This window comes from Staurois parvus, unplaced genomic scaffold (assembly GCF_062004578.1).
Source record: "Staurois parvus isolate SC_StPar_1 unplaced genomic scaffold, SC_StPar_1.0 ptg000503l, whole genome shotgun sequence".
Classification (NCBI taxonomy): Eukaryota; Metazoa; Chordata; class Amphibia; order Anura; family Ranidae; genus Staurois; species Staurois parvus.
Genome location: NW_028318299.1, coordinates 1,940,273 through 1,998,466, shown reverse-complemented (window position 1 = coordinate 1,998,466; position 58,194 = coordinate 1,940,273). Strand labels below are relative to the sequence as shown.

At 45.4% G+C, this 58,194-nt stretch overlaps 1 protein-coding gene across 1 annotated transcript; it reads right to left on the bottom strand.

The window, feature by feature from the left end:
* Window positions 1-10,911: 10,911 nt before the first annotated feature.
* LOC149451989 (guanylate-binding protein 1-like) lies at window positions 10,912-36,601 on the bottom strand. Its single transcript, XM_089689939.1, has 13 exons — window positions 35,422-36,601; window positions 31,684-31,882; window positions 30,086-30,216; window positions 29,898-30,007; window positions 27,997-28,184; window positions 25,065-25,313; window positions 23,138-23,415; window positions 22,848-23,060; window positions 19,559-19,631; window positions 19,132-19,467; window positions 18,013-18,139; window positions 15,673-15,740; window positions 10,912-13,426 (listed from the first exon to the last, which is right to left on the bottom strand). Exons 2-13 carry the CDS (start codon window positions 31,874-31,876, stop codon window positions 13,143-13,145), a joined length of 2,250 nt encoding a protein of 749 aa, XP_089546065.1. The 5' UTR covers window positions 31,877-31,882; window positions 35,422-36,601; the 3' UTR covers window positions 10,912-13,142.
* Between the last annotated feature and the right edge of the window lie 21,593 nt (window positions 36,602-58,194).

The window sequence follows — 58,194 nt, the reverse complement described above, 5'->3', positions numbered from 1 at the left end:
AAATGGGCTCTCAGTCTGGTTCAGTAGGAATCACAATCATGGGAAAGACTGCTGACCTGACACCATCACTGACACCCTCCATAAGGAGGGAAAGCCTCAAAAGGGAATTGCAAAAGAAGTTGGATGTTCCCAAAGTGCTGTATCAAAGCACATTAATAGAAAGTTATGTGGAAGGGAAAAGTGTGGAAGAAAAAGCTGCACAAGCAGCAGGGAGGACCGCAGCCTAGAGAGGATTGTCAGGAAAAGGCCATTCAAATGTGTTGGGGACTTTCACATGGAGTGGACTGAGGCTGGAGTCAGTGCATCAAGAGCCACCACAAACAGACGGATCCTGGATATGGGCTTCAAATGTCGTATTCCTCTTGTCAAGCCGCTCCTGAACAACAAAGAACGTCAGAAGTGTCTTACCTGGGCTAAAGAAAAACAGATTTGGTCTGTTGCACAGTGGTCCAAAGTCCTCTTTTCTGATGAGAGCAACTTTTGCATCTGATTTGGAAACCGAGGACCCCGAGTATGGAGGAAGAATGGAGAGGCACAAGGACCCCGAGTATGGAGGAAGAATGGAGAGGCCCAAGGACCCCAAGTATGGAGGAAGAATGGAGAGGCCCAAGGACCCCGAGTATGGAGGAAGAATGGAGAGGCACAAGGGCCCCGAGTATGGAGGAAGAATGGAGAGGCCCAAGGACCCCAAGTATGGAGGAAGAATGGAGAGGCCCAAGGACCCCGAGTATGGAGGAAGAATGGAGAGGCACAAGGACCCCGAGTATGGAGGAAGAATGGAGAGGCACACACTGCAAGATGCTTGAAGTCCAGTGTGAAGTTTCCACAGTCTGTGTTGATATGGGGAGCCATGTCATCTGCTGGTGTTGGTCCACTGTGCTTCATTAAGTCCAGGGTCAACGCAGCCGTCTACCAGGAGAGCACTTCATGCTTCCTTTCGCAGATGAGCTTTATGGGGATGCTGACTTCATTTTCCATCAGAACTTGGTACCTGCCTACACTGTGTCTTTGACACAGTTGACCACCCCCTCCTCCTTAATAAACTACTCTCCCTTGGCATCGGAGATACTGCTCTCTCTTGGTTCGCGAACCTCTCCCTCCAACAGCATGTCAAATCACTCACAAACACATGCAGGCTCCATCTTCGCAACATTGCCAAGATACGCTCCTACCTCACCCCAGACACCACCAAACTTCTAGTACACTCCCTCATCATCTCACGCCTTGACTACTGCAACTCCCTCCTCACTGGCCTACCCAAGTGCAGGCTCTCCCCGCTCCAGACCATCCTGAACTCAGCTGCCAGACTCATCCACCTCACCACCCGCTCCATCTCTGCCACCCCCCTCTGCCTCTCCCTCCACTGGCTCCCGATTGCCCAACGCATCAAATTTAAACTCCTAACCCTGACCTACAAAGCCGTTCACAACACTGCCCCTGACTACCTCACCAACCTTATCACCAAGTACCACCCTACCCGTACCCTTCGCTCCTCACAGGACCTCCTTCTATCCTGCTCCCTGGTCTCCTCCTCCCATGCACGACTGCAGGACTTCTCCAGGTCCTCCCCCATCCTCTGGAACTCACTGCCCCAATCCATCAGACTGTCGCCTTCCCTATTCACATTCAGGCGCTCCCTCAAAACCCATCTCTTCAGGGAAGCCTACCCCACCCTCACCTAACGGCCACCCTCCCTCATTCCTCCCACCACTTCATCCCCCTCAGCCACTTCCTACTGTACCTTTACCCCCTCCCTCCTAGATTGTAAGCTTGTAAGAGTAGGGCCCTCTTACCCCTCGTACATTGCTTGTTGTTGTTGTACTGTGCCATGTATTGTCCCCCCTATTGTACAGTGCTGAGCAAACCCTTTGGCGCTATATAAACTCGTAGTAATAATAATAATAATAATAATAATAATAATACACTGCCAAAAGCACCAAAACCTGGTTCAATGACCGTGGGATTACTGTGCTTGATTGGCCAGCAAACTCGCCTGACCTGAGAATCTATGGGGCATTTCCAAGAGAAAGATGAGAGACATGAGACCGAACAATGCAGAAGAGCTGAATGCCGCTATTGAAGCATCCTGGTCTTCCATAACACCTCAGCAGTGCCACAGGCTGATAGCTTCCATGCCATACCATTGAGGCAGTAATTGCTGCAAAAGGGGCCCAAACCAAGTACTGAGTACATATGCAGCTTCTACTTTTCAGAGGTCCGATATTGTTCTATGTACAATCCGTGTTTTATTGATTGCATGGAATATTCTCATTTTCTGAGATTGTGGATTTGGGGTTTTCATGAGCTGTAAGCCATAATCATCACAATGATGACAAATCACGGCTTGAACTATCTTGCTTTGCATGTAATGAGTCTCATATATTAGTTTCACCTTTTAAGTTGCTGCACTGAAATAAACAAACTTTTGCACCATATTCTAATTTTTCGAGTTTCACCTGTATGTTGGTGAAATCATGTTTAGGCAGTGCTTAACTACTATTATTGTCTATCTTTATGAGGGTCAGAGTACACAGTCACGAAATAATATTACACCTAAGTGCAGGTTATAAAGTTGTTGTTGTATAATAATAATAGTGACAATAATATTAATAATAGTGCTATCAGCAATAAAAGAAGCAAAGGTTTTATTTCATGATAGAGAAAGTAAATTCACTAAAAAGTACATAATTATAAGTGGTGTTATAAAGCAATTAGTAATAAAAGAGCAAAGTCGATGACAGAGAAGTCGGGGGAAGGGGCACGTGGGGAAGAAATAATATGAGCTCGGCACCATAGAGCTCGATTGGTATCTTCCACTGAACACCAGAATTGGCAGGTCCACCACTGGCACCCTGTGCTTTTCACAGATGAGAGCAGGTTCCCCCTGAGCACATGTGACAGACATGAAAGGGTCTGGAGAAGCCGTGGAGAATGTTCTGCTGCCTGTAACATGGTTCAGCATGACCGGTTTGGTGGTGGGTCAGTGATGGTCTGGGGAGGCATATCCATGGAGGGACGCACAGACCTCTACAGGCTAGACAATGGCACCCTGACTGCCATTAGGTATCGGGATGAAATCCTTGGACCCATTGTCAGACCCTACGCTGGTGCAGTGGGTCCTGTTTTCAACAAAGCCCAGCCTCATGTGGGGGGGTATGCAGGCAGTTCCTGGAGGATAAAAGAAATGATACCATTGAATGGCCCCCATGCTCATTTGACCTAAATCCAATAGAACCCCTCTGGGATGTCTTGTTTCAGTCCGTCCGACTCCTCCAGGTTGCACCTCAGACTGTCCAGGAGCTCAGTGATGCCCTGGTCCAGATCTGGGAGGAAATCCCCCAGGACACCATTTGTGGTCTCATTAGGACCCTCCCCCAACATTGTCAGGCATGCATACAAGCACGTGGGGGCCACACAAACTACTGAGGACCATTCTGATTTGCTGCAATGACATTTCAGCAAAATGGACTCGCCTGCTGCATTATTATTTAACTTTGATTTTCGGGGCGTCTTTGAATTCAGTCCTCTGTAGGTCGATCATTTTCATTTTCATCAAACGATGGGGCATCCTTACATTCCTCACACATCACCCCGTCCATGTCAGGATAGAGATCCAGCAGGTGATTCTTCCCCATTGAGATCTGATGTGTTTTCAAAGTGTTCCTTTCATTTTTTTGAGCAGTGTAGTAAACTGTTTCTCCAGACCTCTCCCCTGGGAGGGTGATCTGATACAATTGAGCAGCCTTTCCAAATTAAGTAGGCTTTTACAACACTAGATATTATTAAACAAAGATCTAGCAACTTTTGTGTATCTACAGCATATAAAATCTGATAGGGGTTCTAACCCTTCTTTTATCCCTAAAAGTTTTGGGCAATGTGACGGGAGTCACTTTGGGTGGGGGACCCATGGGACACAGCCCGCTTTGGAGAGGTGGGGAGACCCCTTTCTCAGCTTCCCATATCCCTATTATGTGTAAGTCACCCTGTGCCTGTTAGAGGTGCAGGGTGAAATGTCCTGCTATTGAGTAGACATGTATAGGTGGGGTGTGGGGGTTGTTCATTGTTTACTGCCATGTGGTCCCATTGTTCTATTGTGTGTCTGGCTTGGGAGCAAACTATTATGGGATGTAGGTGTTTGTGTATTGGCTTGGTGAGGGGTGTCTGCTGTGTGTCTCTTGTTACTAAATGTATTGCCCCGCCCTGTGTATATATCTTGTGTCTGTGTTAAAATAAAGCAGCCCACTTCCTGTTTTAAGACAAGTCTGGTGCTGTCTCCTCTTGTATGGTCAGCGGTAGTGTCCGTGGATCTGTGTTCGGACAGGGAAGCCGGAGTCTAACGGAAATACCCTACTGCAGTCGGGGGCCGGTTCCGTTACAGGCAGCATTACACTCTAACTGGGTTTTAAACTAAACGTCAAGCAGACAGAACAATGCAGCAATTATTACAGCTCTGTATTTATTAAAACATGTATTTCCAAACTCAGGTGAGTCCACTTATAAGTACTCAATATCAGCCTCTTGAAGTCCCCACTAAAACAAGAGGGTGAGCCAGCACCAGTGTATAAGGATAGAGGTGATCCCTACTATATCCTACATAATAATTATATATTATAAGAGAATAACAATAATAAGAGTGTTTAGTTGAGCTAATATATATACACATATGTCTGTGTCTTAGATTAACTAGTTGCCGACTGCAGATAGCCGAATGACGGCTTCACTGCGGCCGGCCAGTTCTGGGTGGACGTCATATGACGTCTCCCCAGAACGCGCTCTCCTGCGCGCCCCAGGGGGCGCGCACCCGGCGATCTCCGTGATCGCTGTGTCCTACGGACACAGCTGATCACGTGATGTGGTAAAAGGCCAATCACAGCGGCCTTTTACTACGTGATCAGCGGTGTCCAATGACACGCTGATCACAGGGAAATGCAAGTGCCGGTTCTCGGCTGCACTTTCCTCACGCTGTCAGATCGTGAGGAAAGTACTGCCGAGAACCGGCAGTTGTCAGAGCGGGGATCGGCACCGATCATCAGGACACTGATGATCAGTGCCCTGATGATCGGTGCCCAGCAGTGCCACCCGCAAGTTCCGCCCACCTGTGCCCAGCAGTGCGCCCGCTAGCTCCGCCCACCTGTGCCCAGCAGATCACCCACCTGTGCCCAGCAGTGCACCCACCTGTGCCACTCTGCAGTGTCACACACCTGTGCCCAGAAGTGCCACCTACCTGTGCCCAGAAGTGCCACCCACCTGTGCCCGCCCACCAGTGCCACCCACCTGTGCCCACCCACCTGTGCCCACCCACCAGTGCTGCCCACCAGTGCCACCCACCAGTGCAGCCCAGCAGTGCTGCCAGTCAGTGCCACCAGTCAGTGCCCAGGGGTTGTGCCAGTCAGTGCCGCCAGTCAGTGCCCAGCAGTGATGACAGTCAGTGCCGTCTATCAGTACCCATCATCAGTGCCGCCTATCAGTGCCGCTTATCAGTGCTGCATATTAGTGCCGCCTATCCGTGACACCTCATTAGTGCTGCCTATCAGTGCCCTTTAGTGCTGCCTATCAGTGCCCATCAGTGCCGCCTATCAGTGCCCATCAGTGCTGCCTCATCAACGCACATCAGTGAAGGAGAAAAAATACCTGTTTGAAAAATTTTATAATAGAAACAAAGAAAAAAATTTTTTTTTTTTCAAATGTTTTGCACTTTTTTTATTTATAGCGCCCAGTGGCAATTAAATACCACCAAAAGAAAGCTCTATTTGTGAGAAAAAAATTATCAAAATTTCATATGGGTACAATGTTGCATGACCGCGCAATTGTCAATCAAAGTGCGGCAGCGCTGAAAGCTGAAAATTGGCCTGGTAAATAAGGGGGTATAAGTGCCTGGTAGGCAAGGGGTTAAGGTATATTTTATTAAGTAGTATAAGTTGGTATATACAGTATATATTCATATTAGCAGCTAAAATGGCTTTCAATATGACATTTTTTGTAAGTTATTAAAACTGCTGAGTAATGGTGAATGTTGCATGAAGTGGTCTTGTAAGTTGTTTAAACTGCTGAGTAATGAGGCCATAGACAGGCCGTTTATAATAATCAGTATGTCATTTATGAAAACAGGAAGGGATCTGGAATTAAGGATACTTAATCTTAATCCCTACTAAGTTTCATAAATCAACTGATAACCTGAGTTCTTCATTGGCGCTAATTTGAAGACAAAGTAAAAAGCAATAATGCGCAAACATGTAGCGGGGCCATTGCTGTTTCCCTTTTAAGACTGCATGCTGTCAGAAATGGTTTGATTGGCTGAGCTCTCAGCAGTACTGGAGTGTTTGTGGGAGTTGCAGTTTCATCACAGAGGCAGACAATGTAACTTCATACTGCACAGGACTACAGGGACCAGGATGCTTTGCAAGGAGGGGGGGTGGGGGAGCCTTTTGAGAGGACATGTGGGATCTAGTCTGCAGCCCCTACTGTTGAAGTACACTGACACTGTTTCCAGATCAGCAGAGGTTGCTAAGAACAACGGATATCTACAGCAGCTGAAGTCAGCAGCAAGTGTGATCATTGGTGCCAGTCACCAACGACGGCAGTTAACGACAGCAACAACATCTCCCACCGCAGAGAGAGAGGTCAGAGTGTTGGAAATCGCAGAGGAGGTGTGTGATCATCCCAGGTGAGGAACCTCAGAGATTGTGACATCAGGAAACTAGCCAGAGAGGGAGAGCCCCAGTCATCATCCCTTCAAGGAGTTACCCCTGGAGACTGTTCTTCATGGATGTGATGAACAACTGCTAACCTGTGACATGTCAGTCCTTAAGAGAGCTCCACCGATTCACTATCACAGGCCTGTACAACACATAGACTCACACAGTGTTACATCTCACAGTATACAAGGGAACGTGGGGCTGAGCCTAAAGAGACGTCAGTTTAGCTGGGGACATATTGCTGCTGTAGTTGCAGGGGGGTAATACTGATCTATATCTATACCGGTATATACGTATATACATGAATATTGTGTTTATTGATGTGATTGTGCCAATTCTAGAAGGTTTGTGTATTCAGTGCATTTAACTGCTATTTTCCAAGTTAATTTGCAGTCTAGTTGCAGAGTTTTACCCGTCTTATTAAACTTGTTATACAACTTCCCACAAGGTGTACTGCTGTGCTGTGGATCCAATATATATGGTTTATCACTGAAGTAAGGACAGAAGTGCCCATTAATTCCAGCGGCTCCTTCGGGGGTGAGCGCTACACATATATATTTATTAATAATAAAATTCAGTGCAAAATGGTAAAGAAATATAATAGGTGATGATAAATAGTAAACAATCCAAAATACTGGTACAACGATCTACTCCAAAATAATGATTAGAAATTCAAACCAGCAATTACTTTCAGATATTAATGACTTGAAATTAGCCGTCTAGAAATGCCGTGTAAGAAACTTTCAGTAACTCAGCCACATGTGAGAACAGTTATGCAAACTAAAGTGTAAAAATCCTTCGCTCAATTGAATGATTAATATTATACAGCTGCTGTCACTTAACTAATACCAACAAGTCCAAACAAAAAGAAAAAAATAGTGAAGCGCTTATATCACATGAATAAATAAAATAAAAGTGCATTCAAAAAAGGATTATTATAAATCTGATATTCTTTTGTGACAAATCTATATAATAAACACTGACTAACTAACTAACTAACTAACTAAAACACCACAAAAAGTTGCACTCACATTATCCTCTTAGTTAACAGGCGTTTTTACCACAACCTATGGGTAAATCTGCATGCACTGGGGAATCCAATATGGCTGCGGCGTCCGGACATGCGTCACCAGGAATGATGAACCGACGCGCTGCGTCACGTGCGTCGTGACTTCATCAGGGTTTATCCTCTTAGTTAACGCCTGTTAACTAAGAGGATAATGTGAGTGCAACTTTTTGTGGTGTTTTACCCTTTCTTAATAAATATACTACACTATGGAAAGTTTTATGTCTTTCTATGAGTCTGAATAAGAGAGGAGGAGGAATAAGGAGTCTGCCAGAGGAGATACACCACTGAGGTGGAAACTGCTTTGGGGCCCTGTGTGGGTCAAGGAGGGGAGGTGAGCAGGCATTGCTGCCATTTGGGGGAGATTACTTGCACCTAGAAGTGGAGATCACGTGTGTTTTTCAAAAAGCACAGAGTCACATGCATGGACATTTTTCTTTTTTTCACTTATGATGTATATGAAATGTGTATGAATTAGGCACTATTTTATGTGGATAATTAATTTTATATTCACTATTTTATTCACATTTGGTTATGTATTGGAATTTCTAATTATATGCACGGTATAATAGGTCTCTTTATAGTGTGTGTTGAATCACTAAAGCTTAATTATATTTGGTTGCACTATTATTTTTTTCTCCCACCAGAGGGAGGTATTAGTGTTTATTATATAGATTTGTCACAAAAGAATATCAGATTTATAATAATCCTTTTTTGAATGCACTTTTATTTTATTTATTCATGTGATATAAGCGCTTCACTATTTTTTTCTTTTAGTTATGCAAACTGACCCCGTGATCTCTCTACAATCAAGCATTCAAAGCTCAGCGTGTACTTTGGCATGAATTGATTTGGAATACCATACACAGATCAATCCAATCAGCTTAGAATGTATCTGAGGTAAAGATAAAATGTGACATTAAGTTGTCTACCTTGTTTTATATATATATCCAGCTAAATCATTGACTAGAAGCCAAAATGAGCTTCCCAGATATTTAAAATAGAATTCCCTCCAGAGAATTGAAATTAAATAATTTATACTGCAGTTAAAATTACTTGACATCAACTCCTGTGCTTACCATAACCATTATCAGACTAAACAATTGAGATATAAGGCGAGTACAAGTTGGCTGAAGAAAATGAAAGGTATAGTTACCAATATGGACTCTATGGTAGAAACAAACACAACACCTCCTGCACTCAGGGACCCAGATCAGAGGTGGGCCAATGGAAATATATATGGAAGTTCATCCAAAAACCGATCAAAGGTTGTGCAGCTCTAACACGAGGCTGGGGAAGCCCGATACAAACTGTGGTGAAGAACAAAAACAAAAGCGCCCCAACCTTGCGCATTACCTCAGTAAGAAAATGGTAAATGTATTGAATTAAGAAATATATTCACAAAGGTAGCAGTATATAAGGCATATAAAATCCATGGAAGCACTGGAATAGGAGACACGTGCGAATCCCATCGAGAGGGGAGACTCTCAGGGTAAAGTTGACGCATTTCGAAGGGAGATCCCTTCTTCCTCAGAGCTGTAAAAACTTTATTATTTATTATTATCTTTTCCTTTTTTTCCCCCCAGGATATTAATCCATAAACTCCTCCATCCAGTGCAGGGTCGACGCTGTGCTCCTCCATCCCTCCTTGTGCTATTGGATTTTATATGCCTTATATACTGCTACTTTTGTGAGCATATTTCTTAATTCAATAAACTTACCATTTGCATACTGAGGTAATGTGCAAGGTTGGTGCGCTTTTGTTTTTGTTCCTCACTACTATGGACTGTATGGTGTCAGTGATGTCAGCTTTCAGTCCGCTCAATTCAGGGTGTGTCTGTGTCCGTCTGTTGTTCCTTGTCTCCTGTCTTGTCTTGTGATGTGTTGTCCTCGTCTTTTTTTTGTCTCTGTCCACCTCCTACTTTTATCTCCCCAAAAAACCTAGGGGGCAAAGCTTATCTCACTTGAAAGTGACCTCAGACCAGGGGTGGACTGACCATTCGAGCACTCAGGCACTGCCCGAGGGCCCGTGGTCAGTAGGGGGGCCCATGAGATGCCACTGGTACCTTTCATTGGCTTTTTAATAGGATTTTATGGGTGTTGGCGAGAACAAAGGGGCCCCATGATCCCCTATTGCCCGGGGGCCCCATGAGTTGTCTGTCCACCCCTGCCTCAGACTAGGTGTCATCTTCTTTACTAATTGATTTCAAATACTTGAAAGGGGCAGTATGGGATTAGGAATGATTTGGGGGTTTTCTGACACCCCTTCTGAGTCATGTCCAAAGTTGACCTTTAACCCCTTCTAGTAAGAAAACTCTAAATATTGAGATAATATTTCTTTTGACAGAATCGACCAGGCATGCTGGGACTAATATCGCTGAAAATAATGTATTACTTAAGTGATTCTGGAGAAAAAAAAATCTACCTATGGTGTCTGTTTATGACACACAGAATAGCTGAGATTCAGAGGATCTCAGCTACTCTCTGGTCATTCAGTTTATAACACTCAGGAGAACATGTTCAGCCCTTCTCTGGAGATCTGTGTTCTCCCTCCAGATTCTCCAGCCCAGAGCTGGAGAATCGGAGGGACCGAAAACTAAGCAGAGATAATTTACCTCTGCTTAGTAAACTGATCTTTTACTGTAATCTCACGAGATTATAGTAAAATCAGCCGTTTTCCAGCGTCTGGAGACCGTTCTCCAGCATTTGGAGACCGTTCTCCCTTCGTTCGGAGAACAGCTTCATAAACTGCATTCATAGGAGAACTGTGTTCCCCGAGAATGCTGGAGAACTGAGCAGCGATCTATTACCGCTGGTTCATAAACGGACACCTATACATCTTAGATTTGTTGAGATATAGTTCTGAGGTTTCTTATCATCTCACGTTTTCTGTAGAATGCAGGTGTTATAATATAATGAACTCAGACTTAATTATTTATAATGTTGAAAATATCCACAAGATACAAATATGCATTCATTGTTAAAACCAATTAATATAGATAAAATATATATATCCTGTATATATATATATATATATATATATATATATATATATATATATATATTGTAACGGGGTTAGCTTGGCAGTGGGTGTGTGTGACCCCCTGGATGGGTGCACAACACAAAAAGACAGGCACAGCACAACAACAGTGGAGGTGAAAACAAACAGGTGCAATTTATTTACAATATTTACAGAAAATGGTAAACCAAAAAAAAAGAATCATCAAAATAAATCCTGGCCAACTTGGCTACTTACTGCAACAACAGCTTTCCCTAGCTACCCACTAGGTACAGCCTGCTGCTATACCCAGTTGCTAGTACTTGGAGGCCGGCCACAAAGGCTTTTGTCTCCCTGCACACAGATAACAGGTCAGCTCCCCAGACAGTTCAGGCACAGATCTGGTTCCAGGGTGGAGCAACTCCCTAAGCACTCTGGGAAGGTTTATACAGGTGTTAATGAGCCCACTACCTTCAGCTGGGCTCATTACCTCCGTGCTGAAGGACTCAGCACTTCCCTCTAGTGGTACAAATCCCCATAAAGCCTGAACCTCGGACAAATATATCGTCCATCCAGGACACAACCAGGTGATTTCACCTGCCTACTGTCACAATATATAGATATATATATATATATATATATATAAAACTAGAATATAATAATATAAAACCTGTATTACTTAAGTAAGCAAGTATTCACTTCACGCAATACTAATAATAATACAATTGACATTTTTAGTTAAAATATTCCTGTCAAATAATAATAACACCATAGAAAATATAAAGTTTAATATGCACTCTTTTTCCAGAGTTTCATGGAAGAAAAAATCATTGTGAACATTTCTTTTGTCTTTTGTTCAATCTAGAGATGGACTCCAATTATCTTACAACTTGGTCTAGTCTTTATCCTGTAGCTGTCTGATACCACCATACCTCCCCCCGAATTTACAACCTGGGAACATAAGCTGTAATGACTCTTAAAGTTTGTGTTCATGAAAATTTAATACGAAAAACAAAATGGCCTCCAGCATGCCCATGTAGAGATGATAAGTTCAGGCCTTCCTGTTTCATTCTGTGAGCCCAGAACAGTTCAGACAATAATTTTTTTTCAGAAATGTGAGTTGTTGTGGTACATTCTACAGCAAGAATAATAAAATAAATAATGCAGAGCCACCCCTACATACAAATATAAAAAACCTGATCCTTTGAGTCTGGTATGAATTTTAAAGGGGTACGCCATGCCAAAAAAAATGCTTGAGACCCCCCTCAAAATTAATACCCAACCATTAATCTGAGCATGCAGCTTGGCTGGCCCTTCATGAACTACCAGGCTACATTACATGTATCAAAAAGTTGCACTTCAACCAAACCGCAACCTCTTATCTTTGAATTTCATACCAGGCTACATGCCTTCAACATGGGGGGGGGGTACCTTGCCATGCAGAACACCCCTGAGAAAACACCTTGTCTCTATGCTCTACGTTGATGAGAACAAGGCCCTTTTCCCCACAACCCTGGGAAGGTGGTAGTGGGGGTCTGCAAATGGGGGACCTATCAGAATCCGGAAACCACTTTAATAATAAAGCAGCCCCCACCCACGCAAGTGAATATGGGGTACACAGAACACAAAAAAGAAACCTAGAAATAAAAATATCCAAATGTTTGACAAGTACATTATTAAAAAAAATAACGATCCCCCCAAAATGTCCCTCTTTGTAAATCCATTATCAATCCCAATGCCCAGCACACAAGACCAATCCCATTGTTGCCTCTACCCAAAAGACAGATTCCTGGCTGTCATCAGCTATATAAGGGAATTGGAGGGGGTTGTGGTGGCATCATTGCCCAAATATGACAAGTGGCTGGGGAATCTTGGGGATTCCCAACCACATAAGGCAATGTGCCCTGATGTCGGTCATTCCTACAGGTGCAACCTCCTTCCTTAGGAACCTGTGACAGCAGGAAGCTGTCATATATAGAATTGATAGAGATAACGCTTCTACTTTATACATAATGCTTGGCTCCTGCAGAACAGGGGGCCAAATGGGCAAAACGGTTAGTTCATCCCTTTTGGGAGCTAATCTTGTGTGCTACATGCACATGTGCTGATAAGAAACATGCTGATACAAGGAGAAAGCAGAGGGATGACTCAGTATTCTGCTGTTCCTCTAATGTCCAAATACAAGGCAGTTAGCAGTAAGGTAACCAAGCTGTATTGCTTAACTGAAGTAGAGAAAAGTCAAGCCATAAACCTGGCTGTGCTCTCTGGTAGGATGGAAATCTCTGGACTGGCTGAATAGAAATACACATCCTTGGCCAGAAAAGCTGTTCACATACAGGCTGCTCGAACGAGGCTGAGGAAGCAAACGAAGAAGAGCAGTTCTTCAGTGGTAGCTATTTTCAATGTCCTTGGCCATCTTTATCAGGAAGTTCATCCTTTCATATCGCTGAGTTTGAAGGTTAGGGTTCTCCTTCAAGTGGAAGTCTACAGACTGCAAGACGTCTTTGAAGAAGTTTAACAAGGTGAGATGCTTCTGCCTCTCTGCCAAATGGTCGGAGATGAGGTAGTTTTCTATAGGACAGATGTTCTCAATCCCCATACGGGCAAATTTGGTTTGTAGTCTGGAGCCCTGTCTACTCTTGGTCAGGACAACAAAGGGCTGAATACCTGGACAAATGTACATGATTAGTATGATATGATTAGAATTCTATATTGATAAAGCCACTCTTTGACGTCATGACATATCTGTTGGGAATGCAACAACATGTACTATATACTGTATTTGTGTGTTAATATCACTTGACCAGTAGATGGCACTGTACACTAAGGTTATCAGTTGTGCATATGTGTAAAACTTGTTGGTTCTCTCTCTTCCTGTTCTCTTCTCTCTCATCTCTTCAGGAAGTAAGATGTCTGTTATACACTGCTGAAATATGCTCTGTATGTTTGCAACTTAAGCCACACAAGTAAAGACATAGTTCTTCCTCATCACTACCAGTGTCTTCTCTAACACATAACCAACAATATCCTTGTCTAACGCTGAATTCATCAATAGATGATGCAAATGACTAACATACTAACAAAACGGAACTAAACCCTCTTATCGTTTTCAGCCAAGAAAGCTGCCATCTTGACCTTTATTTGAACTTTAATTGCCATGATGCTTCTCATGTGATCAGCTATGACACCAGCCATTTGATGGTTTGACAGTTTGGTTGAGAGCTCAACCATTGTGACAGTTACATTTCTGGCATGTCCCGGGAATGTAGCTGTTTGTTGAAACTGTTAAATCGATGGGTTTAGTTCCACTTTAAGTCAGCAATTTGTTTCTGTCATTCGCAAGAATGGCTAATAGTATATATTCTCTTGAAAACAGAAACTGCCATTTCTGATAAGACCTAAAGCACACTGGCCTTACAATTCACTTTCTTTAGAAAGCAGCCACAGCCTAGAAAGTAAAAACTTTTCCCTGCCAGCATACTGTGAAGAAGGAACCTTGTCTCTTTGTGGAAAGATCTCAATTTCCTCTGCTGAGTTAGAGCTAATGCTGTTCAAGCCGTGATGAGCATGAGATTTACTGATTGCAATGCTACAGGCCTGACTCAACAAGGGTGTGTTGGAGCTCTGCAGAGAGACCACTGCTTCCACACAGAGAGCAAGGGTCCTTCTCTGCAGTATAATGGCAAGGGACAGACTTTTCTAGTCCCTTTTCACATGGATGATCTGGTGAGATCCAACTGTCAGTTTTACAGGCAGACCTTGTCACGTGATCCATGCATTCCTATGGACCGGTGGGTGTAAATGGACTTGTGTCCAGTTAATGACACCTACCTCCAATCTGATCTGCAGAGGAAAAAAGAAAGGGGATTTGTTCCCCTTTGTCTAGGCCAGTGGTGGGCAACCTTTTTTTCAACTGAGCCAAATCTCGCCAAAACCACGATTGAAATTTATTTTGAGAGCCACATTTTTAAAACTGAAAATACATCCCCCATATAGTAATTCATCCCCCATAGTAATTCATCCCCCATATAGTAATTCATCCCCCATAGTAATTCATCCCCCATATAGTAATTCATCCCCCATATAGTAATTCATCCCCCCTATAGTAATTCATTCCCCATATAGTAATTCATCCCCCATAGTAATTCATCCCCCATAGTAATTCATCCCCCATATAGTAATTCATCCCCCATAGTAATTCATCCCCCATAGTAATTCATCCCCCTATAGTAATTCATCCCCCATATAGTAATTCATCCCCCATAGTAATTCATCCCCCTATAGTAATTCATCCCCCATATTGTGTCAATTCACTTACCTTTGCTCCGCGCGTTCCTCTCGCCGTGTTCCCGCGCCGTTCCGGTCTTCAGGGTGGACTGTGAGAGGAGAGGAGTTTGTCACGCTGCCCCGCCTACATCCTGACAGCCAATGTTTGCCACGCTCCGTAGTTTGCCCATTGCTGGGCTAGCTGCAGAGTCCTGACTTTTGGGGCGGCCGCCCGAGAGGAGGGAGGGGAGCGGGCGCCCGGCACACAGAAGAGCCGCATAAAAGTTTGTAAAGAGCCGCATGTGGCTCGCGAGCCGCGGCTTGCCGACCACTGGGCTAGGTGGATCAGATTGAAGTTGGATGTCTGTTTATACCCGTACACCTATAAAGCAGAGCTGATTCGGTCAATGTTCGTTCTGCAGGAATGAAAGAGACATGGAGCTGTCATCCACCCGCTCTGCTGTGTCCACTAATCCCCTGCTGAGCAAAGCAGATTTTGAAAGGGATCTTAGGCAGTGGCAATTTTCAAAAGAAGATGAACCTTTTACAAAACAACAGAGGAGGCTCCATTATTCAGCCTTTACTGACTTTATAAATGTTCCCAGTTGAGATTACCATCATCATCACAGGTTTAGTGTTGCACTTACCGGTCAGTTCCTGAGCCTTTTTTAGGAATGTTTTGATGGAGCTGAATTCATCATCACTGTACTCTGAGCTACAAGAGGAAAGTCACAATTCAGAGTAATTCAAGATTACTTTAGCAAATATAAACAAAAACATCAAAAATATTCAAGTTATTTTTGAAAAATGAATAAGAAACAAAGGGTCTATTTCTCCACATTTTCTCACTTCCCGGATAACTGAATCCTGGGTTAGTTGTGTGAATTTTGTGAAAAATCTTGAAAAATACATTTTTTTTAAAAAAAACCTGAAATTAAATCCATAGTAAAACTGCCCCCCAAAAAATAAAAAAATGGGTCCCCTTGAATATATATGCCTTAATGTGCTATTATGTAGTACAAACTAGCGCTTACCCTGCAAGCAAGGCCCTCCAGCAGTGCGCTATCACCGCTGCCAGGGGTTCCTTCTGGGTTCCTCAGGCTCTGGCCTTTGAATTAGAAAAAAACTCTCCTGCGCTCTGAGACCCAAAAGAGGTGGATAGATGGAACCAGAACTTGAAAAAATTCGACCACCTGTGCATATGGGGTTGTGCAGCTCCAAACAAGGCTGGGGAAGCCCGACCAATACTGTGAAGCAAAAACAAAAAAGAAGCGCACCAACCTTGCGCATTACCTCAGTAGACCAAATTTTAATTGAATACAAAAATATACTCACAAACAATGACGTATTTCAAGCATGTCAGTTCTCAAAGGAACTATGGAATGGTAAGACCTGCGCGAGTCCCATCATAGGGGTGGACACTCAGGGAACAGCTCTGAAGAAGAAGGAACATCCTTTGAAACGCGTCAGCTGATCCCTGAGAGTCCACCCCTATGATGGGACTCGCGCAGGTCTTACCATTCCATAGTTCCTTTGAGAACTGACATGCTTGAAATACTTCATTGTTTGTGAGTATATTTTTGTATTCAATTAAAATTTGGTCTACTGAGGTAATGTGCAAGGTTGGTGCGCTTCTTTTTTGTTCTGGCCTTTGAATGCTATGTGCCCTGAATGCAGATCGTCACTGCATGGTGACGTCATTGGCTATTGCCGATGTAGATATCTCCTAAACGGTGCATGTTTTGGAGATATTCATTGTACCTTCAGGTAAGTCTGATTGTAAGCTTACCTGTAGGTACAAGTTGAAGAGGAGAGTTTCCTACCACTTTAATCAGATTGGGGAGTTGCTGCTCTTTGTAAGCCAAGCTAGTTGTAAAAGGAAAAAATCAATTCCACATCCAGATACTGTATGTTCTGCTAGAGTATGCTTTCCTTTCGGAGTCACACACCTTTAAAGCTGGCCATAGACAGGTCGAATCTCGGCCGGTTCAGCAGGGACCGGCCCAGGTTCAGACCACTTATGGGCAGGCTGATTGCACCCAACCTGATCGACCGATGGGTACAAGCAGCCTGTCAGATTTTATATGTGATTATTGCTAGTGGCTATTATAATGGCTAGCAGTAATCACTATGTTCTCCTGATGGGAACACAATAGCTCCACGGGAGGGATTCCCTCATTAACACTGACTGTGTTGATGGGAGAGTCAAGAGAAAAATCGCTCCATCTATGGGCAGCTTAAAGTGTTACTAAACCCCCAACACTACAATCAGTCTGTAGATGCAGAAAAGCATGCTTGTTATACTCACTGTGGAACCTAAGGGGTTAATCCTCTGCATTGTGTACAAAGACTTCCAGTATTCCCCTCTTATCTCCTGACAAGACACATTGTGTGGAGACACTGCACATACTCAGTTTGGTGTGTATTGCTAGAGAGTTTTTTTTTCTTGGGAGAGTGCATGTGATCAGCCTATGGCCAATCAACAATGTCCAGACAGAGTTCAGGGGTTCTGCATCCTCCTAGAGCAGAAAGAAAACTCTTCCTACAAGCTTTAACCAGTGCTCTGCTGGACACTGATAGAAGTTACAAGACTGCTGATGAGAAAAGCTATTTAGCAGTTTATATTTACTAAAATAATTGTATAATAACACTTTAAGGAAAGCTGTTATTTAGAGGTTTTGTGTTGTTTCAATTTTGCTTTTGAAGTCAGATGAAAAGACAGTATTTTCGTTTTAAATTTTTTTTTGCATTGGTACATGTCCCTCATTGCAGTGCCTAATAGCCCTAAAAACAGTCAGAATTTAACAACAAGATTTGCCTCCCCATAGACTTCAGTGGGGTTCACCTCTACATTTGGGTTTGCCGAATTTCAAACTAGGTTTGCCCATCAGTATATAAGAAAGATTATTTTTTAAGTTACATATTCATTAAAATACAATTTACAGTTCACTGCCCAGATTCATGAATTCTTACAGTTCTCAAATTACCTGCAGACGAAGACGGGAACTATCAGTTCAAGAGTTGTATTTTCTTTCATTTTATGATTTAGACCATCAATTCGTGTCTGGAAGTTTTTATTCCACTCTACCTTCTCATTAAATGGTGCAAAATTACCTTTAAAATTTGAAATTAGAAATGTAAAAAAAACACAAATGATTATTTTCCGTCATTCCTTCCCTGCAAACATGTACAACATACACTCACCGGCCACTTTATTAGGTCCACCTTGCTAGTATCAGGTTGGACCCCCTTTTGCCTTCAGAACTGCCTTCATTCTTTGTGTCATAGATTCAACAAGGTGTTGGAAACATTCCTCAGAGATTTTGGTCCATATTGACATGGGTTACTGTTCCCTTTCTATCATCTCCAACCAGTCTGCCCATCACTACCCGCAGCCAGGCACACAGCACATTCACTCATTTATTTCAATGACCAGTCTATTCTGACCCTACCATCTGAATGTCACAGCTGAAATCGAGACTCAACAGACCAGTCAATGTTTTTTCAATCTAGCCCATCTGTTTCAAGGTTGGATGTGTTGTGTTCAGTGATGGTATTCTGCATACCTTGGCTGTAGTGAGTGGTGTCTTCAATTACTGTTGCCTTTCTATCATCTCCAACCAGTCTGCCCATTCTCCTCTGACCTCTGACCTCTGACCTCAACAAGACATTTTCCTCCACACAACTTCACGCCCATTAGCATACTTCCCTCCTAGCTCTAAATGGAAACTTTTTGTTTGTTTGCTAATTTTGCCAGGTGGTGAATTCCAAGACCAATTTTGATAAAATTTAGACAAATAAAATTAACCAAAATGGTACCTTGCTCAAGGTAAAGAAGTGTCCAGAGACAATACAATCTTGATTCAATAACCTCACCCAATGTTTTCTAAGTTTTCGTGCAAAAATTCTCAGTATGTGTCAGCAAGCATAAGATAAAAATAATAAATTCTTATCTGGTAGCATGAAAAGCCCAGTTGGATGGGTTGGTAATTATTTAATTGGATAAGAGGAGATCATAGTAAACATTATACAGATGAATGAGGTGAATTTAGTAACAGAGAATCTCTGACATTTCACAATTTGTATAGAACTAGAGGTCAACTTACATAATTGTACGTACATTTCCCAAGCTTCTGGATCCCCCAACTTTGCAAAGCCACGATTGTCCGCCATAGTGATTGTGTTGGTGAGCTTGTACACTTTCCTCTCCATGGTCTTCCCACCATAGGATACTCCTTCTCCTGCCTGGTCCTGGAAGAGGCCATTGCCCAATACATAGAGACAGGAATTCACAAAGGAGGACTTTCCATGGCTGGTGAAACCGAAGAGCTGGATGAGAAGGCGGTCAAATCTCTCAGAGTGTAACTGGTAATCCTTAATATAAAGTGAAAGCTGGACCCAGTCCTGGGAATCTGCCTTTTTAAGTTTTCGGCACTTTTTAACTGAAAAGAAAAGTCACCTTTACACCTTTTACATGTTTGTCTTACAGATAAATTATTTGTATGATTTCAGAGACTAGGTAAGAAGCCTTACTTGAGATAGTCTTCGGTATTGTGTTTCCTATGCCCTCTAATGTGTCTGAAAGCTTCTTGAGAACTTCCTGAGCCTGTAAAAATAAGATGTGTTCACATTCATCAAGAAGTATAGTATTTCTTTATCTATATTTTCTATGAGGCCACTACAAGCTCAAATTCAAACCCAAGGCAATGACTACCAGAGTGGTTGAAATCGCACTTTATGGTATTGTTTAGGAGTAAGTGTATGCAAACTGCTAAATACACAGCTGAAAAATAAATGTTAACAGTCTTAACTTCCAAAAGATTTGTAAACCTTTTCAGATATTTTTTTTCTAATCCAGTAACAGGTATGCATTGGTGGAGCACTGAACCACAGAGTGGACAAAAATTCAGGGGTCAAAATTTGGAGGCAGGTCTTATCAACTGGGGTGTTGTCTATCAAATAGTCTGCAGAGCATTAGATGGATGAGAGTGCCAAAAAGCTTGATACAGTCTAGTAAATTAAATTTGTCACTAAACACTAATTTAAAAAAACAAGCCAACACACCAACACATTTCAGGGACTCAACACCGCCCCCCCCCCCCCCTTCATCAGGGCCAATAAACAGAAATAAAATACAAAGTGAGTTGAAATATCTAATAACAAAATAATAAAGGTATGTATTCTAAAACAATAAATCTATATTAAAATTACTATTTAAATGACTATAAGCAGGAAAAATAATCAATGATCATATCTAATAGGAAAACAACAGACGTAACAAATTGTATGTATAGTATGTATAAAATGAAAATATGCTTCCACATAAAATATCTATAAAATCAATGAACATTTCTGTAAATACATCTCCTAGTAAGAAATTACATTAAATTAAATTAATATATTAGCATTGTATACATTTGATAAAAAAAAGTTTACTGTCTGTGTTTTTTTACTAAAATAAAATAATTTAAAAAAAATGATTACTGGACTGTATCAAACTTTGTAATGTTCTCAATCTTCTAATGCTGTACATTTTTCTAATCCAAACACCCAGACTAGATATCAAACAAAGCTTGGTCAAGGCTGTGATTGGATAGTGAATGGGCTGATGTGGATGAGGTTATTTTTATGTCTTCTAATTAGAAAATTAAAAATCTTAGCTTTACAGCACTTTCTGAGTGCAATAAATCTTGATTGGTTTAAAGTGTTTCCCTTTCCATTCCCATCCTGGAGGTTACTGTGCTGCGGCTTACAGGAGAATGGCACAAATACAAAGTCCGAAACCAATAAAAACAGTACTTTGTAGAGGATGTATAACTGACTTCAATTTTAGAATCTACCAAAAGCTTACAAATGGTCTTTTTATACACATCATGCGTTTAACAATTTTCCAAAACGCATGATGTGTATAAAAAGACCATTTGTTTACTTAAACACATCCACAATGGTGATTTTAATGCAGTTGACTGTGAACTGTAGATCAGTGGTTCTCAACCATGGGCCACGAAGCCCCCTTGGGGCACTGGGTTTTTCAATGGGACCAAAGATGGAAAACATCTATCCAAAACAGTTGTGGGTAGAGTGGGGAAGTGTTGGACACTCTTTCCAGTTTATAATGCTGTCAGATCCTTGATTGAGGACATTCACCTTTTTATTTGTACTGGGGACCATTGTAATTGAAACAGAAAGTGAATGGAAATCTGAATTGTTAAAGGAGAAGGACAGCCAAAGCTTTTTTGGCTGTACTTCTCTTATGTATTACTGGATTTCAGTTCATTCTGCTCTCCTGTGACCTTTTTTCAGCCAACAATGAGCTACATGGTCGGGATCCACCCAGAAGTCTGGATCTGCACCTGGCTCAGGCTCTCAGTGATCTGCTGAGCTGAGAGCCTGAGCCAGCCTCTCCACAGCCCAACATTCCAGTGACAGCTGGAGGGGCAGAGCAGACAGCCAGAGATGGACAGTTCTGGCTCTGTGCTCAGAGCTGAGTGATCACAGTGTTTGTTCACTTTTCTTGATACTGCATCCACCTAGGTGAGTATTTTTTTTTTTTGCAGAGCCCATACTTCCCTTTTAGCGGCGGCCATCTTTAACACCTCTCCTCAAGCTCCCCCTGCAGCTGCTGGCTGGCACAGCAGCTCCATCGCTCAGAGGACAGAGCCCTGCTGCTGCCAGATTACATTAGAGCCTGCTTGTACTACTACATTGTAAATGTTTTTAACCGCTTTTTGTTAAAGTTGACCTGGAATACTGCACTTAGAAGCGCCTTCCTGTTTCACCTTCTAGCGTTTATATTCCTATCCCACTCATACAAAACTTTAGGGGTTAAGATTTGTACAATGTATGTAATTGTGCATTGCAAAATGTATTTTTATTATAATTATTGTCCAAAAAATAGATTATTGTACAAATAAATACTAAAATGATTGTACAAATAATTATTGAAGTTAGTATGTAAGTGGAAAAATGTCAGGAAAGTCATTCTCAAAGAAATGCTTGTGCTCAAAGGAATGTCCGTGCTGAAATAAATACCCGTGTTCAAAGAAATGAGCAATCACAAAGAACAATCAATAGAACTGTGCACAGCCCTAGGATCCTGAGGTCATCTATTCGGGCACATGCGCATGCACGTGAGCATTAGTATTGTGCACATGCTCATATGCATGAGGGTGCTTGTTTAATGGACTTTAGCTCCGAGTGGCCTATTTAAAGCCTTTCAGGGCTTGGGTCCATTGTTGAGTGGTCATCAGCTCTTTCTGCTTGTGACCTAACCCTGTGCTCATCTGTATCCTGACCTGCCTTGTTCATCCTGTTTGTTCTTGATCCTCTGCTGCTGACTCTGCCTTGTGACCTGACCTTGCTTCCTGCCTGCTGTTCTGGTACATCATTTGCCCACTTGATGCTGACCTTGGCCTGGCTCAGGCTCTGCAAGTGGCTGCTGACTTTGCACTCCTGCTGCTTGGTTGTTACCAACCTCCACCCATCTCACTAAGCACCCGAGATCCAGTATCGTCCTACTACCCGTTGGCCCGCTCCAGCTCTGCATCTGCTTTCAAGATATTCAGAACCGGATCTCCTACAGGCCGCCACGGCACTCTGTGCCCTATTATACCCTGTCATTATCTCCATGGGAAACAGAACGAGATGTGTAAGGGCAGCCCTCTCGGCAGCTTGGCCTCAAGCAAGTATGTGACAGAAACAGTCCAATGGAGGTTACATGTGAAAAACATTTTAGAAACATTGATTTAAACCAAAGTAAAATGAAAAAAACAAATATATTCAGTCAACTGAACAAGAAATTTGGAAGATCGTTTAAGTTTACCTTAATGCCTTTGTCAGGTTGTTCATTATAAATTCTTATTATATTCTCCTTGTCCTTTGCAAATGCATCATATCCTCCAGACACATGGTACTTGTTTGCCTTTAGAGCTTGGTCTAGGTCACACATGAGTTGGTTAAACAGATCTTCACACTTTTTCAGGGAGGAATGCTCACATACCTTCCAGAGTTCTGCTCTCTTTTCCAGTATGTCTTTCTGCCCAAAAAAACGCCAACACAAAATAAATAAATGCATCCATTTTTGTGAAACATTACAACTTTCACATGAACTACCTCTAGCTGATGACGGTATTCATCTTGATGCTTCTCATGCGCAATATAGGTCTTTCCAAACTCAAGGAGGGCTTCTTCTAGTGACTTTTTATGAAGCCTTTGGAACTCCTCTTCAGTGTTGAATTTCTGAGCTTTCATTTTGTTTTCATATGAAGCTGTGGACCTGCATATTGACCTTTGATTCTCCTCCAGGGTCATGTTTGACATGGAATGCTCCAGGTGGGCGATATCACATTTAGTGACAACATCAACATAGGACTTGAGAAGCTGTGCAAAATCTGAAAAACATTTTAGAAAACATTGAATAATTTTGTTTGTCTCTATGCACTTTTGGGATTTTTTTTTAAGTATTTAGAATTGGGTAGCTCTGATTTTGGACTCTATGGTTCACTAAAATGTATTTTTTTTTTGGGGGGGGGGGGGGGTAGAGTAGGGAAGTGTTAGAATTCTTATAAAAATTAAACTACTGGCCAAGGGAACTCCTTGCTATTACCAGGTTGGACCCCCTTTTGCCTTCAGAACTGCCTTCATTTTTCATGGCATAGATTCAGCAAGGTGTTGGAAACATTCCTCAGAGATTTTGGTCCATATTGACATGGGTTACTGTTGCCTTTCTATCATCGGGAACCAGTCTGCCCATTCTCCTCTGACCTCTGACCTCAACAAGGCATTTTCCTCCACACAACTGCCACTCACTGGTTATTGTCTCTTTTTCAAACCATTCTCTGTAAATCCTAGAGATGGCTGTGCATGAAAATCTCAGTAGGTCAGCAGTTTTTGAAATACTCAGACCAGCCAGTCTGGCACCATGTGCCATGTGATTGGCTGATTAGCATTTGTGTTACCAAGCAATTGAACAGGTGGACCTAATAAAATGGCCGGTCAATGTATATTGTTGTCTGTTCCAACACTAGGAAAATCCTTCCTTCCTATTTTCTTGGTGAACACAGTTACTAAGACAGAAAGTGATGGGAAATCCAAAATTGTAGAGTTTTCACCAAAAAAGAAAAAACAAAAAATTAGTCAGGACAAATGTTACAGTAGAAACACTAGTTGTGGAAAGAGGAATCCCACCACTTTATAAAGATTTCATCTTATTTTCTTTTCCATCTCCAAAAAAAAACAAAAACGGGAGAGGTTTTTACTCTTTTCTACTCTATTTTTTTTAAGGTTTGGACATTACATACATATAATGGTATCTCCTGAATAAAATGACAGGGGTTTTAACCATTCACTGTTCTAGAAAAAAAATCTGGCTGATTTTTTCTTTCCCACAGATATAGTATCTGTTGATCAGATAGCTCAGATGCAGGGGCGGACTGACCATTTGGAAACTCGGGCACTGCCCAAGGTCCCAGGGTCAGTAAGGGGCCCCATGAGATGCCCCTGGTACCTTTTTCATAGGCTTTTTTGAGTTTGGGCAAGGACACAGGGAACCCATGATCCCCTATTGCCCGGGGACCCCATGACATGAGTTGTCAGTCCGCTCCTCCTCAGATTGCATGGGAACTTTTGTCAGATAATGGAAATCTTTCACAATAAACTTTGGACCAAAAAGTAGGAAAGAATCAAACACAAGAATCACAAAATACCTGCTTTCCAAAAACTCCCCAAAAAGTTTGAACTACTTTTTGAGCAATAACACAAAACCAATCCAGTCTTTAATGGTGTCACTTTGAAAAGACATTTTGTCAGCAGAGTTAAATGACATGTGAGCAATATGATATCACTGGCACATAATGTTTGGATCAGGGGTGGGCAACTGTGGCCCTCCAGCTGTTGGTGAACTACAAGTTCTCTCTGCCTTTGGGAGTCATGCTTGTAACTGTCAGTTTTGCAATGCCTCATGGGACTTGTAGTTCTACAACAGCTGGAGAGCCACAATTGCCCACCCCTGGTTTAGACCATTGGCTGCTTGTTGACTCACCAGATCCAGTCATAATTCTGTACTGTCCTAATTGTTTTGTTGATGCTTCCCTAAGAATGAACTTGCGGAAGTCCTCAGTCTTTCTGACAAATTCAGGTGCTAGGTCAGTTTCCAGAACTTGGGACATGCGTCTCAAAACCTCTTTGTCCGCGGAGGGAAGGTCAAAGTAGAAACAATTTCTTTTTGGAAAGTGAGTTCTGATAGTTGTGCGCATCTCATTTTGCCTTCGTCCCCTGGGGGTTTTCACAGCTAAAATGAGGGGAAAAAAATATAGACCAATATGAAACATTCCTGGCTATTATTGGGGTCTACACTTTGGACAACACTTTGCTCCATTGTTAACTGTGTTACCGGGGAATTCACCATGAGACTGAAGCATATTGTTGGTATATTGTTCTGGGTGCACAGCGCATGTCTTCAAAGCTTTTGTGTGTACCAACATTTGACTTAGGCTTGGTTTTGGATACAGTAGGGAAAGGATAAATACATTCTTCACAGTGAAGAAAATTCCCCTTGTAGACACCAGAACATGTTGTCCTACTGGAAGACTTTCTTCACCTCCTTTTGTGACAATCTTATTATTTTGAATTTCCTATAAGTTTCTGTACCAGGGAAAATGGTCAGGATTTACCTCCCTTCCCGACCAGGCTATTTTTTGCATTACAGCGCTGCGTTACTTTAACTGACAATTGGCGGTCATGCAACGTTGCACCCAAATTAAATTTATGTTCTTTTTTTCCCACAAATAAAGTTTTCTTTTGGTGGTATCTGGTCACCTGTGCGGTTTTTATTTTTTGCGCTATAAAAAAAGACTGACAACGTTGAGAAAAAAACAATATTGTTTTACTTTTTGCTATTAAACATATCCAGTAAAAAAATAAAAAAAAAACAAATTTTGTCATATCTGCTATACGGCAGGAGGGAAGCAGTTAATAACGGCAAATAGACTGTCTATTTTGCAAGGGAATTTGCACTTTGCAGGGGAAGTTTGCCCAGAGCTTAAAGAATAAGTTAATCTTTTAGTAAAAAATAATAAATGCACATTTTTTTGCAGGTAAAAAAATGTGCATTTATTATTTCGGTCAGTAAATCGCTGGTGCCATGCAGGTCTCCTGCAGACCTGTCAGTATATCTGCTTGGCATACGGGATGTATGTATTGTACGTGGTGTACAGGATGTACGAGGTGTATGGGGTGTACGGGATGTATGAGATGTACGGGATGTATGGGATGTATGCACCATATGGGGTGTACAGGGTGTATGAGATGTATGGGATATATGGGGTGTATAGGGTGTACGGAATGTACAGAGTATATTTGATGTATGGGGTGTATGAGATGTACATGATGTATGGGGTGTGCAGGATGTATGGGGTGTATGGGATGTACAGGATGTACAAGATGTATGGGGTGTAAGGGATCGGGGGGGGGTACGGGGTGTATGGGATGTCCAGGATGTACAGGGTGTACGGGATGTAGGGGGGGATGGGGTGTATGGGATGTACGAGATGTGTGGGGTGTACGGGGTGTACAGGATGTACGGGATGTACAGGGTGTAGGGGATGTGTGGGGTGTACGGGATGTATGAGATGTACAGGGTGTACGGGATGTATTGGATGTACAGGATGTACAGGGTGTATGAGATGCATGGGATGTATGGGGTATATTTGATGTAAGGGGTGTACGGTATGTATGGAGTGTACGGGGTGTATGGGATGTACATGATGTATGGGGTGTATGGTGGACAAGATGAATGGGGTGTACGGTGTACGGGATGTACAGGGTGTATGTGGTGTACAGGATGTATGGGATGTATGGGATATATGGGGTGTAGAGGGTGTACAAGCCAGTGGATTTACTGACAGAAAGAATGAATAAACAACCACGTCGCTCCACAGCACTCTGGTAGTTCATTGAGAACTACAAGCCGACAGCCTCTGAGGATGTTGGGACTTGTAGTCTCTCATTCACAGAACATTGCCGCATTTTTTTAAAACTTGACAGCTAGCGAGGAGGGAGAAGATCCCCTGCTAGCTGTCAAAGCAGGGAGTGGGGGGAGCGGGGGCTGGTCCATTTGTAACATGTTACATGTTACACCATGAATATGGGTGTAACATGTAACATGTTACAAAAGGTGAACTTATCCTTCAAGGAATGCAGTCAGATTTCTCTTTGTAAACAATACCCAATCATGTGCAAAGAAAATAAAACAGCATTTTTGCTTGCACATGATTGGATGATTGACTGATGCCTATTAAATACAACAGGGAGCTAAAAGAAATCCCTCTGAAGTGAGAGATTTGTTTTCTACTTAGACAACTGTCAACAGAAGAAGTGTCCGCATTTCCCCTCCCCTCTTGTTCTGGTGACATCTCTAAGATTTTAGTTTTTCTGTTACTTTCTGCCTCGTTGATCATGGTCAGAAGGATAAAAAGAAAAAATAATTTCTATAGCAAGGACACAGAATGAAATAAAAATTTGACAGGGGCTGTAATCCTTTCCCACTCTATTCAAAATGATATCAAAAGTTGGAGCCATGGACACACCTTCATTTAGTTTATGGTCTTGTGGTTGGAAACATCTCCATGACATTACTGTGATTGCAGCAGAAGGATTGAAGTTCCTCTGCTAGATTTCACGGCTGGTTAAAAGCAGACTGGGGTCTTTAATAGGAAATTCTCACACCTGGGGTTCTCAAAATTATAAGACCCAATGGGTGATTAATAGAACCAGCATCTGTCTATAACGATAACATTAATATTGGGTTGACTGGCCCTATAAATGAGGAAAATAAATTCCTTCCAAGAACGAAACTATCTACCCTGGTGATGACAGCTACAAGTGCTGATTTTTAGGTATACAAATAAAGATTCTGCATAGTAAACAAATTTGCCATTACATTTTTTTTTTTTTTTTAACAGGTCAATACATACGGACATTCTTCAGACAATCTTCCAAATATTCATCAGCGGTGACCAAGCGTCCGTCCACCTTTAACTTCAGGGTAAAATCCCGTATGACCCAGACAAAGAGAGGCACCATATTGTCTTCCTGAGTCTGGGCTTTCACCTTCTGAATGGAGGCTTTGTGTATGATCTTACTATGTAGGTTCAATGCAGAGCTGTAAATGTATTTTATTAAGGACATAGAACCTGTATTGGTGCCAGCTTGTGTCTAAAATGTATTAACGTAAACCTATATTGAGAAAAATATGTGAGCTACAATTGCTTCTGTCTTAAAATTCTAGTTCCTTGTAAGTCTTTAGTACTTTTTAGATCACTAGGCTGGAACAAAATGCAGATTCAGAAAAAAGTCCTTATCTGCTTGTTCCATGTCAATGGTTCAAAATATGGAAGTGGATAAGTTTCATGTAGCCAGCTGGCACTTTTGGATGGAGAGGTCAGCAATGGCAGCTCCATAATTCTCTTGTGATGAGTTTCCTTTAGGAAATAAAATTGATATTTTCAAAATTTGCAACAAATGTGTTCTTTCTGACACACACAAAGTTAACATCAAGGGAAGACTGGGCTCAGAGGTATTCGCCCCCCAACTCGGCTAGTATAATAAGATATGTTGGTCTGGTGGTCCTGAGTGAAGATGTTTCACAATTCATTGATCAGAGAGGTACCCGCAGTCAGTGACACATATTTGGGCATTATACTGTACAATCACCTGCTACCCCTTCAGGCCTGAAATCATAGAGCCTGGCAGAGGAAAGTCTTCTAGCACCCATTTCCTCCATTCTTCTCAGTGTTTACTCATTTGTAAATGAGTAAATTGTGTTTTGCAGATGGTATCTCCTGCTTCCCGAAAATGTTCGGAGGGAAGGAAAGAAGGAAGGAAGAAAAGGGAGGGGATAGATGGAGGAAGGAAGGAAGGAAGGAAGGAAGGAAAGGGAGGGGATAGATGGAGGAAGGAAGAATGGGGAAGGAAGGAAGGAAGGAAGAAAAGGGAGGGGATAGATGGAGGAAGGAAGAAAGGGGAAAGAAGGAAGGAAGGAAGGAAGGAAGGAAGGAAGGAAGGAAGGAAGGAAGGAAGGAAGAAAGAAAGAAAGAAAGAAAGAAAGAAAGAAAGAAAGAAAGAAAGAAAGAAAGAAAGAAAGAAAGAAAGAAAGAAAGAAAGAAAGAAAGAAAGAAAGAAAGAAAGAAAGAAAGAAAGAAAAGGGAGGGGATAGATGAAGGAAGGAAGAAAAGGAAGGGGATAGATGGGGGAAAGAAGGAAGGAAGGAAGGAAGGAAGGAAGGAAGGAAGGAAGGAAGGAAGAAAAGGGAGGGGATAGATGGAGGAAGGAAGAATGGGGAAGGAAGGAAGGAAGGAAGGAAGGAAGGAAGAAAAGGGAGGGGATAGATGGAGGAAGGAAGAAAGGGGAAAGAAGGAAGGAAGGAAGGAAGGAAGGAAGGAAGGAAGGAAGGAAGGAAGGAAGGAAAGAAAGAAAGAAAGAAAGAAAGAAAGAAAGAAAGAAAGAAAGAAAGAAAGAAAGAAAGAAAGAAAAGGGAGGGGATAGATGAAGGAAGGAAGAAAAGCAAGGGGATAGATGGAGGAAGGAAGAAAGGGGAAGGAAGAAAGAGAAGGGAGGGGATAGATGGAGGAAGGAAGAAAGAGGAAGGAAGGAAGGAAGGAAGGAAGGAAGGAAGGAAGGAAGGAAGAAAAGGGAGGGGATAGATGAAGGAAGGAAGAAAAGGAAGGGGATAGATGGAGGAAGGAAGAAAGGGGAAGGAAGAAAGAGAAGGGAGGGGATAGATGGAGGAAGGAAGGAAGGAAGGAAGGAAGGAAGGAAGGACCAGTGATATACTGTATCTGTGTAAGAGCAGCTTGTCTTCGGACAGAAAGGATACTCTAGATCCTCCAGGGCATTGAGGTCGATAACCCCAGTACTGTTGTAGATGACAGCACTACTCATGAGCATGGCCATTGACAGGATTATACCATCATTGTCCTTATCTCCCTAAAAAGACAGAGGTGGTATGATTAATGGTGAGACCTCCATACATTATAATGTCATAAAGTTCCTTTCCAGGCTTACCTTTTCTGGGTCTCCCAGTCCTTCCGTGTCCAGAAGCACCAAGGTATGTTCACGTTTCTTTGGGTGTGGCATGCACCACATCCAGATTCCCTTTGTATTTGCTTTAATTGTGGGATCCACAGAGAAAACACCTGTGGAAAAAGCAGATTGCATGCTAGAATTGTTTCCTATATATCTGCTGTGAAACAGAATAAAGCAGTCTGTTAAATGTACTATTTCTCTCCTCCCCAGTGACACAATCCTCATTAGTTTCTTACACAAAACCATCCATTACCAAAAGAAACTCCACCACTATCCCGGATGTGCAGTCTGATGTGGGTATAACCCAGCAATAAGAATTAAAGTCATCCATTAAAATAGGCACCAGGACCACAACAGTAAATGGTGATTGACCAAAACAATTCATAGAATTTCTAATGGCTCAACACAATCATCAAGTGAAGGTCTTTGATCAATGAGGACATCCTAAAGGTGGCCACAGAGAGTCTGGCAAATGCAAGCAATCAAATGAGATTAATATATTTGTGTTTGCTGTCATTTATAGAGATTCTCTTACATAATGAACTATCTTTACAAACAACATTATTCATTCCTTTTTCCAGAAGAAGATTTTACCAGAAGATGTATGATGTAATGAATTTTGTTGTCACCTGCCTCTCAGTGCAACTGTCCATTGCCCATGTGCAGCTTATGTGTCCATCTATGGTGAGGTCCTATTTGAGGCTATTGGCTGTGGGTTCACTATCTGTTGGATCATCACTTTCTTCCCTCCCAGAGCTCAGGCATTTGTGGCCTTCTCCATAAGGACCACATTCTGTTATTTTTGTGCAGGTGAATGCTATTTTCAGACTCATTGAGCTTGGCTGGACTGCCTCGTCTTCAGACTTGTTTCAACATAATGTATGTCTCCTGTTTCTTTTTCCTGTCTATATATCTAGATTATGGATCTTGATACCCAGCCCTAGTAGGCTGTTATGAAACGCTTGATATTACAACTAAGTTGGCTTGACCCTTGGTTGGATCTCAATATTCCAACATCTGACCACTTTGCTATAGCTCTTTCAGTTATTTACCTAGACCTGTGTTGACATTCTGGGGTTTATTTACTAAACCTGGTTGACTCAGAATCTTGTCCATTTCTGCATAAAAACCAATCAGCTTCCAGGTTTTATTGCTGAAGCTTAACTGAACATGCTGAGGTTAGAAGCTGATTGGCTACCATGCACAGGTGCCCAAGATTCTGAGTCAACCAGTTTTAGTAAATCTCCTATTCTCTGTCTAGCCCATGTAGAGGTAAGGTAATACTGACTGATGCCCATAACTAGATGAAATAACAGCACATAAAAGGGCATAAATATACGGTGGCACCCAAATACGATGCAAGTACACAAAGCTTCACATGTACAGTGGCTACTAAAAACCACTAAAACCGCAGCCATAGATCCCAAACAAGAGCCCACCCTTTTCCCAGAAATGATCATGTGAAGATAACATTAGAATACTTAATGTATGCCCTCTGTTGTATCATTCCAGTACTTCAATTTTTAATCCTAAACTTGTACAATAGAAACAGAAAATTCCCAGAGTAATTCTTTTACCTTCTGGTTGGCCGGATAACTTGTTGATTAGGTAGGATTTTCCAGATCGGTAAGGTCCAACAATGGACACCACAACCAGCGGCTGCAAGATCTTGGACAGGATTGTTTTGGCTTCCTCATTTACAGCCATCTTCTTATCAGCACAATTCTCAATCAGACAGATGGGTTTGGTCATCCTTGGTAGGGCAGCCATGGCAAACTAGGGAAGCAAAAGAATAAATCTTGCTTTTATAAGATATTGCCAGTGACTTACATTCAAATCTTTATATCGTAATTTGTGTATGTATTTTATATAGACAAAAACTAATATAAGTATTGGAATAAAGAAAACAACTAAGAATTCCAGGAGTGGAATTGAAGATATTTTTTACATTTCAGCTACACATTTCATACAATACCTGAACAGATTGAAACAGAAACAGAGCACTCTTAATAGTGCAGGCAAAACCACTTTAATAGCAAAAAAAATAAATTTTACTTATAAATAATTGACTTCATCAATGCCTATCACCTAAAACAGCTCATCCAGAGGAATACCAAGTCCCACCAACAGATGCAATGGTACTCTCATGTAGAAGAATGCAATGGGAAAGACAGTAATCAAGTTGGTCTCTCCATGACCAGCTTGCCCCTGCTTTCCCCTGTTGTGTCCAGCAAGAGGCAAGCCATTGTGACTGATGATGGATTTACAACAAGGAACACTTTTGGGGGATTATTATTGTTTAAATAAAGAACTTATCAAATGTTTGGGTGTCTTTATGTATCCCTTACTCACTCAAGTAGAGAGAAATGGCAGCTGGGGCCCCCTTAATTTTTAAAAGAAGATTCGAGATTCTCATGAGCCCCCATTCACAGATCCCCACAATCACAGGGCCATGGTTGTGAGGATGAGACCTCCTGTGCTCATCAACATGGAGACAAGGGGCTTCTTCAGGGGGATCCCCCCTGGCAAGGCTTCCCCCCATATTGAGGGCCTGCAGTCTTGTATGGGTTGTGTGTGTGTGTGTGTGTGTGGGGGGGGGGGGTTAGCATGCTCACTCCACTTTTTTCTGACCAGCCAGGCTACGTGCTCAGATTAAGGGTCTGGTATGGATTTTTAGGGGGAACCTCACCCTGCATTCACTATATCCGCTCTCCCCAGACCCTGCATTCGCTATATCCACTCTCCCCGGACCCCGCATTCGCTATATCCGCTCTCGCCGGACCCTGCATTCATTATATCCGTTCTCCCCGGACCCCGCATTCACTATATCCGGTTTCCCCGGACACTGCATTCACTATATCCGCTCTCCTTGGATCCTGCATTCACTATATCTGGTCTCCCCAGACCCTACATTCACTATATCCGCTCTCCCTGGACCCTGCATTCACTATATCCGCTCTCCCCGGACCATGCATTCACTATATCCACTCTCCTCGGACCCCGCATTCACTATATCCGCTCTCCCTGGACCCCGCATTCACTATCTCTGCTCTCCACGGACCCTGCATTCACTATATCCGCTCTCCCCGGACCCCGCATTCACTATATCCACTCTCCCCGGACCCTGCATTCACTCTATCCACTCTCCCCTGACCCTGCATTCACTATATCCGCTCTCCCAGGACCCCGCATTCACTATATCTGCTCTCCCCGGACCCCGCATTCACTATATCCGCTCTCCCCGGACCCTGCATTCACTATATCCGCTCTCCCCGGACCCTGCATTCACTATAGCCGCTCTCCCCAGACTCAGCATTCACTATAGCCGCTCTCTCCGGACCCCGCATTCACTATATCTGCTCTCCCACAGTACACACAACATGAAACTGCAATTATTTTAGTAAATATAAACTGCTAAATACCTTTTCTCATAAGCAGTATATAGCAATCTTGTGACTTCAGCAGAACACCGGTTAATGCTTGTAGGAGGAATTATTCTTTCTGCTCTAGGAGGATGCAGAACCCTTGACCCTCTGTCTGGACAGTGCTGATTGGCCTTGTGCTGATCACATGCACTCTCCCACGAAAAAAAAAACCTCCCTAGCAGTACACACTAAACTGAGCATGTGCATGCTTTACTGCATATACAGACTGATTTTACTATTGTGGGTTTAGTAACACTTTCATTTCAGTGGGGTTCGGGTTCAGTATCTGAACTTCTCTGGGGTTCGTCAAACACTGCTTGAACCAAAGCCAGGGGCACTTCAACTCATCACCAGCAAGAAAGGATTTACTGCATCTGCTTGGAACCAATGTAGCACAAAACATTCGGAGATTTTACAATACTGAAGTAAAGTACTAAATATAACCTGTTTCCAGACAAACAAGGATTTCTTTTCTATACATTTTCAGGGCAAAAACACATATCTAAATAAAATATTTTTTTTTCTAGCTTGACCAGTGATAGCTAAAACAGATTATGTTCCTGTACTGTAGATATGGGGCACATTTGTACTCAGGTATAGTGATGGGTTGAACATTCCCCTGTTCGGTTCATGGTTGAACATCCGAACCTACAGAATGTTAGACCGCGAACTTCGACCATGAACCGAACAACTGAGTGGTATCTTCCTGCATCTGAGTATGTGGTGAGATCTCGCTCAGCTCCTGCATTCCGGCATGAGTTCTATGATGAAGTCTATGATTTTAGTAGTGAGACAATTATTCATGTTCCAGCGGTCAGTGGGGTTCCCCTCTGACAGCTGAATGTAAAAAGAATTGTCGGCATTGTCCGACAATAAATACATTTTTAAAAAAACCCAGCATGGGGTCCCCCCTCCCATCCATACCAAGCCCTTCAGGTGTGGAATGGATTTTTAGGGGAACCTACATGCCAAAATGAAAAAAAAAAATGGCATATTCCTACCAGACCCTTATCTGTGCATTCAGCCAGGCAGGTCAGGAAAGGAGAGAGGACGAGTGAGCACCCCCTTCCTGAATCATACCAGGCTACATGCCCTCAACATGGGGGGGGGGTGCCTTGGGGCGGGGGGGGCTCCCCCTCCCAAAGCACCTTGTTCCCATGTTGATGGGGACAAGGGCCTCTTCCCCACAACCCTGGGATGTGGTTGTGGGGGCTTAACGGAATCTGGAAGCCCCCCTTTAACAAGAGGACCCCAAGATTCCAACCCCCCCCATGTGAATGAGTATGGGGTACATGGTACCACTACCCATTCACAAAAAAAGTGTAGTGTAAAAAAAAAAACAAACAGGAGACAGTCTTTGACAAGTCCTTTATTAAAAATAAAAATTTAAAAAATGTCCCCCGAAGTAGATCCAACATCAAACACGATGCCCGCCAGTGCCGCTAACCAAAAAAAGAAAAACAGCTCTGCTTGCGATGCCGGCTCCCGCCGTCTGGCAGCTATGCCCGCAATGACAGTTCTTATATACTGTCATGACGTCACAAGGAGGCGGGTTCACCCCACCCCCTTGTAATGTCATCACGCGCTGTGATTGGTCAAAGCATTGCACCTGACCTGTGGCCAATCACAATGCACTGTCAGGGTGGGGTGCGTTGTGGGACGTGGCTAATGCCCGTACTGTTCGTGTGTTCAGTGAGCATATGAATGGCCCATGTTTGAGTCAAACTTATGTTCGACGTGAACATGCAGCCCATCGCTACTCAGGTATTGTCTTGTTTATGATGGCATAAAAATTCTAGTACACACAAAGTTCTTGACAAATAAAATAAAAATCTTAGATGCACTGAAAACAGCACCGTAGCTATCTTCAACATGACGGAGCAATCTCACCTGGGGGCAGTGATAGTAAAGCTCAAAAGAGTTAATCCTGCGTGTTATACTCTATTGACCTTCCCTGAGCCTCACAGCCTACAGGGATCCGGAGTCTCTTCTGTGGTTTACAAATCCATTGAGTCCTATAGTTTCATTGGTGTCTCACACTCTCCAAAGTTCCTCCATGCCTCATTGGTGTCTCACACTCTCCAAAGTTCTTTCATGTCTCATTGGTGTCTCACACTCTCCAAAGTTCCTCTATGCCTCATTGGTGTCTCACACTCTCCAAAGTTCCTCCATGCCTCATTGGTGTCTCACACTCTCCAAAGTTCCTCTATGCCTCATTGGTGTCTCACACTCTCCAAAGTTCCTCTATGCCTCATTGGTGTCTCACACTCTCCAAAGTTCCTCTATGCCTCATTGGTGTCTCACACTCTCCAAAGTTCCTCCATATCTCATTGGTGTCTCACACTCTCCAAAGTTCCTCCATATCTCATTGGTGTCTCACACTCTCCAAAGTTCCTCTATGCCTCATTGGTGTCTCACACTCTCCAAAGTTCCTCCATGTCTCATTGGTGTCTCACACTCTCCAAAGTTCCTCCATATCTCATTGGTATCTCACACTCTCCAAAGTTCCTCTATGTCTCATTGGTGTCTCACACTCTCCAAAGTTCCTCTATGTCTCATTGGTGTCTCACACTCTCCAAAGTTCCTCTATGTCTCATTGGTGTCTCGCACTCTCCAAAGCTCCTCCATGTCTCATTGGTGTCTCACACTCTTCAAAGGTCCTCCATGTCTCATTGGTGTCTCGCACTCTTCAAAATTCTCCTATGACTAATTGGTGCCCCACACTCTTCAAAGTTCCTCCATGTTTAATTGGTGTCTCGCACTCTTCAAAGTTCCTCCATGTTTAATTGGTGTCTCACACTCTTCAAAGTTGCTCCATGTCTCTTTGGTGTTTCGCACTCTTCAAAGTTCTCCTATGTCTAATTGCTGTCTTGCAATCTTCAAAGTTCCTCAAGGTCTCATCAGTGTCTCACACTCTTCAAACGTCCTCTATGTCTGGATGGTATCTCACACCTCTCAATGACTCTTCTGTGCCTCATAGTCCTTCCATCTGTCCTCGGACTGTAGCTTGATTATCACAATTGTCCAATGGTGTTAGATAACAAGTTGCGTTTTTTAATCACATCACGTTAATCTGCTGTTTCCTTTCTTTACCTGAAATGGTATTTCTCAGAAACTGAAATGAAAGTGAAAGTATGAAGCATAGTCATTATCTCAAAGAAGGCCTCACCCAGTATGTCAAAGAAAGGCAAAATATAATATCCTCTGTGACCTTGAGAAAGGTTTGAACTTGTTATTTTTGTCCTTGCCCCTGTTGGAAAGCTTTCAACTCACTTCTTGTCGTGTTATCAGGACAACAAAAGAGAGGAATGCTCCATTACCAGAGCAGCAATAAAAGCCTAACACCAATTCTATCCTTACTGTACTAAACAAATGTGTTTCAGTGCTGTCTGTGTCCCCATTGAAAAGATTGGCTCTCACTTCTTGCCCCACTGATATAACAGGAAGTGAAGGGTAAGCTATCCAAGAGGAATCCAGATAGCAATCGATTTTCCATTTTGGTAAATAAAAGAAAAGAAAATTATCTCACAACACATAGGTATGCATTTCAAAACCAGTGGTGTGGCTCTCCACTATCAATAATATAATATAAACATATATATATATGTATAAGAGATTATATTAAATAAATTAATTAAATAAATTAGGACAAATTAAAACAAGTGGATAAGTCCAATATTATTTCCACAGAGTGATATTACAATCACGCTGGTGCTGCATGCATATCTTTGAATAATCTGTGATATTGAAGTGTCTACTAATGGTGTAATACAAAGTAAATATAGTCCACCAATCTTAAATAGTGTGCTCCTTCCCCAGTTGTGGTCTCCCCTGACGTATATGACCAAACCGTTAAGTGAGGTCATACAAGCTTGTGTCCCTTTCATTGGACTCAGAGGGGAACAGATGGATAAATCCCTGTTTCCCAGATGGATGGATGGATGAATGGAGTTTTTCCCTTTTCCCAGCAGGGGGTCTCGCAGCTTCCTGGGGACCTTTTTTCTGGAGATGAATGGATGAAGTTATCCCTCTTCCCACTAGGGGGTTTCTTCACTCCAAAGTTTTCTTCCATATATATATATATATACCATGTAATTAAAAAGAGAATATAGTGCCTTATCTTCTTTTTAAAGAATTTATTAGACAATTTTTTTTTTTCGGGTGGTGGCGGCGGGAATTGTAATTGACATTGGATCTACTTCAGGGGACAATTTTTTAAATTTTTGTGTTTAATAAAGCACTTGTCCAAGACTGTCTACTGTTATTTTTTACACTACACTTTTTTTTTGTGAATGGGTAGCGGTACCAAGTACCCCATACTCATTCACATGGGGGGGGGCGTGGGATCTGAAGGCCCCCTTATTAAAGATTCTGATAAGATCCCCCACCCGCAGACCCCCACAACCACTGGCCACGGTTGTGGGGAAGAGGCCCTTGTCCCTATCAACATGGGGACAAAGTGCTTTGCCCCAATGCACCCCCTCCCCATGTTGAGGGCGTGTGGCCTGGTATCATTCAGAAGGGGGGGGCGTTCACTTTGTCCTCCCCTTCCAGACCTGCCGGGCTGCATGTTTGGATAAGGGCCTGGCAGGGGCGGACTGACCATTTGGAAACTCGGGCACTGCCCGAGGTCCTTGGGTCAGTGAGGGGCCCCATGAGATGCCCCTGGTACCTTTTTCATAGGCTTTTTTGAGTTTGGGCAAGGACACAGGGGCCCCATGATCCCCTATTGCCTGGGGGCCCCATGAATTGTCAGTCCGCCCCTGGGGCCTGGTATGGATTTTGGGGGGGACTGCAAAAATATTTTAATAGAAGAAAAAAAACATTTCCAGATGCAATTGTAACAGCATAAATGAAAATTTCTTTACATAGATTTGATCACATCAAAAGGAAAACAGTAATCTTTAAGGCTGATGTTTTAATCTATGCTATGTTCTACTTTACGTTGGTGCCATGATGGCTTCTCCAGGTTTCCTGCTTGAGGGTGGCTCTTTTCTTTTGTGGAGTCCTATGGAATCACCCTTGTATGCAGGAACAGGAGTTGTGTCTCCCGACACTGCACATCAATAGAAACACACAGCCCTATAGCCTAAGATGGCAAGGTACTCCCCTTCAACTCCCCACTTCCTTATTAAAGATAATAGATTGATTCCAGACTGCACTGTCAAATGTTACCTCCTGTCTGTGAAGACCAGACGTTTAGGGAAGAAGCACCGAGAGAGCACTGACAGTGGCTGCGAGGGAAAGGATTCTTCCACTTTTTGTCATGGAGGGAACTCAGGGGTGAGGGGCACTGGCAATTAGTAACATATTACATGCTACACTCTGAATACAAGTGAATAAGGGGAACACAACCTATAACTTTATAGCTATCTCATAGGGTCTCCATGTTGAGATATAAGGGGTCTTTTAGACAACTGATGTTTTCTTTGCCCTTCACTGAATTTAATGGGGCCCAGATTGTGCTCCATTAGCTTCTTCCCTGGCTGCTGTGACAGCGTTGAATCTGGAAATGATGAAACACATCAAATTTGTGTTCATTCACAAGAGGGGAGATCAGAAAACAGATGTTCATTGATCTCCCTCGGTTCTATCTGCCAATATCTGCCATGCTGGTACTGGGCCAACAGGTGGCACATCAAAATACAAGGCAGGGCAGTCAAGTTGGGCAGTACCTTTCGAAGGGTGTGGAAATGATTGGGATGCTTTAGAGCAGTGTTTCTCAACTCCAGTCCTCATGGACCCCCAACAGGTCATGTTTTCAGGATTTCCATTATTTTGCACAGGTGAGTTGATCAGTTTCACTGCCTTAGTAATTACCACAGCTGTTTCATCTGAGGGAAATCCTGAAAACATGACCTGTTGGGGGTCCATGAGGACTGGAGTTAAGAAACACTGCTTTAGAGTCATCCATATGACTTCCATGAAAAACCCATTGCCTGCTGAATTGCAGTTGGAACTGTGTTTAAAAACCCATTTTACCAGGTTCCATTTATAAATGGTGTTAGTAGGTGAGTTGTTAAGTGTGTGTGTTCAAAATTAAAAATCTTGTTTGTGCTGAAGACCACGCTGGACTGACTGGATCAGTCACGGGTCATAGGTGGGTGGTTGAGTGGGTGGGTAGGAAGATGTCCCTCCAGTCAGTTGTACCCAATGGTGGATATTGGCGGTAAGCCTTCTTAGGGTTTGGGCTGCTGCCTTTCTCAGATGGCCTTGAGGTCATTTCCACGCGTATACTTGGAATAATAGAAAAGAAGGAGCGCCTGATGTCCAAAAGAATGCACTTTTGATGGTAGATTAAGAGGCATTTATTGAGAGTAACGACAAGTACATCAAGCCAATGGGTTTATGGAGGAAAGACTCTCCCTTCTTCAGGGCTGTTGCTGCACTCTATTAAATGGGAAAAATTCCCACATACGTAATATATTATCCAGATTTCTTATAGAAGAAGTCCATTTACCGCTCGCCATCCACCCTATAGCAGAAATACTGCTACAGGATGGCACAGCTGCACAAAATCACATATATATACGTGATTTGCATTTCCGGGTAGGGAGTGCGTCGCCCTACCCATGTCGCTATTGGCGGCTGGGCATGTCAAAGCTCTTGGTAATCATCAGCAAAGCTGAGAGTGGGGGGAGATCTGTGCATAAACAACACAGATTTCTCTGCTGCCAACAATGACATGCTGCTGTGTATTTCTCTGCACAGCATGTCTCCCTAGTGCAGTGTTTCTCAACTCCAGTCCTCATGGACCCCCAACAGGTCATGTTTTCAGGGTTTCCATTATTTTGCACAGGTGATTTGATCAGTTTCACTGCCTTAGTAATTACCACAGCTGTTTCATCTGAGGGAAATCCTGAAAACATGACCTGTTGGGGGTCCATGAGGACTGGAGTTGAGAAACACTGCCCTAGTAAAACACACACAGCACACAGTTAACCCTTTGATCACCCCAGATGTTAACCCCTTCCTGCACAGTGCCATTAGTACAGTGTCAGTGCTTTTTAATAGCACTGATCACTGTATTGGTGTCACTGGGGATGTCAGTGGCAGTTAATCAGTTACCCCCAGTGCCAAAATGCCCGCCGCAGTCCCGCTATATGTTGCTGATCGCCGCCATTACTAGTATATAAAAAAAAAAAGTATGTATACCTCCATTTGTAAACGCTATAACTTTCATATAAACCAATTAATATACAATCAGTGGGATTTTTTTCTAGCAAAGACATGTAGCAAAATACATTTTGACCTAAATGTATGAAAAAATTAGGTGTTTAAAAATTTTTTTATTGGATATGTCTTATAGCAAAAAGTCAAAAATATTGTTTTTTTTTTTCTTTTCAAAATTGTTGGTTTATAGCACAAAAAAATTAAAGATCGCAGAGGTGATTAAATACCACTGAACGAAAGCTCTATTTTTGGGAACAAAATGACGTAAATGTAATTATTTATGTACAGCGTTGCATGACTGCTCAATTATCAGTTAAAGTAACAGCCCTGTATCACAAGAAATGGCCAGGTCAGGAAGGGGGGGGGGGTAAATCCTCTGGAGGGCGAGGGGTTAAAAGCAGCAAAGGAAATTTATTAAGGGTTTAAAGTTCTTTCAGAGACCATCCGGTGCTCAGCACTAATCTCTCCTATGCACTTCATCATTATAAGCAGCACCTCCTATGCTATCCCCATCACAGCTACAGCACATTGTCAGACTGAATCAATGGCTGAAAGGTTAAAGCCAATAAATCAGATCATGACACACTAGGGGAACTTTACACAAAGGGCGTGTGTTTGAGGATCGTGTTTATAGCAAAGTCCCCATATATATATACATACACACGTAGTTGAATTCTTCACTCTCTTTTCCTGATACAATATAATCAGTACAGAACTGCAAAGCTTTTCCCGCTCTGTATCAGAAAGGCTCCCATCGACCTGCAGGAAGGTAAGGAAACAAAATTTAGGTAAAAATTCTGAAGTAGTAAATATAGTTATGGAGCGATGTCCAGCAATATCCAGCAATGAGGAATTGGTCAAAGCTGCATTTATAGATACACTAAAAGAGAACCCCTTTGTCTATCGTTTATCTGAGGGTTCTGTTTTAGTCCTCATTACACGGGACGTTTTTACAGCGGCTGTTTTTGGCTTTTGATGTTTTTTTCTACGGCCAGTATGTTATCCTAGGTGTCCATGCACACGTAGACTGTAATCAGCATTTTTTGGCAAGGACATTCTTTGGCTGGAAAAAAAAACCCAGGACTAGTGGGCTTCCAGAGGAGTATTTTAGCTGTAAAAACGCTCTAATCCTGAAAAACAAGGTAAAATGTGGGTGTGACGGGAGTGACTTTGGGTGGGGGGGCCCATGGAACCCAGCTCACTTTGGAGAGGTGGGGAGACCCCTGTCTCAGCTCCCCATATCTCTATTATGTGTAAGTCACCCTGTGCCTGTTAGGGGTGCAGGGTGATAGGTCCTAATATTGTGTAGACACATATAGGTGGGGTTGGGGTTGTGGATTGTTTAATTCCATATGGCTGCATCCCATTGTTCTATTGTGTGTCTGGCTTGGGAGCAAACTATTATGGGATGTATGTGTTTGTGTATTGGCTTGATGGGGGGTGTCTGCTGATGTGTCTCTTGTTGCTAGATGTGGTTTGCCCTACCCTGTGTCATTATGCAGGGAGGGGGGAATTGTTCTCTTGAATGTATATATCTTGTATCTGTGTTACAATAAAGCAGTCCATTCCCTGATTTATTTCAAGACTGGTCTTGTCTAGTGTCGTATGTTCAGCTGTGGTGTCTGTGGTCGGTGTTCGGACGGGGAAGCGGTATTATAACGGAAGTACCCAAGCACAGACTGGGTCCAGTTCCGTTACATGTGGCAAACCAGCGTTTTTGGACCTTTTTTTGACAAAAAAAAAATTTTTTTGTGGTATAAAAACCTAACAAAAACAAAAAAACACAAACGTGAAAAAATGCGGCAAACACTGCTAAACGCTAATACAAAAATGCTAAAAAATGCTGAAAAACTCAAGTTTTTAACGTGACTTTACACTACCAGCATTATTAAAAAGTCCCGTGTGCAATGGAGCCTTACAGTTTAGTATTTTGTTGGGTTTACTCTTTTATTCCATTGTTCCCACTTTATTGTTTTCCATTTGGTTTCATACCTCTTAAGAAGCATTTTTCAGTCTTGTGAGTTGGATTGTCATTACATTGCTCTTTGGCTTGTTCACTAGAGATGAGCGAAGAAATGAAAAATTCGATTCGACTGATTCGGCGAATTCGTGGACAATATTCGATTCGAGTCGAATAAATTCGCTGTGAATTTAACTTAAAAAAGGGTGTTTCTAGGCTTCAGAGAGACTTAATATTAGTGCAGAACACTGTACCTTTAATTTAAATGCCCTTGGAGTCTGCTGGGGAAGAGAAATAATACTGTCAGTCAGTATGACATGCAGATGAGTGCCGTCGATCTTAGAATCACCGCACACTTCACTCATTTGGGCAGTCACGGGGCCAAAACCAGAGTGTGGAGCCACAGTGTGGCGGTGGAGGCAGCAGCAATGGGAGGCCATACAGCACCCTATGACAAAAATGGAAACCACCAGCAGTGTGAGGAGACCTGAAAGTGGCACATGGCAGAGTGTGGCGATAGAGACAGCAGCAATGGGAGGCCGTACAGGGACCCATGACACACTCTGGACCTGGCAGCAGCATGAGGAGGCGGTACAGGGGCCCATGACAGATTACGGGCCTGGCAGCAGCATGAGGAGTCGGTACAGGGGCCCATGGCAGATTACGGGCCTGGCAGCAGCAATGGGAGGCCGTACAGGGACCCATGACACACTCTGGACCTGGCAGCAGCATGGGGAGGCGGTACAGGGGCCCATGACAGATTACGGGCCTGGCAGCAGCATGAGGAGTCGGTACGGGGGCCCATGACACACTCTGGACCTGGCAGCAGCATGAGGAGGCGGTACAGGGGCGCATGACAGATTACGAGCCTGGCAGCAGCAACTTGGACAGGAGGACGTTCAGCTTCTGCACCGTCGGGTGCGTGCTCGCAAACTGTTGTCTCTTGGAAACGGATTCCAAGAAAGACTGCTGACGGAATCCGTGAAGAGGAGTAGCAGGAGAAGGAGCATCTGAACGAGCGGAATATGCCAACAAGCGACAACAGTGGCCCATGACAGATTACGGGCCTGGCAGCAGCATGAGGAGTCGGTACGGGGGCCCATGGCAGATTACGGGCCTGGCAGCAGCTATGGGAGGCCCGTAATCTGCCAGCACCCTATGACAAAAAATGGAACCCACCAGCAGTGTGAGGAGACCTGAAAGTGGCACATGGCAGAGTGTGGCGATGGAGACAGCAGCAATGGGAGGCCGTACAGGGACCCATGAGAGACTCTGGACCTGGCAGCAGCATGAGGAGGCGGTATAGGGGCCCATGGCAGATTAGGGGCCTGGCAGCAGCTATGGGAGGCCCGTAATCTGCCAGCACCCTATGACAAAAAATGGAACACACCAGCAGTGTGAGGAGACCTGAAAGTGGCACATGGCAGAGTGTGGCGATGGAGGCAGCAGCAATGGGAGGCCGTACAGGGACCCATGAGAGACTCTGGACTTGGCAGCAGCATGAGGAGGCGGTATAGGGGCCCATGGCAGATTAGGGGCCTGGCAGCAGCTATGGGAGGCCCGTAATCTGCCAGCACCCTATGACAAAAAATGGAACACACCAGCAGTGTGAGGAGACCTGAAAGTGGCACATGTTTGGGGCATGATTCATGGCGGATTTAGTCAGTTGTGTCAGGAACTGGTGGTTTGAAATCCAGACTAATCCACGCCTGATTCATTTTCACAAACGTGAGTCTCTCCACACTTTGGGTGGACAGTCGTGTCCTCCGCGGAGTTGCAATACCTCCTGCCGCACTAAACACGCGCTCCGATGCCACGCTACTGGCCGGGCATGACAGCCTTTCAAGGGCAAATTCAGCTAGTTGGGGCCAAAGGTCAAGTTTCGTTGCCCAGTAGTCAAGGGGATTGTCTACCTCGGTTGGCAGGGTGCTGTCCAAGTAGGCCTAAGCCTGTTGTTTGAGGTCCTGCTCCAGGTCCACCTGATGCTGCTGCTGCTGCTGCGGCTGGTTAGTAGTTTCCTCACTGCGCTGGTGAAGAAAGCTACTCATCATCGACTGCAGACTGAGGCAGCCGCTGCTGGTGGAGCTGCCACTGCTCCTACCACCCCACCCCTCCCCTGCTGCCATGGCAGCGGAACACGAGCGCACAGGGCCCACAGTGTCTGAGGATGGACGTTGGCGCAGACAGGCAGAGACCAGCTGACTACATAGGTGTTTTTTATAGTACGTTATTTTGGCCTCCCTCTCAGCAGGTGTGAAAAAGGCCACCATTTTTGAACGGTAGCGAGGGTCCAACAAGGTGGACAGCCAAAAGTCATCCCTCTGTCTGATGGTTATTATTCGGCTGTCGCTACGCAAGCAACCGAGCATGCTATGGGCCATTTGTGCCAAGGAATGCGAGGGACTCCCTGCCTCCATCTCCACAGCATACTGCCACGGTGCGTCTAGGTCCTCTGTCTCCTCTTCCTCCTCCTCTACCAGATGCTCCTGCTCCTCCACTCCTGTCCGCTGAGTGGAAAAACCACCCATTTCACTCAATAATTCCTGAGCACCAATGTCCTCCTCTACCTCCTCCTCTTCTTCCAGTCCTGCCCCCACAGGGGCCATGTGGCGTTGAGATCTGTGCGCCACGTCTACCGCACCCTGACCAGCCATTGTTAACAGCATTTGTTCCAGGACGTGCAACAGAGGAATGACGTCGTTCATCCCATAGTCCTGCCGACTCACGAATAGCGTGGCCTCCTCAAAGGGCCTGAGCAAGCGCAGGTGTCACGCATGAGCTGCCAATGGCTGACATCTAAGTTACACAGGGAGTACCTTTATCTGCTTTTAACATCAGGAAATCTGTGATGGCCTTTTGCTGTTCGTAAAGGCGGTCTAACATATGTAGGGTTGAATTCCACCTTGTTGCAACGTCACAGCATGAGGAGTCGGTATAGGGGCCCATGGCAGATTAGGGGCCTGGCAGCAGTTATGGGAGGCCCATAATCTGCCAGCACCCTATGACAAAAAATGGAACACACCAGCAGTGTGAGGAGACCTGAAAGTGGCACATGGCAGAGTGTGGCGATGGAGACAGCAGCAATGGGAGGCCGTACAGGGACCCATGAGAGACTCTGGACCTGGCAGCAGCATGAGGAGGCGGTATATAGGGGCCTACGGCAGATTAGGGGCCTGGCAGCAGCTATAGGAGGCCCGTAATCTGCCAGCACCCTATGTCAAAAAATTCAACACACCAGCAGTGTGTGAGGAGACCTGAAAGTGGCACATGGCAGAGTGTGGCGATGGAGACAGCAGCAATGGGAGGCCGTACAGGGACCCATGACAGACTCTGGACTTGGCAGCAGCATGAGGAGGCGGTATATAGGGGCTTATGGCAGATTAGGGGCCTGGCAGCAGCTATAGGAGGCCCGTAATCTGCCAGCACCCTATGTCAAAAAATTCAACACACCAGCAGTGTGAGGAGACCTGAAAGTGGCACATGGCAGAGTGTGGCGATGGAGACAGCAGCAATGGGAGGCCGTACAGGGACCCATGACAGACTCTGAACTTGGCAGCAGCATGAGGAGGCGGTATATAGGGGCCCATGGCAGATTAGGGGCCTGGCAGCAGCTATAGGAGGCCCGTAATCTGCCAGCACCCTATGTCAAAAAATTCAACACACCAGCAGTGTGAGGAGACCTGAAAGTGGCACATGGCAGAGTGTGGCGATGGAGACAGCAGCAATGGGAGGCCGTACAGGGACCATGACAGACTCTGGACTTGGCAGCAGCATGAGGAGGCGGTATATAGGGGCCCATGGCAGATTAGGGGCCTGGCAGCAGCTATGTGAGGCCCGTAATCTGCCTGCACCCTATGTCAAAAAATTAAACACACCAGCAGTGTGAAGAGACCTGAAAGTGGCACATGGCAGCAGAGTGTGGCGATGGAGACAGCAGCAATGGGAGGCCGTACAGGGACCCATGAGAGACTCTAGACTTGGCAGCAGCATGAGGAGGCGGTATATAGGGGCCCATGGCAGATTAGGGGCCTGGCAGCAGCTATGTGAGGCCCGTAATCTGCCTGCACCCTATGTCAAAAAATTTAACACACCAGCAGTGTGAAGAGACCTGAAAGTGGCACATGGCAGCAGAGTGTGGCGATGGAGACAGCAGCAATGGGAGGCCGTACAGGGACCCATGAGAGACTCTAGACTTGGCAGCAGCATGAGGAGGCGGTATATAGGGGCCCATGGCAGATTAGGGGCCTGGCAGCAGCTATGTGAGGCCCGTAATCTGCCTGCACCCTATGTCAAAAAATTAAACACACCAGCAGTGTGAAGAGACCTGAAAGTGGCACATGGCAGCAGAGTGTGGCGATGGAGACAGCAGCAATGGGAGGCCGTACAGGGACCCATGAGAGACTCTAGACTTGGCAGCAGCATGAGGAGGCGGTATATAGGGGCCCATGGCAGATTAGGGGCCTGGCAGCAGCTATGTGAGGCCCGTAATCTGCCTGCACCCTATGTCAAAAAATTAAACACACCAGCAGTGTGAAGAGACCTGAAAGTGGCACATGGCAGCAGAGTGTGGCGATGGAGACAGCAGCAATGGGAGGCCGTACAGGGACCCATGAGAGACTCTAGACTTGGCAGCAGCATGAGGAGGCGGTATATAGGGGCCCATGGCAGATTAGGGGCCTGGCAGCAGCTATGTGAGGCCCGTAATCTGCCTGCACCCTATGTCAAAAAATTAAACACACCAGCAGTGTGAAGAGACCTGAAAGTGGCACATGGCAGCAGAGTGTGGCGATGGAGACAGCAGCAATGGGAGGCCGTACAGGGACCATGACAGACTCTGGACTTGGCAGCAGCATGAGGAGGCGGTATATAGGGGCCCATGGCAGATTAGGGGCCTGGCAGCAGCTATGTGAGGCCCGTAATCTGCCTGCACCCTATGTCAAAAAATTTAACACACCAGCAGTGTGAAGAGACCTGAAAGTGGCACATGGCAGCAGAGTGTGGCGATGGAGACAGCAGCAATGGGAGGCCGTACAGGGACCATGACAGACTCTGGACTTGGCAGCAGCATGAGGAGGCGGTATATAGGGGCCCATGGCAGATTAGGGGCCTGGCAGCAGCTATGTGAGGCCCGTAATCTGCCTGCACCCTATGTCAAAAAATTAAACACACCAGCAGTGTGAAGAGACCTGAAAGTGGCACATGGCAGCAGAGTGTGGCGATGGAGACAGCAGCAATGGGAGGCCGTACAGGGACCCATGAGAGACTCTAGACTTGGCAGCAGCATGAGGAGGCGGTATATAGGGGCCCATGGCAGATTAGGGGCCTGGCAGCAGCTATGTGAGGCCCGTAATCTGCCAGCACCCTATGTCAAAAAATTCAACACACCAGCAGTGTGTGAGGAGACCTGAAAGTGGCACATGGCAGAGTGTGGCGATGGAGAAAGCAGCAATGGGAGGCCGTACAGGGACCCATGAGAGACTCTGGACCTGGCAGCAGCATGAGGAGGCGGTATATAGGGGCCCATGGCAGATTAGGGGCCTGGCAGCAGCTATGTGAGGCCCGTAATCTGCCTGCACCCTATGTCAAAAAATTAAACACACCAGCAGTGTGAAGAGACCTGAAAGTGGCACATGGCAGCAGAGTGTGGCGATGGAGACAGCAGCAATGGGAGGCCGTACAGGGACCCATGAGAGACTCTAGACTTGGCAGCAGCATGAGGAGGCGGTATATAGGGGCCCATGGCAGATTAGGGGCCTGGCAGCAGCTATGTGAGGCCCGTAATCTGCCTGCACCCTATGTCAAAAAATTTAACACACCAGCAGTGTGAAGAGACCTGAAAGTGGCACATGGCAGCAGAGTGTGGCGATGGAGACAGCAGCAATGGGAGGCCGTACAGGGACCCATGAGAGACTCTAGACTTGGCAGCAGCATGAGGAGGCGGTATATAGGGGCCCATGGCAGATTAGGGGCCTGGCAGCAGCTATGTGAGGCCCGTAATCTGCCTGCACCCTATGTCAAAAAATTAAACACACCAGCAGTGTGAAGAGACCTGAAAGTGGCACATGGCAGCAGAGTGTGGCGATGGAGACAGCAGCAATGGGAGGCCGTACAGGGACCATGACAGACTCTGGACTTGGCAGCAGCATGAGGAGGCGGTATATAGGGGCCCATGGCAGATTAGGGGCCTGGCAGCAGCTATGTGAGGCCCGTAATCTGCCTGCACCCTATGTCAAAAAATTTAACACACCAGCAGTGTGAAGAGACCTGAAAGTGGCACATGGCAGCAGAGTGTGGCGATGGAGACAGCAGCAATGGGAGGCCGTACAGGGACCATGACAGACTCTGGACTTGGCAGCAGCATGAGGAGGCGGTATATAGGGGCCCATGGCAGATTAGGGGCCTGGCAGCAGCTATGTGAGGCCCGTAATCTGCCTGCACCCTATGTCAAAAAATTAAACACACCAGCAGTGTGAAGAGACCTGAAAGTGGCACATGGCAGCAGAGTGTGGCGATGGAGACAGCAGCAATGGGAGGCCGTACAGGGACCCATGAGAGACTCTAGACTTGGCAGCAGCATGAGGAGGCGGTATATAGGGGCCCATGGCAGATTAGGGGCCTGGCAGCAGCTATGTGAGGCCCGTAATCTGCCAGCACCCTATGTCAAAAAATTCAACACACCAGCAGTGTGTGAGGAGACCTGAAAGTGGCACATGGCAGAGTGTGGCGATGGAGAAAGCAGCAATGGGAGGCCGTACAGGGACCCATGAGAGACTCTGGACCTGGCAGCAGCATGAGGAGGCGGTATATAGGGGCCCATGGCAGATTAGGGGCCTGGCAGCAGCTATGTGAGGCCCGTAATCTGCCTGCACCCTATGTCAAAAAATTAAACACACCAGCAGTGTGAAGAGACCTGAAAGTGGCACATGGCAGCAGAGTGTGGCGATGGAGACAGCAGCAATGGGAGGCCGTACAGGGACCCATGAGAGACTCTAGACTTGGCAGCAGCATGAGGAGGCGGTATATAGGGGCCCATGGCAGATTAGGGGCCTGGCAGCAGCTATGTGAGGCCCGTAATCTGCCTGCACCCTATGTCAAAAAATTTAACACACCAGCAGTGTGAAGAGACCTGAAAGTGGCACATGGCAGCAGAGTGTGGCGATGGAGACAGCAGCAATGGGAGGCCGTACAGGGACCATGACAGACTCTGGACTTGGCAGCAGCATGAGGAGGCGGTATATAGGGGCCCATGGCAGATTAGGGGCCTGGCAGCAGCTATGTGAGGCCCGTAATCTGCCTGCACCCTATGTCAAAAAATTTAACACACCAGCAGTGTGAAGAGACCTGAAAGTGGCACATGGCAGCAGAGTGTGGCGATGGAGACAGCAGCAATGGGAGGCCGTACAGGGACCATGACAGACTCTGGACTTGGCAGCAGCATGAGGAGGCGGTATATAGGGGCCCATGGCAGATTAGGGGCCTGGCAGCAGCTATGTGAGGCCCGTAATCTGCCTGCACCCTATGTCAAAAAATTAAACACACCAGCAGTGTGAAGAGACCTGAAAGTGGCACATGGCAGCAGAGTGTGGCGATGGAGACAGCAGCAATGGGAGGCCGTACAGGGACCCATGAGAGACTCTAGACTTGGCAGCAGCATGAGGAGGCGGTATATAGGGGCCCATGGCAGATTAGGGGCCTGGCAGCAGCTATGTGAGGCCCGTAATCTGCCTGCACCCTATGTCAAAAAATTAAACACACCAGCAGTGTGAAGAGACCTGAAAGTGGCACATGGCAGCAGAGTGTGGCGATGGAGACAGCAGCAATGGGAGGCCGTACAGGGACCATGAGAGACTCTGGACTTGGCAGCAGCATGAGGAGGCGGTATATAGGGGCCCATGGCAGATTAGGGGCCTGGCAGCAGCTATGTGAGGCCCGTAATCTGCCTGCACCCTATGTCAAAAAATTTAACACACCAGCAGTGTGAAGAGACCTGAAAGTGGCACATGGCAGCAGAGTGTGGCGATGGAGACAGCAGCAATGGGAGGCCGTACAGGGACCATGACAGACTCTGGACTTGGCAGCAGCATGAGGAGGCGGTATATAGGGGCCCATGGCAGATTAGGGGCCTGGCAGCAGCTATGTGAGGCCCGTAATCTGCCAGCACCCTATGTCAAAAAATTCAACACACCAGCAGTGTGTGAGGAGACCTGAAAGTGGCACATGGCAGAGTGTGGCGATGGAGAAAGCAGCAATGGGAGGCCGTACAGGGACCCATGAGAGACTCTGGACCTGGCAGCAGCATGAGGAGGCGGTATATAGGGGCCCATGGCAGATTAGGGGCCTGGCAGCAGCTATGTGAGGCCCGTAATCTGCCTGCACCCTATGTCAAAAAATTAAACACACCAGCAGTGTGAAGAGACCTGAAAGTGGCACATGGCAGCAGAGTGTGGCGATGGAGACAGCAGCAATGGGAGGCCGTACAGGGACCCATGAGAGACTCTAGACTTGGCAGCAGCATGAGGAGGCGGTATATAGGGGCCCATGGCAGATTAGGGGCCTGGCAGCAGCTATGTGAGGCCCGTAATCTGCCTGCACCCTATGTCAAAAAATTAAACACACCAGCAGTGTGAAGAGACCTGAAAGTGGCACATGGCAGCAGAGTGTGGCGATGGAGACAGCAGCAATGGGAGGCCGTACAGGGACCATGACAGACTCTGGACTTGGCAGCAGCATGAGGAGGCGGTATATAGGGGCCCATGGCAGATTAGGGGCCTGGCAGCAGCTATGTGAGGCCCGTAATCTGCCTGCACCCTATGTCAAAAAATTTAACACACCAGCAGTGTGAAGAGACCTGAAAGTGGCACATGGCAGCAGAGTGTGGCGATGGAGACAGCAGCAATGGGAGGCCGTACAGGGACCATGAGAGACTCTGGACTTGGCAGCAGCATGAGGAGGCGGTATATAGGGGCCCATGGCAGATTAGGGGCCTGGCAGCAGCTATGTGAGGCCCGTAATCTGCCTGCACCCTATGTCAAAAAATTTAACACACCAGCAGTGTGAAGAGACCTGAAAGTGGCACATGGCAGCAGAGTGTGGCGATGGAGACAGCAGCAATGGGAGGCCGTACAGGGACCATGACAGACTCTGGACTTGGCAGCAGCATGAGGAGGCGGTATATAGGGGCCCATGGCAGATTAGGGGCCTGGCAGCAGCTATGTGAGGCCCGTAATCTGCCTGCACCCTATGTCAAAAAATTTAACACACCAGCAGTGTGAAGAGACCTGAAAGTGGCACATGGCAGCAGAGTGTGGCGATGGAGACAGCAGCAATGGGAGGCCGTACAGGGACCCATGAGAGACTCTGGACCTGGCAGCAGCAGGAGGAGGTGGTATATAGGGGCCTATGGCAGATTAGGGGCCTGGCAGCAGCTATAGGAGGCCCGTAATCTGCCAGCACCCTATGTCAAAAAATTCAACACACCAGCAGTGTGAGGAGACCTGAAAGTGGCACATGTTTGAGGCATGATTCATGGCGGATTTAGTCAGTTGTGTCAGGAACTGGTGGTTTGAAATCCAGACTAATCCACGCCTGATTCATTTTCACAAACGTGAGTCTCTCCACACTTTGGGTGGACAGTCGTGTCCTCCGCGGAGTTACAATACCTCCTGCCGCACTAAACACGCGCTCCGATGCCACGCTACTGGCCGGGCATGACAGCCTTTCAAGGGCAAATTCAGCTAGTTGGGGCCAAAGGTCAAGTTTCGTTGCCCAGTAGTCAAGGGGATTGTCTACCTCGGTTGGCAGGGTGCTGTCCAAGTAGGCCCAAGCCTGTTGTTTGAGCTCCTGCTCCAGGTCCACCTGATGCTGCTGCTGCTGCTGCGGCTGGTTAGTAGTTTCCTCACTGCGCTGGTGAAGAAAGCTACTCATCATCGACTGCAGACTGAGGCAGCCGCTGCTGGTGGAGCTGCCACTGCTCCTACCACCCCACCCCTCCCCTGCTGCCATGCCAGCGGAACGCGAGCGCACAGGGCCCACAGTGTCTGAGGATGGACGATGGCGCACAAAGGCAGAGACCAACTGACTACATAGGTGGTTTTTATAGTACGTAATTTTGGCCTCCCTCTCAGCAGGTGTGAAAAAGGCCACCATTTTGGACCGGTAGCGAGGGTCCAACAAGGTGGACAGCCAAAAGTCATCCCTCTGTCTGATGGTTATTATTCGGCTGTCGCTACGCAAGCAACCGAGCATGCTATGGGCCATTTGTGCCAAGGAATGCGAGGGACTCCCTGCCTCCATCTCCACAGCATACTGCCACGGTGCGTCTGGGTCCTCTGTCTCCTCCTCCTCCTCCTCTACCAGATGCTCCTGCTCCTCCACTCCTGTCCGCTGAGTGGAAAAACCACCCATTTCACTCAATAATTCCTGAGCACAAATGTCCTCCTCTACCTCCTCCTCTTCTTCCTGTCCTGCCCCCACAGGGGTCATGTGGCGTTGAGATCTGTGCGCCACGTCTACCGCACCCTGACCAGCCATTGTTAACAGCATTTGTTCCAGGACGTGCAACAGAGGAATGACGTCGTTCATCCCATAGTCCTGCCGACTCACGAATAGCGTGGCCTCCTCAAAGGGCCTGAGCAAGCGGCAGGTGTCACGCATGAGCTGCCAATGGCTGACATCTAAGTTACACAGGGGAGTACCTTTATCCGCTTGTAACATCAGGAAATCGGTGATGGCCTTTCGCTGCTCGTAAAGGCGGTCTAACATGTGTAGGGTTGAATTCCACCTTGTTGCAACGTCGCAGATCAGGCGATGCTGTGGAATTCCGTTCTGCCGCTGCAGCTCAATGAGGGTGTTCTTTGCGGTGTAGGAATGGCTGAAATGCATGCACAGTTTACGTGACATTTTAAGGATGTCTTGCAGTGGGATGGTGGATTTTAGGAACCGCTTGACAACCAGATTGAACACGTGAGCCATGCATGGCGCATGGCACAACCTTCCTTGACGCAGAGCAGACACCATGTTCTTTCCGTTGTCAGTCAACATGGTTCCGATTTTTAGTTTGCGCGGAGACAGCCATCTGTCGATTTCTCTGTTCATTACACTCAGCAGTTCCTCCCCTGTGTGACTACGTTCGCCAAGGCATACCAGGTGCAGCACAGCGTGACACCGTTGCGCCCTGCACATGTGATATGCCGGTCGGGTAATGGGACTTGGCACGGGGGTGGCGGCTGAGGACACGGCGGAAAAAGAGGTGGTAGAGGCGGACATGCTTGCTGGACCAAGGACGTGCAAACGTGGAGGCAAAAGCGTCGTGACCTGTCCAAGTTGCTGGTGCGGCTGTGCCGGCACCACGTTCACCCAGTGGGCCGTAAATGACATGTACTGTCCCTGACCGTAGTTACAGCTCCACACGTCGGCGCTGCCGTGCACTTTGGCAGAGACCGACATGCTCAAAGACTGGCCCACCATCTCTTCTACATGTGAATGCAGGGCTGGCACTGCCTTTTGGGCAAAGAAATGACGGCTTGGCACTCTCCACCGCGGCGCGGCACAAGCCATCATTTCTCGGAAAGGTGCTGAGTCCACCAGTTGGAAAGGGAGGGACTGCAGCACCAGCAACTTGGACAGGAGGACGTTCAGCTTTTGCACCGTCGGGTGCGTGCTCGCAAACTGTTGTCTCTTGGATACGGATTCCAAGAAAGACTGTTGACGGAATCCGAGAAGAGGAGTAGCAGGAGAAGGAGCATCTGAACGAGCGGAAGATGCCAATGAGCGACAACTCCCCTCAGCAGAGGTGTTGGAGCCTTGACTGGCTGATAGAGGGCGATTGACGACGTCGGGTGACGGAGCAAGTAACGGAGCGGGTGATGGAGCGGGGGCTGGGGCAGGCAGAACCGCCGTATGTTTATCACGGTTTTCCCAGGCCACCGAATGGTGACGCTGCATATGCTGACGCAACGCTGTAGTCCCAACATGGGCCCCCTGGCCACGCTTGCATTTCTGGCCACATAGTCGACATACGGCTACGTTTACTTCCTCGGGCGGCTTGAGGAAAAATTGCCACACCACCGAGTAGGAAACTTTGCCCCCGCTACTCTTCACTGGCTGACTGCTACTTCCTCCGTGCGCACCGGCACCACTACTGGCCGTGGTGGTAGGCTGCAGTGGAGCTGGTGCTCTACTCCGTGGACGTTTGGCTCCACTGACACTGATGCGACCCTGCTGCTGTCTCCTGGGCAACCCACCGACTGTTTTGCTCGCTGCCAAGCTGCCACCCTCTTCTCCTGATGATGCGGAAGAAATTGCCTGATGACGACGAGGCTGCCAAGTGCGATCAACCTCCTCATCATCAAGTAGGGTCTCCGCCTCACTACTAGCCCCCTCGGCTGCGTCTGGGTCAGGAGACAGACCTGTCTCTAGACCGGCTACCGAGCCACTCTCCTCGCCAGTACTTGTTCGCTTGGCTGCTGAAAAGGCCGATGTCTCCCCCCGTTCCTGACCGCCCTCTGTTAGCTCTTCCTCACTGTACAGTGGGGCTGAGCCCACAGCATGCGATACTTCGCTTGGTGAGGGAACAGCAAAGGACAGGGGCAGGTAGAGGACACGTGATTTCAGTGGGCTTGGTCCCGGGCCATGCCAACTAACGGTTGTGTCTGACGTACCCACCGACCGTTGGCTGTAGGTGTCAGAGGTGACCTGGGAAGAGGAAGACGACCGAGCCAACCAATCAATGACGGCAGGGTTGTCGGTGGAGACACGACCGCTGGATGACACCGGGAGCACTGGCCTCTGGCTGCGAATACTGCTGCCTCGACCCCTTCCTCTGCTGCCACGTCTGCTCGCTCCTAAAACATTGCCTCCTCTGCCACTCCTCTGCATGTTGTCTGACATACTATTTAATTCAACGATTAGGTGTCCCTGAGTAACAATTCTCTGGCACGCAGTAACAATTCTGTCTGTCCCTGAGTATGAATTCTGTGGCCCTGAGTAACAATTCTGTGTCTGTGCGAGTAACAATTCTGTGTCTGTGCGAGTAACAATTCTGTGTCTGTGCAAGTAACAATTTTGTGTCTGTGCGAGTAACAATTCTCTGGCACTCAGTAACAATTCTGTCTGTCCCTGAGTAACAATTCTCTGGCACTCAGTAACAATTCTGTCTGTCCCTGAGTAACAATTCTCTGGCACTCAGTAACAATTCTGTCTGTCCCTGAGTAACAATTCTCTGGCACTCAGTAACAATTCTGTCTGTCCCTGAGTAACAATTCTCTGGCACTCAGTAACAATTCTGTCTGTCCCTGAGTAACAATTCTCTGGCACTCAGTAACAATTCTGTCTGTCCCTGAGTAACAATTCTCTGGCACTCAGTAACAATTCTGTCTGTCCCTGAGTATGAATTCTGTGGCCCTGAGTAACAATTCTGTGTCTGCGCGAGTAACAATTCTGTGTCTGTGCAAGTAACAATTTTGTGTCTGTGCGAGTAACAATTCTCTGGCACTCAGTAACAATTCTGTCTGTCCCTGAGTATGAATTCTGTGGCCCTGAGTAACAATTCTGTCTCTGTGCGAGTAACAATTCTGTGTCTGTGCAAGTAACAATTTTGTGTCTGTGAGAGTAACAATTCTCTGGCACTCAGTAACAATTCTGTCTGTCCCTGAGTAAGAATTCTCTGGCACTCAGTAACAATTCTGTCTGTCCCTGAGTATGAATTCTGTGGCCCTGAGTAACAATTGTGTGTCTGTGCAAGTAACAATTCTGTGTCTGTGCAAGTAACAATTTTGTGTCTGTGAGAGTAACAATTCTCTGGCACTCAGTAACAATTCTGTCTGTCCCTGAGTAACAATTCTCTGGCACTCAGTAACAATTCTGTCTGTCCCTGAGTATGAATTCTGTGGCCCTGAGTAACAATTCTGTCTCTGTGCGAGTAACAATTCTGTGTCTGTGCAAGTAACAATTTTGTGTCTGTGAGAGTAACAATTCTCTGGCACTCAGTAACAATTCTGTCTGTCCCTGAGTAAGAATTCTCTGGCACTCAGTAACAATTCTGTCTGTCCCTGAGTAACAATTCTCTGGCACTCAGTAACAATTCTGTCTGTCCCTGAGTAACAATTCTGTCTGTCCCTGAGTATGAATTCTGTGGCCCTGAGTAAGAATTCTCTGGCACTCAGTAACAATTCTGTCTGTCCCTGAGTATGAATTCTGTGGCCCTGAGTAACAATTGTGTGTCTGTGCAAGTAACAATTCTGTGTCTGTGCAAGTAACAATTTTGTGTCTGTGAGAGTAACAATTCTCTGGCACTCAGTAACAATTCTGTCTGTCCCTGAGTAACAATTCTCTGGCACTCAGTAACAATTCTGTCTGTCCCTGAGTATGAATTCTGTGGCCCTGAGTAACAATTCTGTCTCTGTGCGAGTAACAATTCTGTGTCTGTGCAAGTAACAATTTTGTGTCTGTGAGAGTAACAATTCTCTGGCACTCAGTAACAATTCTGTCTGTCCCTGAGTAACAATTCTCTGGCACTCAGTAACAATTCTGTCTGTCCCTGAGTAACAATTCTCTGGCACTCAGTAACAATTCTGTCTGTCCCTGAGTAACAATTCTGTCTGTCCCTGAGTATGAATTCTGTGGCCCTGAGTAAGAATTCTCTGGCACTCAGTAACAATTCTGTCTGTCCCTGAGTATGAATTCTGTGGCCCTGAGTAACAATTGTGTGTCTGTGCAAGTAACAATTCTGTGTCTGTGCAAGTAACAATTTTGTGTCTGTGAGAGTAACAATTCTCTGGCACTCAGTAACAATTCTGTCTGTCCCTGAGTAACAATTCTCTGGCACTCAGTAACAATTCTGTCTGTCCCTGAGTATGAATTCTGTGGCCCTGAGTAACAATTCTGTCTCTGTGCGAGTAACAATTCTGTGTCTGTGCAAGTAACAATTTTGTGTCTGTGAGAGTAACAATTCTCTGGCACTCAGTAACAATTCTGTCTGTCCCTGAGTAAGAATTCTCTGGCACTCAGTAACAATTCTGTCTGTCCCTGAGTAACAATTCTCTGGCACTCAGTAACAATTCTGTCTGTCCCTGAGTAACAATTCTGTCTGTCCCTGAGTATGAATTCTGTGGCCCTGAGTAAGAATTCTCTGGCACTCAGTAACAATTCTGTCTGTCCCTGAGTATGAATTCTGTGGCCCTGAGTAACAATTGTGTGTCTGTGCAAGTAACAATTCTGTGTCTGTGCAAGTAACAATTTTGTGTCTGTGAGAGTAACAATTCTCTGGCACTCAGTAACAATTCTGTCTGTCCCTGAGTAACAATTCTCTGGCACTCAGTAACAATTCTGTCTGTCCCTGAGTATGAATTCTGTGGCCCTGAGTAACAATTCTGTCTCTGTGCGAGTAACAATTCTGTGTCTGTGCAAGTAACAATTTTGTGTCTGTGAGAGTAACAATTCTCTGGCACTCAGTAACAATTCTGTCTGTCCCTGAGTAAGAATTCTCTGGCACTCAGTAACAATTCTGTCTGTCCCTGAGTAACAATTCTCTG

Excerpts from the sequence above, each read along its gene's own strand:
- LOC149451989 (XM_089689939.1), bottom strand. The coding sequence starts at position 31,876 with ATGGCTGCCCTACCAAGGATGACCAAACCCATCTGTCTGATTGAGAAT. Across the intron at positions 23,416-25,064 it reads CAGAATTATGACTGGATCTG|ATTTTGCACAGCTTCTCAAG; the intron begins GTGAGTCAACAA and ends AATGTTTTTCAG. Across the intron at positions 18,140-19,131 it reads GGAAATGTACGTACAATTAT|GTAATTTTGCACCATTTAAT; the intron begins GTAAGTTGACCT and ends CAAATTTTAAAG.